Consider the following 72,089-nt stretch of genomic DNA (forward strand, 5'->3'; position numbering starts at 1 on the left):
TTTAGATTCAAAAAATGGGAGAATTACTCGTTTGGACTAACATAAAAACAAACTTTCTTTTCCACAAGATTATAGAAAATTTTGCCATAACCTCCTTTGTATGGCTGACCATTTCTCATTTTTGTCATTCTTTATTTAACTTAAATTAACCCAAATTAAATTTATAAAACTCTAATCTACACAATTTTCTAAATTCAAGAGAGTAAACAATAAAAAGTCTAGTTAAATTAATCCCTTAGTTAATCTTTCTAGGATTAAGAAAGGCTGGAATGTAAAGAAGAGAAGGGGGTGGCCTTTTTATTAAAGGCATAGCATTTGAATTTAATTCAACATCTATAAAACATAAAAATTAAGAAAACCATAGATTCTTCATTAAACAAGTAAGAAAATTAGCTTGCATGGAGGTTGTAAGCTCTCCTTTTGCTTGAGGGATTGAGGGTTCTACTCTTGTTTAAAGCAAGAGTGGCCACCACCAGTTCACTTTGGAGAGGATTAGGCCAAAAACAATTGAATTAATAAAAAATTCAATATAGATGGCTCTGGGACAGGAGCCGAGTAATAGTGCATAAACACCATTAAGATTTTACAAAGGGGGAGGCTTCTATTTATAGTAAAAAGTGAGCCTCTAGCCAAGCAAACTGGTTTTAGAATTTTCCAGATTAGTTTTAGTCAATTTTTGACCATTTTTTGGTCAGTTTAGCTTACTTTTTGAATCTAGTTTTGAATTAGGAGAGAGGAGAGATAAAATATCTCATTTTATTGATTGGGAGTAATGATGAGAAAAAGGTGCCTAATTCATGAGGGGATATCTCCACACTAAGGTGTCAAAATTTAGTTTTTTTATTGTTTTCTTTGGTCCTTAGTCCACTCTTCATCTTATGTGAGCATTTGCTCATTTTTGGAGGGGTTTTCTTTTATTCTTCAATTTATCTCCTCCCTACATTTGGATTAATCTTATTGGTCCATAGGAACCTTAATTAGACCATAATCTAATTTTTTTTTTAAATCTGGACCCTTAGGCTAAGGTTTTTTATACCTATTTTTAATTAATTTCAATTGCACATTGGAAAGTTCTTTTTGAATTTTTATTTTAGGGAAAATCATTTTAGACACTAGGAGGATTTTTATATCCAAAAATATCTGAGTTTTGAATTACCTCCCTCTAGACATTTTCTCTCTCTAGGCCAAAATAGTGTAAAACAAGATTTGTCTCTTATTTCAGAGAGGGGAATAAATATAAGATCAGAAGGGGAGGTTCTTACACTTGCACACCTCAAAAGCTGGAGGGAGGAATCTTACATCCTACCCCACTTAAAAAATGCGAGATGTCCTCATCTCGCAAAAACTGGAGGACAACTCTTTCCCTTAAGATCCAACTGATTCACGGATTCCTTATAGTCTGGTGAACCCAATAGAATCCTGGGATAAAGATCCCTTATATAGAACTCATCATCAGATAACAATTCTTTCAGATCATATCATTCATATCCTTAACACAATAATGGTCCATTAGACCGAAATTTTTATCTCTGAACATTCTTGCATGGGAATTTCAATTATACAGGTTTTTAATTTATGATCCCTTAACTTGATCCAGTGGGTCAAGTGTTAATAGTAGCAATCTATCAGCACAATCCACTAATCTCATAGTGATTTGCTGAAGTCATTATCATCATACTAGTTATTACGAACATCGTCACACAGGGACTCATCCCATTCATCCTCATTGTGGTTTTGCTCAGCTTATCGTTTTTCAATCCAAAATTTAGGAATCATCATTTTTCAATCACAATCCAAATCAATTCATGAGTCCTCAACCAGAATTTTAAATTCATATCAACCACATTCGAATTTATCTCATCAGGATAGCATTTTTGCTTATAATTTCAAGGTCTTAGATTTAATCCTATATATTGCCAGTAAAGAGCTGCAGTTATATCTTCGGTATGTACGGGTAGTCACGGTCCTTGGAATTATAGGGTAAATACCATCATGTCTAGACCTCAAGAAAGTCAGGGAGTCCATGCAATTACGGTGCTTCCATCTGAAGACCCAATTACTAATTTATGAATTTCAATCTGATTATCAATTCGTATGAATTTCATCACACAATTACAACCTTTTACTGATACTTCATAAATTTTTAATATTTTTGGCTTCTCCGTTGATCCACTTTAGCCAATTTGCTCTGATACCAGCTGAAAGATTACTGTCCCCACCGCATAACAAATTCAGAGGTGCTAGCAGTGGAAGTATCACTTCTTGCACACGGGGCAGGGGCCCTCACTCGGGGCCTTGCCCACGTATATCAAGACAAGAGAATAATCCCTCGGCTCTTCCAAAACCGAACCCGAAAAAACTTTCCTAGCCCGAAAAACACGGGCAATCCCGCGAGGATATTTTTACTCTAACGTAGTCAAAAGCCTTAACGAACTGATCTGATCTAACCAAACCTATAAGTCCCATAGTTAGATCAAGGAAAAGATTGCACTTGGGTCATAGAGACCAACGCTTTTTTCCTCATTGAGAGGCGCAGCCATTGATTCCTTTCCATAGAACAATTTTTATGCGGGATTTACTTCATCTATCGTACCATAACAAAATTGAGTCTAATTTTAGAGATCCATTAGTCTAGCCTAACCCCATCCAGTCCCATGGATTAGCTAACCGCCTAACCACTGTAGTGATGCAATCCATTTAAGAATTCGGTTAGGTTTTATCCCGGGTACTAGGGAAAAGAGTTCCCAGGCCACCCCCTAGTCGGGATATTCATGCAAACTTAAAACTAGTCACATCACTTACACACCTAGTATGAAATTGCCTTTTTCATAGATTCAGCTGACTTTAAAACAATCTTTTAATGAAACTATAGTATCACTGATCATAATCCTCCAAAATATCCGGTTGAGACCTATTTTTCAATTTTTTCTTCATCACTGTACCTATGGCATCATTGGCAACCAGAACGCTCACCACCTTTCCACTTAGGAGCCTTTTCGATAGTTCCTAGAGAGCTGATAGTACTCGGCAATATATTCACTTATAAAAAAAATCAAAATGGAATCTCCGTTGAAGATGATATCAACCACATTCGAAGTCATAACACTTCTTGCGTGGGGCAGGGTCCCTCACTCGGGGCCTCGCCCACGTATATCCGAACAAGAGACTAATCCCTCGGTTCTTCCAAAAACAAACCCAAAAAAACTTCCCTCGTGCCCGGAGGTTCTTACACCTGCACACCTCAAAAGCTGGAGGAAGGAGTCTTACAATTCTCCTTTACAATAAAGCAATAATTCCAGTGATGTCATTCTCAAGGCCTTCCATCACCTTGAAGGGGGCAATGGCACCACTTCCATTCTCCCTTACATTCAAGGAAGAATGGCAATGGTGCCACTCTCAAAGCCTCCCATCACATTGATTGAAGAGGATAACTGCACCATCTCCATTCTCAAGGCCTTTTATCAAGAAAAAAATGCAATAGTGTCATTCTACTCTTCAAGTTGATGAGGTGGGAGGCCTTGAGAATGGCACTAGTGCCATTCTCCCCTTTCAGGTGTGATGGAAGGCCCTAATAATGGGAGTGGTGCCGTTCTTCCCTTCAAACAAGGTGATTGGAGGCTTTGAGAATGGCACCACTGCCATTCTTCCTTGAATGTAAGGGAGAATTGCAGTGCTGTCATTTTCGCCTTCAAGGTGATGTGGTAGGCCTTGTGAATGGCACCACTATCATTATTCCTTTAATCTAAGGTAGATGGTAGTGGTGCCATTCTCCCCTTTAACGTGATGGGATGGGAGGCCTTGAGAATGCACCAAAGCCATTCTCCCTTTAAGTTGATGGAAGACTTTGAAAAATGCACTCGTGCAAATCCCCTTTTTAGTCAAGGTAATGGGAGAGGCCTTGAAAATGGCACCAGTGCCATTCTTCCTTGAATATAAGGGATAATGGTAGTGGTGCAGTTCTACTTTTCAAGATGATGCGATGGAAGGACTTGAGAATGGCAGTTGTGCCATTCTCCCCTCTTGGACATGTTGGAAGGCCCTGATAATGGAAGTAGTGTCGTTATCCCCTTAATACAAGGTGATGGGAGGCTTTAAGAATGGCACCACTTCAATTATTCCTTTAATGTAAGCTAGAATGGTAGTGGTGCCATTCTCCCCTTCAAGGTGATGGGATGGGAGGCCTTGAGAATGGCACGACTATCATTTTTCCTTTAATGTAAGACATAATGGCACTGGCTCCATTCTCCCCTTCAAGGTGATGGGATGGGAGGCCTTGAGAATGGCACCAATGTCATTATTCCTTTAATATAAGGTAGAATGGCACTGGTTCCATTCTCCCCTTCAAGGTGATGGGATCGGAGGCCTTGAGAATGGCACCACTCCCACTCTTCCATGAATGAAAGAGAGAATAGCAGTGATTCCATTCTCGACTTCAAGGTGATGGAAGGCCTTGAGAATGGCACCACTACCATTATTCCTTAAATAGAAAGGGATAATGGTAGTGGTGCCATCCAGAGTGATGGGATGGGAGGCCTTGATAGTGTCAGCATAGCAATTCTCCCTTGAATGCCAAGGGATAATGGTAATGGTTCCTTTCTCCCATTTGAGGTGATGGGAGGCCTTGAGAATGGTAGCCACTACCATTCTTCCTCAAATGTAAGGGAGAATGGCAGTGATTCCATTCTATCATTTAAGATGATGGGATGTGAGGCCTAGACAATGGCAGTGGTGCCATTCTCCCCTTTCAAGTGATGCAAGGACCTAAGAATGGATGTGGTGCCATTCTCCCCTTCGATCAAGGTGATGAGAGGCCTTGAGAATAGTAGCCACTACCATTCTTTAATATGAATGTAAGGGAGAATGACAGTCGTGCCATTATACCCTTAAAGATGATGGGATGGGCAGCCTTGAGAATGGCATCACTCCCTTTCTAGCCTTTAGGCTGATGGGAGGCATTGAGAATGGCACCACTGCCATTCTTCCTTGAATGAAAGGGGAGAATTGCAATGGTGCCATTCTCCCCTCCAAGGTAATGGGAGGCTTTCAGAATGGTAGCCACTAGCATTCTCAAGGCCTCCCATCCCATCACCTTGTGAAATGGATAATGGCACCACTGCAATTCTCCCTTACACTCAAGGATGAATGGCAGTGGTGCCATTCTCAATGCCTCCCCCATCACCTTGATTGAAGAGAAGATTTGCACGAGTGCTATTCTCAAGGCTTCCCATCAACCTAAAGGGAGAATGGCTTTGGTGCCATTCCCAAGGCCTCCCATCCCATCACATTGAAGGGGAGACTGGCACCATTGCCATTCTCCCTTGCATTAAGGAAATAATGGTAGTGATGCCATTAGGGCCAATTTGGATGAAAAAAGGGCTGTTTAGGGTTTCTCTATTCTTGATCTAAGGGTCAAGGAGGAGCCACGTGTCAAAAAGTATGGCATTTTTGTACACGTGTCAAGATCTCCTTCACTTACTTTTGGAACATTTTGTACTATTTTAGCCATAACTTTTACATATGAACTCCAAATTTAGCGCTCAAATGGTCCACAGGTGGCGCTTGATGAGCTCTATCCAATGAGTACCCATGTTGAATAGTTTTGGTAAGATCTTCATGGTCTTTTTTAAGTTGCCCCTTTTTAGATCCTTAGACAGCCCTTTTCTTGTCCAAATTGGCCCTAATGCATTCTCAAGGCCTGGCATCACCTTGAAGGGGACAATGGCACTGCTTCCATTATCCCTTACATTCAAGGAATAATGGCAGTGGTGCCATTCTCAAAACCTCCCATCACCTTGATTAAAGGGAAAAACGGCACCATTTCCATTCTCAGGGCCTTCCATCAAGGAAAAATTACAATAGTGTCATTATAATCTTCAAGTTGATGGGATGGGAGGATTTGAGAATGGCAATGGTGCCATTATCCCCTTTCAGGTGATGGAAGGCCCTGAGAATGGAAGTGGTGCCGTTCTTCCCTTCAGTCAAGGTGATGGGAGGCTTTGAGAATTGCACACTACCATTATTCCTTGAATGTAAGGTAGAATGGCAGTGGTGCCATTGCTGTAAGGTTCCTCCTCAGCCCCTAAAAGATGTATAAGTTCTCCTCTCAGTCCACTGTAATCATCCCCTATTTCAGAATGCAAGAAAACATTGTTTTCCCTTGTTTTTCGCCTAGAGAGAGGTAATACAATTTCGAGATATTTTTGGATACAAAGTTATCCCTTAAATTTAAGATGAATTTCCCTAAAACAGAAGTTTAAAAAGAGTTTTCTAAAGTGCATTAGAAATTAATTGAATATGTGCATTGGACACCTTGGCCTAAGGGTATCCATTTTTAAAAAATTATGGATTAAGGTCCAAAGAGTGTTCTAAAGGTCCAATGGGGTTAATCCAAGTGTTTGAATAACAAAAATGCAAGAATAAAACAAAATCCACCAAAAATGAGTAAATTCTCACATAAGATGAAGAGTTGACTAGTACTGGGATTTATTAGTAAAAAAAAAGGAATTTTGACACCTCGGGAGGGTGATTGGATCCCATGAAGGAAGAACCTAGAATCTCATCATTTCCCCCAATTTTTAATTCAAAAAAATGAGATATTTCATCTCTCCTCTCTCCTCTTTCAAACTAGATCAAAAAAGTGGGACTAACTGGTCCAAAACTTGTCCAAATTGGATCAAATTGAAGCTGGAAGCCTCTAAATCCCAGTTGGACTTGGTTGGTGGCCTCCCTCTCCTATAAATAGAACCCCATTCCTTTGTATTTTCATCTAAGTGTATTTACATACTAGTGTAATTTTCAATTTAGTGTAATTTCATTATCCCTCTACCTTGCCTCTCCATTGTGAAGCTTTGGAGCTTCACTAATCCTCTTCTCCTCTTGGAGATTACCCTTTTCTTCTTGGTGGCCAAGCTTCTTCTTTGAGGGCTACACATCTCTCTAAAGAATCAAGCCAAAAACCAAGGGTAAGTCTAAAACAATTGTGTTTTTCTCTCTTCTTGGATGGAAATCTTCTTCCCAACCTCTCTACATGTTTGGGAAGCATTCTAATTCATGGTTTCTTCTTAAAACCATGCCCTTATTGATTTATGTTGTTTTGATGAATTAATGGTAATCCCTTATGCTTAAATGTATTGTTTTCTATTTGTAATCTCTCTTTTTGAAAGAATTCTAACTTTTATAGTTAAATCCTTCTCAGAAGGATAGTTCTTAAACTCTAATCTCATTTTCTTACCAAAAACTCTAACAAGCTAGAGATGGAGATTAAACATTTTTATGATTTTAATCTTCTTAAAAATGAGGTTAATTCATTTAAGCTTATTTCTATGCTAAGAAAATTCATATTTATTCATTTTAAGATGAAAGAGAGCTTATACTAACATTCTTATAATTTTTCTCATAAGGAAGTTATATTTGGGTATTTTTTTAATAAACAAGATGCTTAGATGCAATTATGCTTAGGTTTATGCATAAAGAATTTTTATATTAAAAGAGGAAGTCCCACCATATTTTTATGTAATTATGTTTATGCATAAATTTAATAATGCAAAAAGAGGAATTTTCATGATATTCTATGCATAAACATTGTAAATGCTAAAAGAAGGATTTTTGTTACATTTTGGAAAATACAATTTATAGTATGTAAGCATAAATGTCCAAATGATAAAAAGAGGAATTTTTGTTATATTTTAAAATGTATATTCATGGTATGTATATACATGGGTATTTTTATTTATCAAAAGAGGAATTTTCATCGTATCTTTAAATAGAAAAATGCATATTTAATTTTGGTATCAAAAAGAGAAAAATTAAGCCAAGACTTGTGACCATTCCCGTTTCTTTAGTACGAATAAGGGATAACTGTCTAATTTAGAGAGTTTTCTCTAAGACCCGAAATTGTTTGGAAATAAGTTAGAAATTCGTTTGTAATTGATGGATGGATCATCGAGATACGAGATTCATGATTTTCATTGAGAAAGTTTGGATTTTGAAAAACGGGTCTTGTGAAACTAACACTAGAGATGTTTTCTCGTGAAATGGTTTTTGTGAGAGGAAAACAATCTCAATGGGAAAATCTTACCTGCATAGAAACTCTATTTTTGTAAAAGACCGTCTTACGCCAAAATGTTGGAGGAAGCATTTGGCTTATTGATTAATCTAAGGAGATATTACGTTGCAACAGCTAGCGGGGAGTCATCAAAGGACGTCTCCCATGGCTAAGCCTACCAAGGTCTTGACCAGCCTTGGTACAGTTAAAAATGGTGCGCTTTCGGTACGATGGGCGAGGGCCGACGAGACGGTCCCTGAGTGAAGTGCTAGGACATATAAGGAGGATCCTAGAGGGTTCTGACCAGGTGATGCATGGTCTTGCGGTTTCTAGGACACCCATGTATGTCAAGGGAGATCTTCATGGAATGGTGAGAAATTATTTAAGTGAACTAGAAACTATGAAATTGGATCTCGTTGGTTGACTAGCTAATCTTCAACGGAGAGTCCAGATGAAACTTGTTTGTCGAACAATGGGAATGGAATATTGAGGATTATGATGGAAACACTGTGGCTTTATTCCAATTCTATCTTGAAGATAGTTGAATATGAGAAAAGGCAATTTCCTATTGGGTGCGTAAGTGGTGTGTCTATTTTATATTTTTGCATGAGTGCCAGAAGCTAGGGGGCATGGAACTCTTTTCCCTTGTACCTGGGACAAAACATAACCAAAGTTTTATAAAGAGGGATCCCACCAATATAGTGGTTGGGCGGTTGGCTAACCCATGGGCCAGTTGGGGTTAGGCTAGATCAATGGATTCCTACAATAAAGTTAAGTTATGTTTAAGTTACGATAGTTGAAGTAGGTCAGAGGATAATTCTTGTTCTATGAGAAAGAATCCACAGTTGTGCCTCACTTCAGGAGGAAAAAGCGATCATCTCTGTGAACCAAGTGCAAGTCTCTCCTTGATTCGGCCATGTGACCCACAGATTCGATCGGATTACAAAGGATAGTTAAGGTTCTTGACCCCATTAGATAAATTCTTGTTAGAAGATTTTCATGAAGGAATCGCCCGTGCTTTCTGGGCGAGGAAAGTTTTTTTGGTCTTGGTTTCGGAAGAACTGCCAGACTAGTCCCTTTCCTGGACATTCGTTTAGTGGGCGAGGCCCCGAGTGGGAAGCTCTGCCTTGCGTGAGAGATTGCTACTTCCGCTACTAGCACTCAGGAGAGTTCGATGCGCAGAGAGGGCAGGGGTCCTAGAATTGCCCCTTCAAGGTGATGTGGCAGGCCTTGAGAATAGCACCACTATAATTATTTCTTTAATGTAAGGTATAATGATAGTGGTGCCATTCTCCCCTTCAACGTGACGGGATAGGAGGCCTTGATAATGGCACCAGAGCCATTCTCCCTTTAGGTTGATGGAAGGCTTTGAAAAAAGCATTGGTGCAAATCCCCTCTTTAGTCAAGATAATGGAAGAGGCCTTGAAAATGGCACCACTGCCATTCTTCCTTGAATGTTAGGGATAATGGTAGCGGTGCCATTCTACTTTTTAAGATGATGGGATGGGAGGCCTTGAGAATGGCAGTGGTGCCATTTTCCCCTTTGAGAGGCCCTTATAATGGAAGTGGTGCCATTCTTCCCTTAATTCAAGGTGATGGGGGGCTTTGAGAATGGCACCACTTCCATTATTCCTTTAATGTATAGGAGAATGGCAGTTGTGCCATTCTCCCCTTCAGGGTGATGGGATGGGCGGCCTTGAGAATGGCACCACTCTCATTATTCCTTTAATGTAGGAGAGAATGGCAATGGTTCTATTCTCCCCTTCAAGGTGATGGGATGGGAAGCCTTGAGAATGGCAATGTCATTATTCCTTTAATGTAAGGTAGAATGACACTGGTTCCATTCTCCTCTTCAAGGTGATGGGATGGGAGGCCCTGAGGAGAATGATAGTGGTGCCATTATCCACTTCAAGGTGATGGGAGGCTGTAAGATTCCTCCCCAGCCCTCAAGATGTCGAGTATCTTCCCCTTTAATCAATCCCCTCTTCAGAATAATAAAAGATCTTGTTTCTACCTCTTTTGGCCTAGAGAGAGAAAATATTCTAGAGAGAGATTATGGGGATTCCCCCTCATGAAGGAGGTGCCTTTTTCACATGTGTGGTGGAGTTTTAAACTCTCAAATATTGAGATATTTCATCTCTCCTCTCTCCTCTCTCCTCTCTCCTAATTCAAGTCTAGTTCCAAAAAGTAAGCTAAACTGACCCAAAAATGATCAAAAATCGACCAAACTGATCTGGAAAATTCTAGAATCGGTTTGCTTGGTTAGAGGCTCACTTTTTCCTATAAATAAAAGCCTTCCCCTCTGTAGAAGCTTAATAGTGTTTTATACACTATTATTCTACTCCTCCCTAGAGCCAAAAACATTGACTTCTTTGATAATTCACTTGTTTTTGACTATTTCCTCTTCAAAGAATTGGTGGCCACTCTTGAGCCAAGCAAGAGTGGAACCCTCAATCCCTCAAGAAAAAGGAAAGCTCACAAAATTCCATGTAAGTTAGAAATTCTACTTTTTTCTAATTCTATTCTATTGTTTTATTATTTCTTACTTCTTTTAATTTTAAATTGGATGTTATGCCTTGATGGAAAGGCTTCCCCCTTCTCTTCATTGAATTCAGCCCTTCTTTATCCAAGATGTGTAATCAAATAAATAGAGTTAAACTTTTCGTATTGTTTACTTTTTAAAAAATGAGAATTGATTAGATTAGAGTGCTAAATTCATCTTGGGATAAATTCTAAGTAGATTTAGAATGTAAAATTTAAAAAATGGTCAGCCATACAAAGAAGGTTATGGCAAAAATTTCTTAGATTTTGTAGAAATAAGTTTTATCTTTATGTTATTCAAAAAGAGTAATCCCCTCCGTTTATGTAATATAAAAGTGTTATTTTCATTCTATGCATAGAAAGATGCATATTGGAAATATTTTTATTATAAAAGTGTTATTTCGATTAGAATTAATTTCTATGCATAGAAAGTTCCATATTGGATATTTTCTTTATTATAAAAGTGTGATTTTCATTAGATTTAATTTCTATGCATAGAAAGATGCATAAAAGAATTTTTTTTAATTATAAAAGTGTTACTTTCATCAATACTGTTTTTTATGCATAAAATGATGCATAAAAGAATTTTTTTAATTATAAAAGTGTTACTTTTATCAATATTGATTTTTATGCATAAAGTGATGCATAAAAGAATTTTTTTAATTATAAAAGTGTTACTTTCATCAATATTGATTTTTATGCATAAAATGATTTTTTTATTATAAAAGTATTACTTTCACCAATATTGATTTTTATGCATAAAAACAACCATAAAATAATTTTTTATTATAAAAGTGTAACTTTCATCAATATTGATTTTTATGCATAAAGTGATGCATAAAAGAATTTTTTTAATTATAAAAGTGTTACCTTCATAATACTGATTTTTATGCATAAAAGAAATTTTTTTATTATAAAACTGTTACTTTCATCAATACTGATTTTTATGCATAAAGAGATGCATAAAAGAATTCTTTTATTATAAAAGTGTTACTTTCATCAATACTGATTTTTATGTATAAAAGAATTTTTTGTCTCATAAGAGTGTTACTTTCATCAATATTGATTTTTATGCATAAAGTGATGCATCAAAGATTTTTTTTATTATAAAAGTGTTACTTTCATCAATATTGATTTTTATGCATAAAAAAAGTTTTTTATTATAAAAATTTTACTTTTATCAATAGTGATTTTTATGCATAAAGTGATGCATAAAAGAATTTTTTTAATTATAAAAGTGTTACTTTCATCAATATTGATTTTTATTCATAAAGTGATGCATAAAAGAATTCTTTTATTATACAAGTGTTACTTTCATCAAAATTGAAAGTGATGCATAAAAGAATTTCTTTATTATAAAAGTGTTACTTTGATCAAAATTGATTTTATGCATAAATTGATGCATAAATGATTTTTATATCAAAATTAGGGCTCTCTTTAATTCTATTTTTAATTTCCATGAATATTTGTTAAATGAATAAGTAAATGCTCTGGTGAGAGAAAAAAAATCTATCGTTTCATATTCACTCGGATGGTAATAAAAAAACTCACAAAAAAATATCAAAGTCGGAATTTTAGATAAATGATTAAATTATTCTTCATAGGAATTTGTGATTAGTTTAGAAATGAGTTAAGCAAATATTCAATGAATGAAATTTTAAAAAATAGTAATTGAAATTTCACCCCTTTTGAGAAAGATAGTTCAGGAAGAACCTTGCCAGACTCAAATCCTGAATCACGCTATGACCAAGACCAAACTCCTTCGTCAGTTTCTAGGAAAGACGATGTGACCAGTACAAAGAAAAATACACTCAAATCACCCACCGAATGTGAAAATAAGTTGAGACATTTTAATTTTGATCTCAGGATCAAGGTTACAAAATTCGAGGAATTCTGTTTGGAATTCAGACCTACGATCTAGAAGTCTTGGATACAGATTTAAGAAATACTCATTATATTCAAAAGAAAATCAAAATTGAAAACTTGCATAGAAACCCTATTTTCTTGAAGGACTGTCTTATGCCTGAATGCTGGAGGGAGCATTTGGTATATGTGTTTTTCTAAGGGAAGTTCGGTTGCAACAGCTAGCGGGGAGTGTTCAAACCACGGCTCACATGAAAAAAACCTACCTAGGTCTTGATCAGCCTTGGTATGGTGAAAAATGGTGTGCTTCTGGTACGATGAGCGAGGGCCGACGAAGCGGTCCCTGAGTGAAGTGCCAAGACACCTAAGGAGGATCCTGGAGGGTTCTGACCAAGAGATGCACGGGCTTGCAGTGCTTAGGACACCCATGCGTATGTCGTGGAAGATATATATATATGTATGATGACGAAAAATTATTGTAATCTATTACTGGATCTCGTTGTGTTGACCAGCTGGTCTCGATGGAGAGTCTAGAGTGATAAGTGTTTACTAGATCTTGTTGTGTTGACCAACTGGTCTCGACGGAGAGTCCAGAGTGATAAGTGTTTATGAGAAACAAGGAACTGGATGGAAATTTTGAGTTATGATATCTCTAATCAATAACTGTTTGTTCAATGGATCATTGTATAAGTTCAAGTTTTAAAGAGGAGTGTGTGCGTATCTGTTTTCTAAAGCTAAAGTTAAGAAAGGCATTCAATTATGGGTGGGTGAGTACATGTCTGGTTCTACCAATTCGAGTGGTTGGGCGATGGCTAACCCATGGGCAGGATGGGGTTAGGCTGGAATCAGTAGAAATTTAATAATAAAATTATTTAATAGAAATATGCGTAGAATTCGATTAGTTAAATAAAATCCAAAAGACTTCTCAAATGAATAGATGAACGGCTTTGTCGCCTGATTCAATTATAGGAAAAAAGCATTTATTTCTTCAAGTAAGTCTGTAAAAGTTTTCTTTCTATCTGGTTTATTCAGATGAAGGTTAGTTTAGTCTCTTGACCCCGTTAGAAAATTCGTTAAGAAATTCAAAAAGGTGGAATTATCCCCGTTTTTTGGGCAAGGGAAGTTTTCCCGGTTTTGGTTTCACAATGACCACCAGATTAGTCTCGTGCCCGGACATTCGAGGGCAAGGCCCCGAGTGGGGAACCCTATCCTGCGCAATCGAGAGCTGCTTCCACTGCCGCCAAGCAATCGGGAATGCGGTGCGTGGAGGGGGTAGTGGGATCCCACAGCTGGTATCAGAGCGCTGTTTTAAACTTATGGAACAACAGCATAAATTGCCTAAAATTCTAAAGTAAATCTGTGAAAAAAATGTTTTCACTTGCTAAGATTATGTTTGAAATGAATTCATAAATTGAAAACTCATAAATTGAATTGGATTTTTAGATGGATACCCCAAATCTATCTGGCATTCCTGGACTCTCCTAGAGTCAGGATATGTTAACCTTTGCATTCGAGCATCTTGTTAACTCCGCTACAATCCATGTAAGCAGACTGAGGTTTTCCCGTCACTTTGAGGATCCATACTTCCCTGATCCTATAGAGCGATGTCGGTATATGTGGTTCTCTAGAGGAAGATGTATTAATATCAATAGCAGTAGAGACTCACGCAAAATATTTCCTTAGCCATGATCTTGATAAGGCTAGGGGTTTGTTCATTAATTACAACTCTTTAATCATTCACCCAAGAATTTTAGAATTTCTTGACGAGTTTTTAGGCTTCTTAGCCGCTTTATCCCTAGAAGTAGAATTACAGCACCTCTTTCAGTGATGAATCGTGTTTTTCATGGCATGTCTCCTTCGCAATTTCGCTTCTTTATGCATACGCGATTGAGGCAATGACTTTGGAGCCGTGATGCTCTTTGTATATGTGGTTCTCTGGAGGAAGATGTATTAATATCAATACCAATTAGCGTCAGAGACTCATGCAAAATATTTCCTTAGCCATGATCTTGATAAGGCTAGGGGTTTGTTCATTATGTACAACTCTTTAATCATTCACCCAAGAATTTTAAAATTTCTTGCTGAGTTTTTAGGCTTCTTAGCCGCTTTATCCCTAGAAGTAGAATTACAGCACCTCTTTCAGTGAGATGAATCATGTTTATCATGGCATGTCTCCTTCGCAATTTTGCTTCTTTATGCATCCATGATTGTGGCAGTGACTTTGGAGCCATGATGCTCTTTGTATATATCTCAAACTTTTGATAATAAACGATGTTTTGCAAAAAAAGTAATTCCAAATTGTTTTCATGATTGTGAATATGGTTAATAAAATTATCGGAGTAAATCTTGTTTCAAGAAGTATGATGAAATAATTATTTGTTTAAAAAAATAAATTACAAAAATTAAATAATCATAAATCTGTTGTCAAAGTTAAATTGATAAAAATCTCATTTTGTCAAAATCATGAGGCGCACGACCCGTGCAAGGCAATCGGATCCTCTAACCGATGAGGAAGACTTAGATCCCGATGTTCGTAAAGCCCTGCACAGATCCCAACCTGGTCCCTTCAAGGGTGAAGGGGAGCAGTTAGGTGAAGTAGTGGAAAATGGATTGAGGCAATGGAAGAATACTTTGATGTAACTAGCTATAACGAGAGAAGCAAGATGGCTCTTGCCAGATTAAAGATTGTGGAAACGGCCAGGGTCACTTGGAGGAATCATTGTTGCAAGATAAATCATCTCGACCGAAAGACCCAGACCTGGACAAATCTTAAAGCTTACCTCAGGAAGAGGTTTAGCCCTCCGAGCTTCCTTGAAACCAAAATGAATGAGTTCTTAGAACTAAAGCAAGATAGCCGGGCAATTGAAGAGTACCATCAGGCCTTTCCCCTTCTCCTCAAATATTCTCCACAATTGGATGAAGAGAAGCTGATGGCTAGATTCATTCGAGGAATGAACGAGCCATTGGACACCTTAGTGAAGAATGCCAAACCTGTCTCAATGGCCGAAGTTGTAAGAATGGCAAAGGACTTTGCCAAAGCCTATGTTGTTAAGATTCCACCAAAGCATGCACCCTCTAACTTTAAAAGATTCCAAACCCTTGTAAGTACTTCAATCTTTCCACCCCCAAAGAGGCAGCAAGGCCCAAATCAAAATCAGGATACTGGGAGATTCAGATGTGAAGGAAGACCCTTCCCACAAAACACTTTCTCAGGATCCCCACCTCTTTCAAGGATTCAGAGGGATGAGCTCAGAAGTGAGAACCGGTGTTTTGGATGTCAGGGTTTTGGTCACCAGCTGAGACTCCTGCCATGTTAAGGGGACAGGGAAGTCAAGGACCGAGAGTGCAAAGACCAACCCCTTCATATTAGTCAAATCAGGGTCCGTCTCACCAAAATCAAGGCAATCCCAGGAGAACTCCAGCTCAACCATCTACCTTTGTTCAGAGTAGTCTCAGAACTCCTTCGGTGAACTAGGGTAACCAAAGAAGAGAAAGAGTTCCGCCCCAATCTGCAGCAGCAGCCACCATAGCAGTCACAATAGCAGAAGTAGTGGAAGAGGAAAGAGGACAGATTTATGCTACAATTGAAAACCAAGGGCCAAATTGTCAATTCTCTGTCATCCATACTCCAGCTGAGTATCAGGGTAAGCCTTTTAAGCTTTTGATTGATTCAGGCAGTACACATTCATTTATTTCCCCAGGATGCTTGCATAAGCTAGTCTTAGAACAGAAATCAGGGAAACCTATGCAAGTTGAATTAGCCAGTGGGAAGATTCTTTTCACTCACCATGAGGCAGATTGTATTCAATTCAATCTAGATGGTAATATAACTAATTGTCAGTTAAGAGTTATACCTTTGGGAGTTTTCGACGAGATCTTTGGAATGGATTGGCTCCACAAAAATCAAGCTGACATTCACTGTCATAATGGAACCATTTCCTTCCGTGACCTTCACGGAAAAAAAGTTCAAGGATCTAGAATTTCAGGATCCCCAAGTCTGCAATTAGTAAAAGCCTCTAAGTTACTAAAAGGGCTTAGAAGGAAGCAACTCATTTATGTTGTCAAAATGAATCCGGTAGACACAAAGTTAAAGGCCAAAGAAACAAAATATGATGATTTATTCGGAGCAGAGCTAACTGAGATGCCTCCGATTCGGGAAGTAGATCATGTGATAAAATTGACCCTCGGAGCTCAGCCAGTACCCCAGCGCACGTACAAAATGCCAGTTCTTGAAGCCGTTGACCTCAAGGAACAGCTTCGACAGCTGTTAAAACAAGGGTTTGTAAGACCCAGTGTTTCACCTTGGGGAGTGCCAGTTCTCTTTCAGAAAAAGAAGGATGGAACGTTAAGACTCTGTGTGGATTACAAAGGTCTCAACCAGCTCACAATTAAGAATAAATATCCTATCCCTAGAATTGATGAGCTTCTGGACAGGCTAAATGGAGCCCAGATTGTCACAAAGATAGATCTCAAATAAGGGTATTACTAGATTAGGATTAAGGATCAAGATATCTCGAAGACAGCCACTCTTAATCCAAGCAAGAGTATAACCCTCAATCCCTCAAGCCAAAGGAAAGCTCACAAAATTCCATGTAAGTTAGAAATTCTACTTTTTTCTAATTCTAGTCTATGGTTTTATGATTTCTTGCTTCTTTTAATTTGAAATTGGATGTAATGCCTTGATGGAAAGGCTTCACCCTTCTCTTCATTGAATTCAGCCCTTCTTTATCCAAGATGTGTAATCAAATAAATAGAGTTAAACTTTTCATATTGTTTACTCTTAAAAAGATGAGAATTGATTAGATTAGAGTGCTAAATTCATCTTGGGATAAATTCTAAGTAGATTTAGAATGTAAAAATTGAAAAATGGTCAAGCATACAAAGAAGGTTATGGCAAAATTTTCTTAAATTTTTTAGAAATAAGTTTTATCTTTATGTTATTCAAAAAGAGTAATCCCCTCCGTTTGTGTATTCTAAAAGTGTTATTTTCATTCTATGCATAGAAAGGTGCATATTGGAAATATTTTTATTATAAAAGCGTTATTTTCATTAGAATTAATTTCTATGCATACAAAGATGCATATTGGATATTTTTTAATTATAAAAGTGTGATTTCAATTAGATTTATTTTCTATGCATGGAAAGATGCATAAAAGAACTTTTTTTATTATAAAAGTGTTACTTTCATCAATACTGATTTTTATGCATAAAATAAAATTTTTAAATTATAAAAGTGTTACTTTCATCAATACTGATTTTTATGGATAAAATGATGCAGAAAAGAATTTTTTTATTATAAAAGTGTTACTTTCATCAAAATGGTTTTTTATGCATAAAAGAATTTTTTATTATTATAGAAGTGTTACTTTCATCAATACTGATTTTTATGCATAAAAGAATTTTTTTTATTATAAAAGTGTTACTTTCATCAATATTGATTTTCATGCATAAAGTGATGTATAAAAGAAATTTTTTATTATAAAAGTGTTCTTTTCATTAATATTAATTTTTATGCATAAAGTGATGCATAAAAGAATTTTTTTTAATTGTAAAAGTGTTACTTTCATCAATACTTTTTTTTATGCATAAAGTGATGCATAAAAGAATTTTTTTAATTATAAAAGTGATACTTTTATCAATACTGATTTTTATGCATAAAAGATTTTTTTTATTTTATTATTATAAAAGTGTTACTTTCATTCAATACTAATTTTTATGCATAAAAGAGTTTTTTTATTATAAAAGTGTTACTTTCATCAATACTAATAGTGATGCATAAAAGAAATTTTTTAATTATAAAAGTATTACTTCCATCAATATTAGTTTTTATGCATAAAGTGATGCATAAAAGAATTTTTTTAATTATAAAAGTGTTACTTTCATCAATACTGATTTTTATGCATAAAGTGATGCAAAAAAGATTTCTTTTTATTATAAAAGTGTTACTTTCATCAATATTGATTTTTATGCATAAAGTGATGCATAAAAGAAATTTTTATTATAAAAGTGTTACTTTTATCAAAATTGATTTTATTACTAAAGTGATGCATAAAAGTTTTTTTTATTATAAAAGTGTTACTTTCATCAAAATTGATTTTATGCATAAATGATTTTTATATCAAAATTAGGGTTCTCTTTAATTCTATGTTTAATTTCCATGAATAATTGTTAAATGAATAAGTAAATACTCTGTGAGAAAAAAACTCTATCGTTTCATATTCACTCGGATGGTAAAGAAAAAAACTCAGAAAAAACTATCAAAGTCAGAATTTTAGATAAATGATTAAATTATTCTTCATAGGAATTTGTGATTAGTTTAGAAATCAGTTAAGCAAATATTCAATGAATGAAATTCAAAAAAATAGTAATTGAAATATCACCCCTTTTGAGAAAGATAGATTAGGAAGAACCTTATCAGACTCAAATCTTGAATCAGGCTATGACCAAGACCAAACTCCTTCGTCAGTTTCAAGGAAAGACGATATGACTAGTACAAGAAAAATACACTCAAATCACCCACCGAATCTGAAACTAAGTTGAGACCCTTTGATTTTGATCTCAGGATCAAGGTTACCGAATTCGAGGAATTCTGTTTGGAATTTAGACCTGCGATCTAGAAGTCTTGGATACGGATTTAAGATATACTCATTATATTCAAAAGAAAATCAAAATTGAAAACTTGCATAGAAACCCTATTTTCTTGAAAGACCATCTTACGCCAGAATGCTGGAGGGAGCATTTGGTATATGTGTTTTTCTAAGGGAAGTTCGGTTGCAACAATTGGCGGGGATTGTTCAAAGGACGGCTCACGCGGCAAAAACCTGCCCAGGTCTTGACCAGCCTCGGTATGGTGAAAAATGGTGTGCTTCCGGTACGAGGGGTGAGGGCCGATGAAGCAATTCCTGAGTGAAGTGCCACGACACCTAAGGAGGATCGTGGAGGGTTCTGACCAGGCGATGCATGGGCTCGCGGTGCTTAGGACACCCATGCGTATGTCGTGGAAGATATATTTATGTATGATGACAAGAAATTATTGTAATCTGTTACTGGATCTCGTTGTTGACCAGCTGGTCTCGACGGAGAGTCGAGAGTGACTGTTTTTGAGAAACAAGGAACTGGATGGAAATTTTGAGTTATGGTATCTGTAAATCAATAACTGTTTGTTCAATGGATCATTTTACAAGTTCAATATTTAAAGAGGAGTGTGTGCGTATCTGTTTTCTAAAGCTAAAGTTAAGAAAGGCATTCAATTATGGGTGGGTGAGTACTTGTCTTGTTCTACCAATTCTAGTGGTTGGGCGGTGGCTAACCCATGGGCCAGATGGGGTTAGGATGGAAGCAATAGATTTTCAATAATAAAATTGTTTAATAGGAATACGTGTAGAACTGGAGTAGTTAAATAAAAACCAGAAGACTTCTCAAATGAATAGATCAACGGCTGTGCCCGATTCAATTAAATAAAAACCGTTGATTTCTTCAAGTTAAGTCTGTAATAGTTTTCCTTCTATCTGGTTTATTCAGATGAAGGTTAGTTTAGTCTCTTGACCAGGTTAGAAAATTCATTAAGAAATTCAAAAAGGTGGAATCGTCCCCGTTTTCTGGGCAAGGGAAATTTCCCCAGTTTCGGTTTGGGAATGACCACCAGATTAGTCTCGTGCCCAGACATTCAAGGGCGAGGCCCGCAGTGGGAAACCCTACCCCGTGCAAGAGGGAGCTGCTTTCGCTGCTGCTAGCAGCAATTGGGAATCTGGTGCGCAGAGGGGCAGTGGGATCCCATAGAGTCCTTGATAATGGCCACACTACCATTATCGCTTTAATAGAAACGGAGAATGGTAGTGGTGCCATTCACGCTGATGGGATGGGAGGCCTTGATATTGGCAACATAGCAATTCTCCCTTGAATGCCAAGGGAGAATGGTAATGGTGTCTTTATCCCATTTGAGGTGATGGGAGGCCTTGAGAATGGTAGCCACTACCATTCTTCCTCGAATGTAAGGGAGAATGGCAGTGATGCCATTCTATCATTCAAGATGATGGGATGTGAGGCCTAGACAATGGCAGTGGTACCATTCTCCCCTTTCAGGTGATGCAAGGCCCTCAGAATGGATGTGGTGCCATTCTCCCCTTTGATCAAGGTGATGGGAGGCCTTGAGAATGGTAGCCACTACCATTATTTAATGTGAATGTAAGGGAGAATGACAGTTGTGCCATTATCCCCTTCAAGATGATGGGATGGGAGATCTTGAGAATAGCATCACTCGCTTTCTAGCCTTTAGGCTGATGGGAGGCCTTGAGAATGGCACCATTGCCATTCTTCCTTGAATGAAAGGGGAGAATGGTAGTGGTGATATTCTCCCCTTCAAGGTACCGGGAGGCTTTGAGAATGGCAGCCACTAGCATTATCAAGGCCTCCCATCCCATCACCTTGAAATGGATAATGGCACCACTGCCATTCTCCCTTACATTCAAGGATGAATGGGAGTGGTGCCATTCACAATGCCTCCCCCATCACCTTGATTGAAGAGGATATTCACATGAGTGCCATTCTCAGGGCCTCCCATCAACCATTCTGATTACTTGTTCGGCCACCTCCTTGACCGCATCCATGGCCTCCTCTATCTCGTCCTCTTCCTAAACTTGTGTAGAAGGCCTATTGCTCTGAACTATTTTTGTTTTGTGAAAACTGTTGGTCTTCACCCAAGCTCTTCTCTTCTATAATCAACATAGACACCAAATCTATGAAATTGGGTTCAATGTTTTCCTAAGTCTGAATAGATGTCTTGAACGCCTTGTATTGTGGCATGAGACCACGTAGATAGACTTCCATCTTATCATCATCATCTACTGAAATGCCAATAGATGCAAGGGATTCCACAATACCCTTTATCTTCAATGCATAGTCATTCACAGACATACTCTTTTTCTCCACAGCATGAAGTTCATTCTTCAACTATATCGTCTATGCCTTGGTATTCATTTCATAGAGTTTTACCAAGGTGTCCTATGCCTCCTTCGGGGACTTGGCATCCTGTATGTGCCCAATCATGGTGTCCTCTATACTGATAGAGAGCCAATACATAACTTTTTTGGCTCCTTGGTTCTAATCCTTGAACTCTTTCACATCTGTAGCAATCGGATTGATAACGCGTTTTTGGCCCGAAAAAGTTAGTCCAATAGGACAATATAGTTGTCCTATAGCTTTACTCCCACGAAGAAAGCTCATCAATCAGAGATCGTTTGCCGCTGCCTCCGTAGAGCTCCTGACAAGGGTGTAGTCGCCAACACAAATAGGGAGGAAGATTAGATGAAGCTCTTACCCTCGTATTGCTTCCTGTGCTTCTCTTGCTTGCACCTTAGCCCTTAGCATGACCGGGTCTCTAATACCATGAAAAGATGCAGGGGAGAAGAGAGCTTGAGCTCTTGCAAAGCACACACACACTCACAAAACCCTAAAAGAGAACACACAAGGTGAGAGGCTGAAAATCTTCTTCTTCACACAACACTCAACACACCATATACAAAGATAAGATTACACACAATATGAAAAGATACTCAACCAAATACATACTAGGGTTCTCTATAGTGTGAACCCAACTAAATGAGCTAGCGCTATAACTATGCTAGTCTCTAGAATGGCTGTCACACAGCCTGTCATCCCACTGGCCGCATATCACCCATGATCTCACCAACAATGCCAGGGGTGTAAGTGTGGGGCCTATCCCCCCCAGGCAGGTCATCAGTGTCAACCGCCTCACCAGATAAGCTCAATATCTCAACAATGGGAGGCCTTTCCTTTAAGTTGATGGAAGGCTTTGAAAAAAGCACTGGTGAAAATCTCCTCTTTAGTCAAGGTAATGGGAGAGGCCTTGAAAATGGCACCAGTGCCATTATTCCTTAAATGTAAGGGATAATGGTAGCAGTGCCATCCTACTTTTCAAGATGATGGGATGAAAGGCCTTGAGAATGGCAGTGTGAGAACGGCACCACTTCCATTATTCCTTTAATGTGAGGGAGAATGGGAGTGGTTCCATTCTCCCCTTCAAGGTGATGGGATGGGAGGCCTTGAGAATGGCACCACTCTCATTACTTCTTTAATGTAGGAGAGAATGGAAATGGTGCCATTCTCCCCTTCAAGGTGATGGGATGGGAGGCCTTGAGAATGGCACCAATGTCATTATTCCTTTAATGTAAGATAGAATGGCACTGGTTTCATTCTCTCCTTCAAGGTGATGGGATCTGAGGCCTTGAGAATGGCACCACTTTGATTCTTTCGTGAATGTAATGGAGAATGATAGTGGTGCCATTCTCCACTTCAAGGTGATGGGAGGCCTTGAGAATGACACCACTACCATTATTCCTTTAATAGAAAGGGAGAATGGTAGTGGTGCCATTCATGGTGATGGGATGGAAGGCCTTGATAATGGCACCATAGCAATTCTCCCTTGAATTGCAAGAGAGAATGGTAATGGTACCTTTATCCCATTTGAGGTGATGGGAGGCCTTGAGAATGGTAGCCACTACCATTCTTCCTCGAATGTAAGGGATAATGGTAGTGATGCCATTCTATCATTAAAAGATGATGGGATGTGAGGCCTAGAAAATGGTAGTGGTGCCATTCTCCCCTTTCAAGTGATGCAAGGCCCTGAGAATGGATGTTGTGCCACTCTCCCCTTTGATCAAGGTGATGGGAGGCCTTCAAAATGGTAGCCACTGCCATTCTGCCACTGCCATTCTTCAATGTGAATGTAAGGGAGAAAACACTATTCTACCACTGCCATTCTTCAATGTGAATGTAAGGGAGAAAACACTATTGCGAGCAAAATAGGTAACTGACGAGAGTTACCTAAAAAGATTTCCTCCCAAAATGTGTAAAATTTCAAAAATGGCTTAAAACCATAGTTTTTTGAAAACACATCTAGAAATCCATGTAAAAATTTAAAAAATACATGAATTTTGCTATTTTTTCAAGATTGAAAATATGTGTGACCTTCGTAAATTTATAAACTGCTGTTGTTTGTGACATAAAAATAAACTTGACTTACAAAATCACATAGGAATCTACATAACTTAAAGAAATATCAATCTTTTTCGAATAAAAAATTATTTTATAAATTTCATGAATATAAGACACTTTTTTTAATGGACTTTTTGGGACAAATTCTACCACCATGCATAAATATGTACATTATTTGATAAGCACTCAAAAAAATATTAGAATAGATAACAAAATAAGCTCCATAATTTATGAAAAAATCTACAAACATCCTTAAGTCTATTTCTAGACCCAAATAGTAAAGCCTTTACTATATACTTACCTTGACAGTTGCATGATATCATTATTTTCTCTATTATTTATAAGCAGATAGTGAGCATGATATACAACCAATTCTAAGAGTTTAAAGAGGTCAACTTATAGGTGTGCAAAAGTAGACTTGTATTCATATATATATATATATATATGTAGAAGATGGTAACTATGGAGGCTCTGAGTAAACCTAAGCATGTTAAAAGAGATATTTTGTCAGCAGGACAATCTTAGAGGCAGACATCATATAGCCTATGTGTGTAAATTTAGACCCACATAGGCATTTGTTTTCATGAAGGGAATTTTGGTTATGCAATATGGATAAGGGTGGCGGGAAGAAATTGTAGCCTATATCATGTACATATGTGGTGGTGGCAAAAATTCATAGTATGCATATGTTGATGTTTGATCCAGATAGCCATTATCATGAACATAGGAGATGGTATATCCAAGAGTATTGTAGGAATGAGCTCTAGTGCAAATGAAGGATGTTGAAAGATGGTATGTCTAAGGGTAGTGTAGAACAAACTCTGGTTATAATTATTTAGAGGACATGCAAAGGATGATGAGAGATGATGCAATCTTTGCTCGCGACATTGTCTTTGTGTATATAAAGAGAAAAGAGAGGATCTTATGGCTTATGGAATGGTGGTAGAGAAGAGCTTAGAGCTTTCACGATGACATTAGATTCAAGGTCCCCTATGCTGGAGTGCATACTACTGCACATAGGCATGGCAAAGTCTAGGCTCACATGCACCCCCCTCCTTGAAACAAAATATGATGATTTATACCGAGTAGAGCTAACTGAGATGCCTCTGATTCAGGAAGTAGATCATGTGAAAAAATTGACCCCCGGAGCTCAGCCAGTAGCCCAGTGCACGTACAAAATGCCAGTTCTTGAAGCCGTTGACCTCAAGGAACAGCTTCGACAGCTGTTAAAACAAGGTTTTGTTGTAAGACCCAATGTTTCACCTTGGGGAGTGCCAGTTCTCTTTCAAAAAAAGAAGGATGGAACGTTTAGACTCTGTGTGGATTACAAAGGTCTCAACCAGCTCACAATTAAGAATAAATATCCTATCCCTAGAATTGATGAGCTTTTGGATAGGCTAAATGGAGCCCAGATCGTCATCACAAAGATAGATCTCAAATCAGGGTATTACCAGATCAGGATTAAGGATCAAGATATCTCGAAGATAGCCACTCTTGATCCAAGCAAGAGTATAACCCTCAATCCCTCAAGCCAAAGGAAAGCTCACACAATTCCATGTAAGTTAGAAGTTCTACTTTTTTCTAATTCTAGTCTATGGTTTTATGATTTCTTGCTTCTTTTAATTTGAAATTGGATGTAATGCCTTGATGGAAAGGCTTCACCTTTCTCTTCATTAAATTCAGTCCTTCTTTATCCAAGATGTGTAATCAAATAAATAGAGTTAAACTTTTCGTATTGTTTACTCTTAAAAAAATGAGAATTGATTAGATTAGAGTGCTAAATTCATCTTGGGATAAATTCCAAGTAGATTTAGAATGTAAAAATTGAAAAATGGTCAGCCATACAAATTATGGTAAAATTTTCTTAAATTTTGTAGAAATAAGTTTTATCTTTATGTTATTCAAAAAGAGTAATCCCCTCCGTTTGTGTATTCTAAAAGTGTTATTTTCATTCTATGCATAGAAAGGTGCATATTGGAAATATTTTTATTATAAAAGCGTTATTTTCATTAGAATTAATTTCTATACATACAAAGATGCATATTGGATATTTTTTAATTATAAAAGTGTGATTTCAATTAGATTTATTTTCTATCCATGGAAAGATGCATAAAAGAACTTCTTTTATTATAAAAGTGTTACTTTCATCAATACTGATTTTTATGCATAAAATAAAATTTTTAAATTATAAAAGTGTTACTTTCATCAATACTGATTTTTATGCATAAAATGATGCATAAAAGAATTTTTTTAATTATAAAAGTGTTACTTTCATCAAAATGGTTTTTTATGCATAAAAGAATTTTTTATTATTATAAAAGTGTTACTTTCATCAATACTGATTTTTATGCATAAAAGAATGTTTTTTATTATAAAAGTGTTACTTTCATCAATATTGATTTTCATGCATAAAGTGATGCATAAAAGAAATTTTATATTATAAAAGTGTTCTTTTCATTAATATTGATTTTTATTCATAAAGTGATGCATAAAAGAATTTTTTTTAATTGTAAAAGTGTTACTTTCATCAATACTTATTTTTATGCATAAAGTGATGCATAAAAGAATTTTTTAATTATAAAAGTGATACTTTTATCAATATTGATTTTTATGCATAAAGTGATGCATAAAAGATTTTTTTTATTTTATTATTATAAAAGTGTTACTTTCATCAATACTAATTTTTATGCATAAAAGAGTTTTTTTATTATAAAATTGTTACATTCATCAATACTGATAGTGATGCATAAAAGAAATTTTTTAATTATAAAAGTATTACTTCCATCAATATTGATTTTTATGCATAAAGTGATGCATAAAAGAATTTTTTTTATTATAAAAGTGTTACTTTCATCAATACTGATTTTTATGCATAAAGTGACGCATAAAAGAATTTTTTTATTATAAAATTGTTACTTTCATCAATATTGATTTTTATGCATAAAGTGATGCATAAAAGAATTTTTTATTATAAAAGTGTTACTTTTATCAAAATTGATTTTATTACTAAAGTGATGCATAAAAGTTTTTTTTATTATAAAAGTGTTACTTTCATCAAAATTGATTTTATGCATAAATTGATGCATAAATTGATTTTTATATCAAAATTAGGGTTCTCTTTAATTCTATGTTTAATTTCCATGAATAATTGTTAAATGAATAAGTAAATACTCTGTGAGAAAAAAACTCTATCGTTTCATATTCACTCCGATGGTAATGAAAAAAACTTAGAAAAAACTATCAAAGTCAGAATTTTAGATAAATGATTAAATTATTCTTCATAGGAATTTGTGATTAGTTTAGAAATCAGTTAAGCAAATATTCAATGAATGAAATTCAAAAAAATAGTAATTGAAATATCACCCCTTTTGAGAAAGATAGATTAGGAAGAACCTTACCAGACTCAAATCTTGAATCAGGCTATGACCAAGACCAAACTCCTTCGTCAGTTTCAAGGAAAGACGATATGACTAGTACAAGAAAAATACACTCAAATCACCCACCGAATCTGAAACTAAGTTGAGACCCTTTGATTTTGATCTGAGGATCAATGTTATAGAATTCGAGGAATTCTGTTTGGAATTCAGACCTGCGATCTAGAAGTCTTGGATACGGATTTAAGATATACTCATTATATTCAAAAGAAAATCAAAATTGAAAACTTGCATAGAAACCCTATTTTCTTGAAAGACCATCTTATGCCAGAATGCTGGAGGGAGCATTTGGTATATGTGTTTTTCTAAGGGAAGTTCGGTTGCAACAATTGGCGGGGATTGTTCAAAGGACGGCTCACGTGGCAAAAACCTGCCCAGGTCTTGACCAACCTCGGTATGGTGAAAAATGGTGTGCTTCCAGTACGAGGGGTGAGGGCCGACGAAGTAATTCCTGAGTGAAGTGCCACGACACCTAAGGAGGATCGTGGAGGGTTCTGACCAGGCGATGCATGGGCTCGCGGTGCTTAGGACACCCATGCGTATGTCATGGAAGATATATATATGTATGATGACAAAACATTATTGTAATCTATTTACTGGATCTCGTCGTTGACCAGCTGGTCTCGACGGAGAGTCGAGAGTGACTGTTTTTGAGAAACAAGGAACTGGATGGAAATTTTGAGTTATGATATTTGTAAATCAATAACAAGTTGTTCAATGGATCATTTTACAAGTTCAATATTTAAAGAGGAGTGTGTGTGTATCTATTTTCTAAAGCTAAAGTTAAGAAAGGCATTCAATTATGGGTGGGTGAGTACTTGTCTAGTTCTACCAATTCTAGTGGTTGGGCGGTGGCTAACCCATGGGCCAGATGGGGTTAGGCTGGAATCAATAGATTTTCAATAATAAAATTGTTTAATAGGAATACGTGTAGAACTAGAGTAGTTAAATAAAAGCCAGAAGACTTTTCAAATGAATAGATCAACAGTTGTGCCTGATTCAATTAAATAAAAACCGTTGATTTCTTCAAGTTAAGTCTGTAATAGTTTTCCTTCTATTTGGTTTATTCAAATGAAGGTTAGTTTAGTCTCTTGGCCCTATTAGAAAATTCAGTAAGAAATTCAAAAAGGTGGAATCATCCCCATTTTTCGGGCAAGGGAAATTTCCCCAGTTTCGGTTTGGGAATGACCACTAGATTAGTCTCATGCCCATACATTCAAGGGCGAGGCCCCGAGTGGGAAACCCTACCCCACGCAAGAGGGAGCTGCTTCCGCTGCTAGCAGCAATTGGGAATTTGGTGCGCGGAGGGGCAGTGGGATCCCACAGAGGCCTTGATAATGGCCACACTACCATTATTGCTTTAATAGAAAGGGAGAATGGTAGTGGTGCCATTCACGCTGATGGGATGGGAGGCCTTGATATTGGCAGCATAGCAATTCTCCCTTAAATGCCAAGGGAGAATGGTAATGGTGTCTTTATCCCATTTGAGGTGATGGGAGGCCTTGAGAATGGTAGCCACTACCATTCTTCCTCGAATGTAAGGGAGAATGGCAGTGATGCCATTCTATCATTCAAGATGATGGGATGTGAGGCCTAGACAATGGCAGTGGTACCATTCTCCCCTTTCAGGTGATGCAAGGCCCTCAGAATGGATGTGGTGCCATTCTCCCCTTTGATCAAGGTGATGGGAGGCCGTGAGAATGGTAGCCACTACCATTATTTAATGTGAATGTAAGGGAGAATGACAGTTGTGCCATTATACCCTTCAAGATGATGGGATGGGAGATCTTGAGAATAGCATCACTCGCTTTCTAGCCTTTAGGCTGATGGGAGGCCTTGAGAATGGCACCATTGCCATTCTTCCTTGAATGAAAGGGGAGAATGGTAGTGGTGATATTCTCCCCTTCAAGGTACCGGGAGGCTTTGAGAATGGCAGCCACTAGCATTATCAAGGCCTCCCATCCCATCACCTTGAAATGGATAATGGCACCACTGCCATTCTCCCTTACATTCAAGGATGAATGGGAGTGGTGCCATTCACAATGCCTTCCCCATCACCTTGATCGAAGAGGATATTCGCATGAGTGCCATTCTCAAGGCCTCCCAACCATTCTGATTACTTATTCGGCCACCTCCTTGACTGCATCCATGTCCTCCTCTATCTTGTCCTCTTCCTAAACTTGTGTAGAAGGCCTATTGCTCTGAACTGTTTTTGTTTTGTGAAAACTGTTGGTCTTCACCCAAGCTCTTCTCTTCTATAATCAACATAGACACTAAATCTATGAAATTGGGTTCAATGTTTTCCTGAGTCTGAATAGACGTCTTGAACACCTTGTATTGTGGCCTGAGACCACGTAGACAGATTTCCATCTTATCATCATCATCATCATCTACTGAAATGCCAATAGATGCAAGGGATTCCACAATACCCTTTATCTTCAATGCATAGTCATTCACAGACATACTCTTTTTCTCCACAGCATGAAGTTCATTCTTCAACTATATCTTTTGTGCCTTGGTATTCATTTCATAGAGTTTTACCAAGGTGTCCCATGCCTCCTTCGGGGACTTGGCATCCTGTATGTGCCCAAGCATGGTGTCCTCTATACTGATAGAGAGCCAACACATAACTTTTTTGGCTCCTTGGTTCTAATCCTTGAACTCTTTCACATCTACAGCAATCGGATTGATCTCCGATATCTTCGATGCCTCTTCATGCTCACCTTCTATATAGTCCCAGTAGCCCTTCACGAAATTTGTCAACTTGAACCTCCAAGCATGGAACTTGTTCTTGTCAAGCTTCTCAGCAACAATCTGGTTTATGCCATCATTTGACATCGTGCCAGACACACAAATTTTCCAGAAACAACACTCTGGTTTGTCCTGCACAAATTGCTATTTTTTTGCAGCGGTACTGTACTACATTCAAATGTCACAGCCAGTGACCTCAATGTGCATACATACACCCGATGGCAACTGTTGATCTCCTTGCAGCACACACAATGTCTGCACAACCAATCTGTCTTCCTGCAGTTCTTAAAACAGAGTTCTACATAGAATCAATGAATTACCCGCAGTGCTCAAAATCGTTTGCTTTCTGAAAAACGGAGGTCCTAACGCGCCAGAAACGCGTTTTTGGCCCGAAAAAGTTAGTCCAATAGGACAATATAGTTTCCCTATAGCTTTACTCCCACGAAGAAAGCTCCTCAATCAGAGATCGTTGCCGGTGCCTCCGTAGAGCTCCTGACAAGGGTGTAGTCGCCAACACAAATAGGGAGGAAGAGTAGATGAAGCTCTTACCCTCATATTGCTTCCTGTGCTTCTCTTGCTTGCACCTCAGCCCTTAGCATGACCTGGTCTCTAATACCATGAAAAGATGTAGGGGAGAAGAGAGCTTGAGCTCTTGCAAAGCACACACACACTCACAAAACCCTAAAAGAGAACACACAAGGTGAGGCTCTTGAAAATCTTCTTCTTCTTCACTCAACACTCAACACACCATATACAAAGATAAGAGTACACACAATATGAAAAGGTACTCAACCAAAGAGAATGGTAATGGTACCTTTATCCCATTTGAGGTGATGGGAGGCCTTGAGAATGGTAGCCACTACCATTCTTCCTCGAATGTAAGGGATAATGGTAGTGATGCCATTCTATCATTAAAAGATGATGGGATGTGAGGCCTAGAAAATGGCAGTGGTGCCATTCTCCCCTTTCAAGTGATGCAAGGCCTTGAGAATGGATGTTGTGCCACTCTCCCCTTTGATCAAGGTGATGGGAGGCCTTCAGAATGGTAGCCACTACCATTCTGCCACACTACCATTCTTCAATGTGAATGTAAAGGAGAAAACACTATTCTACCACTGCCATTCTTCAATGTGAATGTAAGGGAGAAAACACTATTGCGAGCAAAATAGGTAACTGACGAGAGCTACCTAAAAAGATTCCCTCCCAAAATGTGTAAAATTTCAAAAATGGCTTAAAACCATAGTTTTTTGAAAACACATCTAGAATTCCATGTAAAAATTTAAAAAATACATGAATTTTGCTATTTTTTCAAGATTGAAAATATGTGTGACCTTCGTAAATTTATAAACTGCTGTTGTTTGTGACATAAAAATAAACTTGACTTGCAAAATTACATAGGAATCTACATAACTTAAAGAAATATCAATCTTTTTCGAATAAAAAATTATTTTATAAATTTCATGAATATAAGACACTTTTTTAAATGGACTTTTTGGGACAAATTCTACCACCATGCATAAATATGTACATTATTTGATAAGCACTCAAAAAAATATTAGAATAGATAACAATTTAGGCTCCATAATTTATGAAAAAATCTACAAACATCCTTAAGTCTATTTCTAGACCCAAATAGTAAAGCCTTCACTATATACTTACCTTGACAGTTTGCATGATATAAGCTAAGAGTTTAAAGAGGTCAACTTATAGGTGTGCAAAAGTAGACTTGTATTCATATATATATATATATATATATATATATATATATATATATATATATATATATATATATATATATATATATATATGTAGAAGATGGTAACTATGGAGGCTCTGAGTAAACCTAAGCATGTTAAAAGAGATATTTTGTCAGCAGGACAATCTTAGAGGCAGACATCATATAGCCTATGTGTGTAAATTTTGACCCACATAGGCATTTGTTTTCATGAAGGAAATTTTGGTTATGCAATATAGATAAGGGTGGTGGGAAGAAATTGTAGCCTATATCATGTACATATGTGGTGGTGGCAAAAATTCATAGTATGCATATATTGATGTTTGATCCAGATAGCCATTATCATGAACATAGGAGATGGTATATCTAAGAGTATTGTAGGAATGAGCTCTAGTGCAAATGAAGGATGTTGAAAGATGGTATGTCTAAGGGTAGTGTAGAACGAACTCTGGTTATAATTATTTAGAGGACATGCAAAGGATGATGAGAGATGATGCAATCTTTGCTCGCGACATTGTCTTTGTGTATACAAAGAGAAAAGAGAGGAGCTTATGGCTTATGGAATGGTGGTAGAGAAGAGCTTAGAGCTTTCACGATGACATTAGATTCAAGGTCCCCTATGCTGGAGTGCATACTACTGCACATAGGCATGGCAGAGTCTAGGCTCACATGCACCCCCCTCCTTGACATAGATGGTCGTACCACATGTATTTGCTTATAGTGCTTCAGCTTTAAAATTGAATTGTAGAATAAAAATCAAGATTGGCGAATCAATCGACTTGTGGCATTCCAAATCAATGGAGCCTTGCACATTTGGATTAAAACCAATGGAGCCTTGCACATTTGGATTAAAACTAATGGATTACAGGTCATCATGGATTATCTCATCTAGCTCTTCTGTTATCATGATTTTTTGGCATCTACTATGTAGCGATATTATTTATGATACAAAGGTTATATGGTTACATAGACAAATATTTTTTTTAATGACCTCCTCTCAAATTTGTAGTCAAAGGTTGCGACCAGATGTGTTTTTCACTTCCTTAGCCGTAAACCTATGTTCTATCTATATCACCTTATCCTAGGTATATTTTTTCTTTAATTCCATGTAAAACATCAAGTTTTATGGAAAAGTTGATGTTTTGCATAAAATCGATATAAAACATCAACTTTTTCATAAAACTTGATGTTTTGCATCAACTCGATGCAAAACATCGAGTTGTGTGGAAACGTTGATGTTTTGCATCGAGTCGATGCAAAACATCAACGTTTCCACACAACTCAATGTTTTGCATCAAAGTTGATGCAAAACATCAAATTTTCCACACAACTCAATGTTTTGCATCAAAGTTGATGCAAAACATCAACTCTACCACAAAACTTGATGTTTTGCATTAAGTTTCAAATAAAGAGTTGGAGGATTGGAGGTTGATTTTCACAAATGGACTTTTTTAGCGATTCCATTTGTGTGAGCATGCTCAGACAACCTATTCCACAAATTTTGAGTATGAACACAACTATGTTTTGATGTGATTTGCAGACATCACAAAGCAACTTACTAATGCAGCAAGTTGCTTTGTGACGTCTACAAATCGCATCGAAGCATAGTTGTGTTGGTATTCAAAATTAGTGGAATAGGTCATCTAAGCATGGCAATGTAGACGGAATCGCTAAAATATCCCGTTTGTGAAAATCGATTGTAAGATTCCTCCCAGTCTCTCAAAATGTCCAGCATCTTTCCCTGTAATCAATCCCTCTTCAGAAATATAAAAGACTTGTTTCTAACTGTTTTAACCTAGAGAGAGAAAATATTCTAGAGAGAGAATATTTAGATTTTTAATATTTTTGGATAGAAAATTATCTCATCTTATTAAAATAAGCTCCCCTGAAACAGAAACTCAAAAAGAACTTTCCAATGTACAATTGGAATTAATTGGAAATGGGTATAAAGGACCTTAGCCTAAGGGTCTAGATTTTCAGAAATTTTTGGATTATGGTCTGTTGCATGACAAATGAAGATCAATACAAGGATGCAACAAAAAAGACACTTAGGGCTCTTGAAAAGAGTTCAAAGTTGTAGATGAATGTGGGAGGGGGCTTGACAATAATCCCACATGGGAACTTTTGGGAGTTCTAGAATTTTTGTATAAAAGGTGGCCCATTTGAGAGAGGGAGCACACTCTTTGGTCATTTGGTTGAGAGGCTCATAGAGAGAGCTTGCTCCATAGCTCCTTCTCAAGTGCTCTCCCAAGGCTCTCCATCTCCATTCTTGTTTCAATCATGTACTTTCTATTCTTTACATTTTCAATGATATGAGGTTTTGGTCTACACTCTTGCTAATCTAGATTTCTTAATGATGTTTTGATTTGTGAGTTGTAGAGTGCTTGTGATGAAGCTTGTGCTTGAAATAATGTGTAGTTGAGGCTTGTGTGATAGCTCTTTGCATGTTAGGTTCTTTGCATAAGTTGTATCTTTGTGCTTAAGTGTAGCCTAATCTTGATGCTTTGATAATGCTAGATTGATGTGTTGATTGTGTTAGATTGATTGCTTGAGTGTTGAGAAGGATTGAGTAGGACTAGAAGTCATTAGTATGTGGTTAACTCATCTTCTCCCATTCGGGATAGCCTCTATGCGCTAACCGGGTTGCATTCACGGATTGACAAGTGTGTGGGTTGGAGTGTAGCCTCCGCTATGCTATGATGGCCCAAACAATGGCGCCGCTGCCGGGGAACGCACACCTAAGTTAGTGAAGGGTGTTAACCATTACTTCTTACTAAGTGCTCCATTGATTGCAAAATCGTGGATTAGAGTAGATTAGAGTAGGGTTTGCAAGGGCATTGAGTGTGTGATCTCAAGGGCGCCTTGTGTGCTTTAGTTTTTTTGATTAGAAGCAAAAAAAAAAAACAAAATTAATTAAAACCTCTTTGCGGTAGAGAAATCCCGCCATTAATCGGATTTAAGCACTCTCTGTTGTTGCATTGGTGACGGGGTTGGTGAGTGGGAGGTAGAACATTGGAAGCGTTTTTTTTTCTTTCTTTCTTTTATTGTTTTGATTTGTTGCTTGGTGGAGAGGCGTCCGCAGTAAAGAAATATATATATATATATATATATATATATATATATATATATTGATATATATACGCTGTGTAAAGAAGGAAGCGTGAAGGCTGTGTAAAGAAGGCGGCGAAGGATTGAAAAAAAGCCGCGTGGAGTATTGTGGGGCTGTCGGCTGCTGGCAGCTGGAGGCAAGGCACAAAAGACGAGTGGGCGGTGGCGAGGAGGAGGCTGACCGTGCGGAAGCATAGAGGCAGCTGGCCGGCGAGAAGCAGCTGAAGCCGGCGAATAAGAAAAAGGGTCGGCAGCTGCAGTTGTGGAGGCGCCAAAGAGCAGCAGCAGGGCGAAGGGAGGCAGCCGTGTAGAAGGTAGACGGCGGCCGGTTGCAGCAGACCAGGAGAAAGGTAAAGGAAGCGTGAACCTGTTGGTCGGCTGCAGCTAAGGTGCGCAGCTGGCGAAGGTTAAATTGGAGGTAAAGCGAGCGCAGAAGGGAGAAAAAGAAGGAAGAGCTGCCGGCGAGAGGAAGCTGCAAGAAAAGCGGGCAAAGAGGAGGTGACCGTGTAGCTGCGTGGAGAGGCACTATGGGGGGCGTCTTCATCGGGCGCAGAAGCAGTGTGCAGGTGAAGGGCTGTGGGAGTGTGTAGGCAGCAAAACGGCAGCAAAAGGCCGTTGGAGGCAGCTGTAGGCGAAGGTCGGAGTGAAGGCGGCTGCAGTTGCAAAGCCAGCACAGGTTGCAGAGCAGATGCGGAGAGGTTGAAGGCGAAGAAGAGCCAGGTGGCAACAGCAGCACCAAGAGGAAAAGAAGGTTGGTGAAAGAGAAGGGGCCTGTATCTGCGCCGGCAGCAGTGAAGAGGGCGGCTGGCTGCAGAAGAAGACGAAGAGCTCGGAGCGGTGGGAGCTAGCCATTAAAGAAGGTCGGCGAGGAGGCACGTGAAGAGCCTGGCGAATCTGCAGAGAAAGCGCCAGAAAAAAAAGGTTAGTATTTTTTTTATAAGTTTTAATTTTTAATTTTTAATTATTATTATTATTTTTTATGTTTTTTGTCTTTTTTTTAAAAAAAAATAAAAAAAAAGAATTTAAAAAGAAAGAAAAAAAAGAATAGTAAAAAAGAATTAAGAAAAAAAAGAATAGTAAAAAAGTTTTTTTTTTTAAAAAGAAAGAAGAAAAACAATTAAATTAAAAAAAAACAATTTTTATTTTTTGAATCCATTGTTCATTATTTAAATTTTTGCATAATTAAAGTAGCTTGCATTTTTTATTTTTAGAATTTTTGTAAATGATGCATAATTAGTAGATTTATATCTTTTGTAATTAGGCACAACATTCATTAGTTTTAAAAAAAAAACAAACAAACAAACAAACAAACAAACAATTAAAAAAAAACCAACAAAAGGAAAAAAAAAAACAAAAGTAAAAAGAAAAAAATTATATAAATTAAGTGTTTTTTTAGGAGTTTATTTTTTGCATATTTTGTAATTCTTCATTTAAATTTTTTGCATAATTAGTATTTTCTTGCATTCTTTTAATTTTTGTAACTTTGTGCATAATTAGTATTTTTTAGTGTGATTCATAATTTTTGTGTAAATGTTTAAAAAAAAACATAAAAAAAAACATAAAATCATTTAAAAAAATCATAATTAAATAAAAATAAGAAAATAGGATAGATAGTTACGCCCACATACTCCTTTTAGTTGCATTTAGTGATTAGGTAGGTTAAATAATATATATATATATATATATATATATTTTATTCAAAAACAAAACAAAAACAAAGACAAAAACACAAAAAAAAAAAACCAAAACAAAAAAATTTGACCTTATGCACTTGCGGTCGGGACGTCTTGTAGATTCTGCCATAGGACCTAGGGCACCTTCTAGAGTGCCTACGCAAGAAAGTGGGACCCAATCGGTAGACAATTTGGCAGATATTGCTGAAACCCTATCTGAATCCCAATCCGATACCCTTTCCTCCAGAACAACTAGTTCATTGTCCATGGACAATCTAGGGCCGACAAATAGTCATCCCGTAGCCCCAAATAGGACACCCTCAAAATCCTTTAATCCATTTGAAGCCGACACCATGGGGTTAACACTCAATGTGAGACTCCAATATGTCTACACAAATGCTCAAGGAGCTGAGATCTTTAAGGATCCACAACAACGGTATCTTGTTAAGATCGCCGACATTTTCTCAGAACTTGATAGAGCACCTCTAGTCAATGACCAGGGTAACATGTATATGGGTGGAGATGGTGTTCGCTACGAAGTCACCTACCATCCAGAAAAGGTAGACAAATTAGGGGAGCTCTCTAAAACCGAGTTCTTAGACTTATCAGAACTTTCCAGAGCAAGGGAGTCTAGAGATGACTGGCTCATTGAGCCGGACATGCCTGGACCATCCAATGCCCAGTCCTAAAAGCCATCCATAGATGATTTACTTCTTGTAGATCTAAATTTGGAAAGGGATAGGAAAGGCAAGTGTAAACTGGATCAGGGGGCTGAAAGCCAATGGGAGTTTGTACGACAAATTCCTGTGACAAAGGTCTTACAGGATGACCCACTTCAAGAGGTCTATAAGGACTCGTTAGAGGGATATTATGCCACAACTAGATTGCCACAGCTGGATCTTCCTCTAGCTCATGTGGTGGTAGTTGAGAAGCTTGCAGGACACATGAACAGAATAATTGATAAATGGGCCAATGAATACCGAACCTTAGATTGGAAAGAGATTCGGGAACTCACGTGGAAAGGACAACCATTATTTATGGAAGTGTTCTCATCAAATACAGCCAAACCAGGAGAGACAGCCTTTCTTGGAGAAACTGTTGCTCCTCCCCTACAAGAGTTCACTAGAGAGGGACCCTCAACATCCAAGTGGACCACTGCTAGTAGCCCAACTCTAGCACCAAGATATTGTCCTACACCAAATGTGCGACCACAAGTCACATCACACCAACATCTTTCTCATTATAACAATCGGAGGATAGGGGAGCCAACTTGGCCTCCTATAAATGCACCTCCTGAAATGAGGGTGACAAGATCTTTGGAAGGGTTTGGTGAGGCTGGTAATAGGGTACCCACACCAATTTTGGAAACATGTGGACCATCTTTCCAATGAGAGGAATAATTCCCACTGAGAATGAGAGGCCGTAGGCCCTACGATGAGTATTCACGACAAGTAAGGCCATCAACTCTTCAGAAACTGGTAAAGAAGTATGAAGGGTCGGGAGATCCATACGATCATGTAGCAGCATTTAGGCAAGCAGTTCGAGCTGAGCAAGTGGCTGATAAGCATACTCAAATTGAAGGCTTTGGACTCACTCTTGAGGGAAAAGCCCTGGCTTGGTTTCAGGCATTAGAAGCTTCAGACAAAACTTCTTTACGAGTTTTGGAAGAGAGATTCATTGCTGCTTTTTCCTTGATGGGAATTCAACATGACACGGTAGCACACATCTACTCTTTCAAGCAAGGCGAGAATGAGAGTGTTCGAGACTGTGTAAATAGAATGAAGCAGTACATTAATCGTTGCCCAGAAGATGAGAAGCCCGCCCAAAGTCGATTAATTTCTCTCTTCTTAAAAGGACTCAAAAATTCAACACTGCATACACATCTCTATGCGAAGAAACATACAAATTTCAATGAGTGTTGCCATGATGCTATGGATTTCACCGATAACTTCAAGTTCCAGGATGGTTCTGGCCCAGAGGTGAAACCTAGAAATCAGTGGGGTGATGACCAAAGATCAGGGTCCAGCGCGCTAGTAAATCCAGACCAGATAGCTAACCTAGTACTAAGGAGATTGGGACAGACCTATCGTTCACCCATGCAGCCACAACAACAGCAGCAGAGAATGAGGAGTGTACTTCCTACAGGTCCTCATCTTTGTGGAGCATGTGGCGGTGAACATAAAACAGAGGACTGTAATACCTTTTCTCCTCTAGTCACAAACCAACCCACAAAGAAGTGGTGCCAAGCCTGTGCTTGGAACTTTACTCATACCACACAGGAATGTACTCGCATTGTGAGAATGAGACAGGAACGTGAGCAGCCGAGGGGTGGAGTGGCTCCACAAATGTATCAACAGTATACTAATTTTGAACGTAAGCCACCGATGGCACAAGAGCAAGCACGACCTGTTCTTGGTGCTCAACCTCCTGCTCCAGGGACTGCTCCTGTGAGGGTTGTTGACTATGACAATTCAAATATGTGTAGAGACTTGGTAAACCCAGGCTATGTGGAAGAAGAATACTCATCATATTCATCCAAAGATAATCTCTTTGAAAGTCCCGCATACCCAAGCCCAGCACTAGACGTTCACCCAGGGGAACAAAACTCTTTAATGTTGCTAGGCGGCTACCAACCTAGGACTCCAGGCCCCTCAGGTCAATGGCAGCCAAGGAAAGTAGAGGCCAAACCAATGGGCCCCTGTTATGAGTGCGGAGAACCCCATTGGGCTCGTGATTGTCCACATCGCTCAAGGCAAGCATCTCGGTCCAATACAACAGTACAACAGTTTCCACCAATTGAAAGATATTGTCTAGGGTGTTGTGTAGAACACTTCCCAAAAGACTGTCTGCTGAAACCACATGAGGAAGGCACCTCTCAACCAAAGGTCTCACTCAACCTTGTAGGTACAGTTCCATCGCCACCTTCATCTGAGAATGAGGATGTTGTGCCACTTAGAGTCATGACTAGATCACAGACACGAAACGCCGAAATACAAACTGATGAGACACCTCGAACTAGGGATGCAAAAACAAATCTAGTGGATAAGACCCTACAGTCCAGTAGAAAAAAAACCACTCGGAGGAAGAAGAACCGAAACAAACAAACTAAAAGTACATCCACTAGTTCTCAAGAAGCCTCTAAACAAAACATAAGGGATAAAACTTTTACATCCCAAGAAGTGCGTGAGAAACATCAACCTCAACCTGAGCCTAGTGTTAAACAAGATGAGGCTAGTACGACTGAGGATAGCTCTGGGGGCTCTGTTTTTGTGGATAAAGTGAATGAGACTCTAGAGGCCATCATTGATGCTCATAGAAGTCGCATTACAGCCTTATCTGAACTACCCAAAAAGCTTCAAGAATACCCAAACCCTCGTGAGGAGAAGATCAATCTTGTAAGATTCCTCCCCCAACCCCTTTTTGATGTCTAGTATCTTCCCCTGTAATCAACCCTCTTCAGAAATATAAAGACCCTGTTGCTAACTATTTTAGCCTAGAGAGAGGAAAATTATTCTAGAGAGAGAATATTCAGATTTTGAATATTTTTGGATAGAAAAATATCACTTATAATTCAGATGAGTTCCCCTGAAACAGAAATTCAAAAAGAATTTTCCAATGTGCAATTGGAATTAATTGGAAATAGGTATAAAGAACCTTAGTCTAAGGGTCTAGATTTTCAGAAATCTTTAGACTATGGTCCAATTAAGGTTCCTATGGGCCAATAGCATCAATCCATGTGTAGGGAAGAGATAAATCCAAATTTGTAAAAAGAAGATACCCAAAAATGAGTAAATGCTCACATAAGGTGAAGAGTTGAAAATATACAAGGTTTATTAGTAAAAAACTATGAGCAATATTAAAAATATGAGATATTTTGGGTATCCAAAAATGAGTAAATGCTCACATAAGATGAAGAGTTGAAAATGTACAAGGTTTATTAGTAAAAAACTATGAGCAATATTAAAATGATTCCATTATGACACATATGTAAGGAAGGGGAATTCTTTAAAGGAGGTGCATATTTCACATAAGATGAAGAGTTGAAAATGTACAAGGTTTATTAGTAAAAAACTATGAGCAATATTAAAATGATTCCATTATGACACATATGTAAGGAAGGGGAATTCTTTAAAGGAGGTGCATATTTCACATAAGATGAAGAGTTGAAAATGTACAAGGTTTATTAGTAAAAAACTATGAGCAATATTAAAATGATTCCATTATGACACATATGTAAGGAAGGGGAATTCTTTAAAGGAGGTGCATATTTCACATAAGATGAAGAGTTGAAAATGTACAAGGTTTATTAGTAAAAAACTATGAGCAATATTAAAATGATTCCATTATGACACATATGTAAGGAAGGGGAATTCTTTAAAGGAGGTACATATTTCACATAAGATGAAGAGTTGAAAATGTACAAGGTTTATTAGTAAAAAAAAAACTATGAGCAATATTAAAATGATTCCATTATGACACATATGTAAGGAAGGGGAGTTCTTTAAAGGAGGTGCATATTTCACATGCTTGAATGAGTTTTAAACTCATAAAAATTGAGATATTTCATCTCTCCTCTCTCCTCATTCAAGTCTAGTTCCAAAAAGTTAGCTTAACTGACCTAAAAATGGTCAAATATTGACCAAACTGATTTAGAAAATTCTAGAATCAGTTTGTTTGGTTAGGAGCTCAATTTTTCCTATAAATAGAAGCCTCCCCCTTGTTGAAAAATAGATAGTGTTTATGCATCGTTACTCTACTCCACCTAAGCCAAGAACTGTGAATTCATTTAATAATTCACTAGTTTTTGGAGCTTCCCTCTTTCTTCAATCCCCATTAGTGGCTCCATCAACATACTTAACCAATTGATTGGTTGGGGGCCTCTACCGTGAACAAAGAATCAAGCAAGTTGTAAGGTAATTAGTGAATATTGATCTTTCTATAATTTCTCAATGTTTCTCTCTTCTCAACCCCTCTCAAGCTTGAGAAGTTTAATTGGTATGGTTTTTTAAATGCTATTGAAGTTTGAATAGTAGTGAAGAGTTACATAATTTAATAAATGCTATTGAAGTTAATTTTCATTTATGTTTAAATTCTAATGATTTTTATGTAAATTCTCCCTCTCACTCAAGAAATGGTCATACTCATGACCCGTTCTCAATCCAAATCAAGCTTTTCATAAAGCTTTTCCTTAACCCAAGATTAAGCTATGCTTGAGGTCAAATTAATGGCTTTTTTCTATGCTTTTAGTTTATGTATATTGATGATTCAATCCATTATGGATTAATAATCCAATTAGAGATCATTCTAATTATTTTCTTAATGATAAGCATTATCCCTTAGAAAAATTGAGATTTATCAGTCATAGCAGCGGAGCTATGGCAAAATTTTTATAAAAATTATGCATAAAATAATTTCATTCAAAGCATAAAAAGAGGACTTCCTACCATATTCTAGGAATTATCATCCTAGATTAATTGAAAGAATTTCATTACAATCATGGAGAAATTGAATTTTAATATCATGCATAAAGGATAAGTTTTTATCAAAAGTGTTATTTTTACCATTTTTATTTCATGCATAGAAGTATGCATAATGGATAAATTTTTATATCAAAAGTCTTATTTTTACCATTTTTATTTCATGCATAGAAGTATGCATAATGGATAAATTTTTATATCAAAAGTGTTATTTTTACCATTTTTATTTCATGTATAGAAGTATGCATAGTGGATAAATTTTTATATCAAAAGTGTTATTTTTATCATTTTTAATTTTCATGCATAGAAGTATGCATAAAGGAAAATTTTTTATATCAAAAGTGTTACTTTTATCATTTTTAATTTTCATGCATAGAAGTATGTATAAAAGAAAATTTTTTATATCAAAAGTGTTACTTTTATCATTTTTAATTTTCATGCATAGAAGTATGCGTAAAAGAAAATTTTTTTATATCAAAAGTGTTACTTTTATCATTTTTAATTTTCATGCATAAAAGTATGCATAAAAGAAAATTTTTATATCAAAAGTGTTACTTTTATCATTTTTAATTTTCATGCATAGAAGTATGCATAAAGGAAAAATTTTTATATCAAAAGTGTTACTTTTATCATTTTTAATTTTCATGCATAGAAGTATGCATAAAGGAAAAATTTTTATATCAAAAGTGTTACTTTTATCATATTGGATTTCATGCATATAGGTATGCATAAAAGATATTCTTTTTATACTAAAAGTGTGATTTTCCTCATAAATGGATTTTATGCTTAACTTAGATGCATAAGAGAAATTCTTTTATTCTAAAAGTGTAATTCCCTACCAAATTGAAATTATGCATAAGAAGATGCATAAAAGATTGATTTTAATTTCGAAAGTGTTAGTCTCCTTAAATGGAATTTATGTATAAATAAATGTGTAGAGAAATCTTATATCAAATATAAGAATTCTCTTTTTAAAAAAAAGATATGAAATGTGATAAGATGTGATAAGAGGTGTATGAGATGTGATAAGAATTGATAAGATGCGTATGGAAAGTGATAGGATGTGATAAGAGGTGTATGAGATGTAAAAAGATGTGATAGGATGTGAATGAGATGTGATAAGATTTGATAAGATGCGTATGGAAAGTGATAGGATGTGATAAGAGGTGTATGAGATGTAAAAAGATGTGATAAGATGTGTATGAGATGTGATAGAATGTGTTAAGATGAGTTAGGATGTGTTAAGATGTATATGGGATGTGTTAGGACGAGAATGGATGTAATATGGTTGTATGAATGTGATGTGGATGTATACATGTAGATGTATATGTATGAATGTGAATGTTGATATGGATGTGGATGTATGGATGTAGATACGGATGTGTATGTATGTATGTGGATGTGTATGTATGAATGAGGATGTAAAAATGGACGTATGTATATAGATGTGGATGTATGGATGTATGTATGTAGATGTGGATGTATGGATGTGATTGTGAATGAAGAGGTGGATGTGAATGTATGGATGTAGATACAGATGTGGATGTATGTATGTAGATGTGGATGTATGGATGTGATTGTGAATGAAGAGGTGGATGTGAATATATGGATGTAGATACGGATGTGGATGTATGTATGTGAATGTGGATGTATGAATGAGGATGTGAAAATGGATGTATGCATGTGAATGTGGATGTATGAATATGAATGTGGATGTGTGGATGTGGAAATGGAGGTATGGATGTATGAATGTAGATGTGGATGTATGCATGTAGATGCGTATGTATGAATGTGAAATTGGATGTATGATGTGGACGTACGAACATGGATATGTATGTAGAATAATGAATATGAAGATGTATGTGAGATAATGTAGTCTATATGAGTGAATGGATGAGAACGAGTACAATGGAATGTGGAATAAGTAATGTGGTCCGAGAGTGGATAATATGCAAAGACAAGAGTTCATTATAGAAACTGTATTTGTGACTGTTTGTAAATGACTGTTTTATGTCAAGAATGTTGGAGAAGCATTTTAACCGTCTTGAGGATTAAGGTCATGAAGACTGAACTGATAAAGTTGCAACTGCTGACGGAGAGTCAATGGAGGACGTCTCGCGTAGCAAGGTCGATCGAGGTCTTGACCAGCCTCGGCTCGATTTAAATGGTGAGCTTCCGGTACGGTGGATGAGGGACCAAGGAAGCGGCCTATGAGTGAAGCGCTAGGTCACCTGCGAAGGATCCTAGAGGGTGCTGACCATACGGTGCTCGGGCTCTGGGTCGCCGAAGATACCCACACGTGCGTCGTGGAAGATATTGGAATAAGGAGTAAGAGTTGTTTTCTGAAATCGGGCATGGATCTGGTTGATTGACCTTGCTGGTCCTCAACAGATGAGTCCATGGCTCTTTTATATGGATCTGTGGGTTGATCTTGCTGATCTTCCACGGAGACTCCATTCTATTATATGAATATATTGCCGGTTACTATGAGCTAGGAACCATGGAAGAGGCCCCTGAGAGAACAGGTGGTGAGCGTTTTGGTTGCCAATGATGCCATAAGTATACCGATGAAAGAATGACTGGAAATAAGGATTCAACCAGAGACTTTGAGGATTGTCATCAGTGACATAATGGTTTTATTAAAGGATTGTTTTAAAGCTAGTTGATGCTAAGAAAAAGGCAATTTCATATTGGGTGTGTAAGTGGTATGACTAGTTTTATGTTTGCATGAACTTCCGGCTAGGGGGCCTTGGAACTCTTTTCCTTGGTACCCAGGACAAAACCTAACCAAATTCCAAATTGGATCCCATCACTACAGTGGTTGGGCGGTTGGCTAACCCATGGGATCGGATGGGGTTAGGCTGGACTGATGGATCCGTAGATCGAGATTTAATTTCTATTATTACGATAGATGAAGTAAATCCCGGATAGAAATTGTTCTATGGATAGGAATCAACGGCTGTGCCTCTTGATGGGGAAAAAAGCGTTGATCCCAATGATCCAAGTGCAAGTTTCTTCCTTGATTTGACCAAGTACCGTTAAAGGTGCAGTCAGATCAGTTGATCCGTAATGATCTTGACTACGTTAGAGTAAAGAGTTATCCTGGTGGAATCGCCCATGCTTTCCGGGTAAAGGAAGTTTTTCCGGTTTCGGTTTTGGACAAACCGACGGACTAGTCTCTTGTCCGGATATCCGTGGGCGAGGCCCCGAATGTGGGACCCTTGTCCCACGCGAGAAGTTCTACTTCCGCTGCCAGTATCCTGAATCCGTTGCTCGGTGGGAACAGGGATCTCACAGTTGGTATCAGAGCCAAATTGAAAGCTAATAAGGATAATTAAATTCTTATCTGAAATTGGTAATAAGAATTCAGAAACAGCATTTTCATAATGTATTTTCATTCCGTAAGCTTCTTTAATGAAGAAATTTTAATCAAAGAAATTGTTTTTATAGATGGAAGTTCACCATTTATCTGGTATTCCCGACCTTACCCAGTCTCAAGATATGATTGCATTTGCCTTCGAGCATCTCATCTCTTCCGCTTCAACACGAACAAGCCGAGAAAGACTCGCACGCCATTTCGAGGAATTGTATTTTCCTAACCTAGTGGAGAGACAACAGCATAAGTGGTTTGCAGGGCTATATATCCACGCCTCTTACAACCGGCGTGCAATGCTGAGGCAAAACCTCTCATTAGCCATGATTTTGATAAAGCTGAAAATGACGCGTGGTGTCATTCTATATCTTTCAACGCCTCAAAATTTCAGACTTGCTTGCCGATTTTATAGACTCTTCAGTCGATTTATCCCTAAGGAGAAAATAATAGCTCCCTTCGCAATTAGAGAAATTATGTAACAGGGCATGACTATGGCCCAGTACCGTCGTCTTATGCATCTCTCGAGGAGATTTTGAATTTTGAAGCCGAGCCACTCTATGTACTTATTGCAACTTGTGTATAAATATACAAATGTTTTTTTTTATTTAAGTGATTGTTTACGGACGATCGGATAAAGAAAAATCTGTTTATCAGACTTATGTCATAGATCTCCAATAAGATCAATTGAGGAGCCAATTATGTCAAAAGTTATCAAGACGCACAAAAAGGTTGTAATTGTGTGATATAATTCATACAATTTGTTATTCAAACTGAAATTCGTAAATTAGGACTTCAATTGGAAGTACCGCAATTGTATAGAACCCTGACTTGCTTGAGGCCTAGACATGATGGTATCTATCTTATAGTTCCAAGTATCATGACTACCCGTATATACCGAGAGTATAACTGCAGCTCTTTACTGACAGTATATACGAGTAAATCTAAGACTTGAAATTATAAGCGTTAATGCTATCCAGATGATGATTTCGAATGTGGTTGATATGATTTTTAATTCTGTTTGAGAATTGATGAATTGAATTGGATTCTGATTGAAAAATGACGATTTTCGAAACTTAGTTGAAATGTAATAAGCTGAGCAAAACCACAATGAGGATGAATGGGACGAGTCCCAGTGATGATATTCATAACTGGAATGATGATAATGATTTCACCAAATCACTATGAGATTAGTGGATTGTGATGTCAGATTGCTATTGTTAACACTTGAGACGGTAGATTAAGTTAAGGGATGACAAATTGAGAACTTGCTTAACTAAAATTCCTGTGGAGGAATGTTCAGAAGGAAAATTTTCAGTCTAATGGACCATTATCGTGTTAAAGATATGAATGATATGATCTGAATGAATTGTTATTTAATGATGAGTTCTATATAAGGGATAATTATCCCCGTATTCTGTTGGGTTGACCAGAATATAAGGAACCCCAGAATAAATTGGATCTTAAGAAAAAGAGTTGTCCTCTACCTTGCGAGATGAGGACATCTCGCACTTTTCAAGTGGGGTAGAATGTAAGATTCTCCCCCAGCCTTCGAGGTATACAGGAGTAAGAATCTCCCTTTCTGATCTTATAATTATTCTCTCTCTAAAATAAAAGAAAGATTCTGTTTAAAAAAGGAAGAACCTTTTCCCTGAATACTTCTCAAGAGTCCCACCTGTTTTAAGATTCAGAACAATGAGTTCAGAAGTGAGAATCGATGTTTTGGATATCAAGGTTTTGGTCTTCATTCGAGTACGGCCCAAAAGAAGTTCTTTATCTCTTGGGAAGTATAAGAAGTTATCTCCCAGATATTGTGGACCAAAGAAAGTAGGTGATTTAGCTTACGAACTTCTTTTATCTCCTCATCTCAAAGTTCTAAATGCCTTCTATAGAAAAATATGCCAAACCCAAATCATGGAAAGACGGTAAAACTTCAGTGGCAAGTTACCGTTGGCTTCTAAGTTACGCTAGCTCCTTCCTTTATATAAGTCGTAACTTTTACTTGTCGTTCACAGTAATCTTACTCCCATCGATCTCCTTTCTTTCTTAATCTCCTTCATGGCTTGGCAACAAGAATTAGTTTTATCCATAATGATTCCTCACCTTCAAGACGCAAGTGAGTCTGTGAAGAAGGATTTTATAGAACAGTATGAGCGCTCACTTTTTCCTCACCTAGGAACTTCTGTAGCGCAGACCAAATGGCGGACCTATCAAGACATAACTAGGGTAACACCCTGGGGTCAGCAGCACTTTCGTAACAATGTCCGCTTGGCCATGGTTATCGAAGCCTTGGGTTTGGGTCCCCGATACTACTGTGTCATGAGATCAAGGCATCTTGGGTTTTCTGAGCGGGTCTTCTTACTGGCATGTTTTCTTCCTCATGAGAAGATATGCCTTTATCCCGTTTTTGGCTTGTCTCTCAGAGGTCCTTTTGTTAGAACACCTCATACCACTGAGATAGGCGCAGCAATAACCAACAGAATCATTCCCATAGATGAGTTACCTTATACTTGTGCAGCTTGTGAGGACTGCTTTTGTGACCATATGATGGACGGGCTTATGGAAGTGTAAAAAGTTCCTCTATCTTTACTGTGTAAGTTCCGAGAATGAATAAAGTTTAAATATTGTTCGTATTTTGAATCTTGCTCTCTTTAAGACTTATCTTGGTGGTTAATCTTGATTAAAATTTTTCTCTAAGTCTCATATTCGTGAATCTTGCGAAATTATCACAAGTTGCGAGATGAGGACATCTCGCGTTTTTTAAGTGGGGTAGAATGTAAGATTCCTCCCCCAACCCCTTTTTGATGTCTAGTATCTTCCCCTGTAATCAACCCTCTTCAGAAATATAAAGACCCTGTTGCTAACTATTTTAGCCTAGAGAGAGGAAAATTATTCTAGAGAGAGAATATTCAGATTTTGAATATTTTTGGATAGAAAAATATCACTTATAATTCAGATGAGTTCCCCTGAAACAGAAATTCAAAAAGAATTTTCCAATGTGCAATTGGAATTAATTGGAAATAGGTATAAAGAACCTTAGTCTAAGGGTCTAGATTTTCAGAAATCTTTAGACTATGGTCCAATTAAGGTTCCTATGGGCCAATAGCATCAATCCATGTGTAGGGAAGAGATAAATCCAAATTTGTAAAAAGAAGATACCCAAAAATGAGTAAATGCTCACATAAGGTGAAGAGTTGAAAATATACAAGGTTTATTAGTAAAAAACTATGAGCAATATTAAAAATATGAGATATTTTGGGTATCCAAAAATGAGTAAATGCTCACATAAGATGAAGAGTTGAAAATGTACAAGGTTTATTAGTAAAAAACTATGAGCAATATTAAAATGATTCCATTATGACACATATGTAAGGAAGGGGAATTCTTTAAAGGAGGTGCATATTTCACATAAGATGAAGAGTTGAAAATGTACAAGGTTTATTAGTAAAAAACTATGAGCAATATTAAAATGATTCCATTATGACACATATGTAAGGAAGGGGAATTCTTTAAAGGAGGTGCATATTTCACATAAGATGAAGAGTTGAAAATGTACAAGGTTTATTAGTAAAAAACTATGAGCAATATTAAAATGATTCCATTATGACACATATGTAAGGAAGGGGAATTCTTTAAAGGAGGTGCATATTTCACATAAGATGAAGAGTTGAAAATGTACAAGGTTTATTAGTAAAAAACTATGAGCAATATTAAAATGATTCCATTATGACACATATGTAAGGAAGGGGAATTCTTTAAAGGAGGTACATATTTCACATAAGATGAAGAGTTGAAAATGTACAAGGTTTATTAGTAAAAAAAAAACTATGAGCAATATTAAAATGATTCCATTATGACACATATGTAAGGAAGGGGAGTTCTTTAAAGGAGGTGCATATTTCACATGCTTGAATGAGTTTTAAACTCATAAAAATTGAGATATTTCATCTCTCCTCTCTCCTCATTCAAGTCTAGTTCTAAAAAGTTAGCTTAACTGACCTAAAAATGGTCAAATATTGACCAAACTGATTTAGAAAATTCTAGAATCAGTTTGTTTGGTTAGGAGCTCAATTTTTCCTATAAATAGAAGCCTCCCCCTTGTTGAAAAATATATAGTGTTTATGCATCGTTACTCTACTCCACCTAAGCCAAGAACTGTGAATTCATTTAATAATTCACTAGTTTTTGGAGCTTCCCTCTTTCTTCAATCCCCATTAGTGGCTCCATCAACATACTTAACCAATTGATTGGTTGGGGGCCTCTACCGTGAACAAAGAATCAAGCAAGTTGTAAGGTAATTAGTGAATATTGATCTTTCTATAATTTCTCAATGTTTCTCTCTTCTCAACCCCTCTCAAGCTTGAGAAGTTTAATTGGTATGGTTTTTTAAATGCTATTGAAGTTTGAATAGTAGTGAAGAGTTACATAATTTAATAAATGCTATTGAAGTTAATTTTCATTTATGTTTAAATTCTAATGATTTTTATGTAAATTCTCTCTCTCACTCAAGAAATGGTCATACTCATGACCCGTTCTCAATCCAAATCAAGCTTTTCATAAAGCTTTTCCTTAACCCAAGATTAAGCTATGCTTGAGGTCAAATTAATGGCTTTTTTCTATGCTTTTAGTTTATGTATATTGATGATTCAATCCATTATGGATTAATAATCCAATTAGAGATCATTCTAATTATTTTCTTAATGATAAGCATTATCCCTTAGAAAAATTGAGATTTATCAGTCATAGCAGCGGAGCTATGGCAAAATTTTAATAAAAATTATGCATAAAATAATTTCATTCAAAGCATAAAAAGAGGACTTCCTACCATATTCTAGGAATTATCATCCTAGATTAATTGAAAGAATTTCATTACAATCATGGAGAAATTGAATTTTAATATCATGCATAAAGGATAAGTTTTTATCAAAAGTGTTATTTTTACCATTTTTATTTCATGCATAGAAGTATGCATAATGGATAAATTTTTATATCAAAAGTCTTATTTTTACCATTTTTATTTCATGCATAGAAGTATGCATAATGGATAAATTTTTATATCAAAAGTGTTATTTTTACCATTTTTATTTCATGTATAGAAGTATGCATAGTGGATAAATTTTTATATCAAAAGTGTTATTTTTATCATTTTTAATTTTCATGCATAGAAGTATGCATAAAGGAAAATTTTTTATATCAAAAGTGTTACTTTTATCATTTTTAATTTTCATGCATAGAAGTATGTATAAAAGAAAATTTTTTATATCAAAAGTGTTACTTTTATCATTTTTAATTTTCATGCATAGAAGTATGCGTAAAAGAAAATTTTTTTATATCAAAAGTGTTACTTTTATCATTTTTAATTTTCATGCATAAAAGTATGCATAAAAGAAAATTTTTATATCAAAAGTGTTACTTTTATCATTTTTAATTTTCATGCATAGAAGTATGCATAAAGGAAAAATTTTTATATCAAAAGTGTTACTTTTATCATTTTTAATTTTCATGCATAGAAGTATGCATAAAGGAAAAATTTTTATATCAAAAGTGTTATGTAAGATCCCTGTTCCCACCGAGCAACGGATTCGGGGTACTGGCAGCGGAAGTAGCGCTTCTCGCGCGGGACAGGGGTCCCACACTCGGGGCCTCGCCCACGGATATCCGGATAAGAGACTAATCCATCGGTTGTTCCAAAACCGAACCCGGAAAAACTTCCTTTACCGGAAAGCACGGGCGATTCCACCAGGATAACTTTTTACTCTAACGTAGTCAAGATCATTTCTGATCGAGATGATCCGATTACATCTATAAGATACTTAGTCAGTTCAAGGAAGAAACTTGCACTTGGATCATTGGGATCAACGCTTTTTTCCCCATTCAAGAGGCACAGCCGTTGATTCCTATCCATAGAACAGTTTCTGTCCGGGATTTATTTTATTTTTTTTCTATCGTAAAAATAAAAGTTTGAGTCTCGATTTACGGATCCATCAGTCCAGCCTAACCCCATCCAATCCCATGGGTTAGCCAACCGCCCAACCACTGTAGTGATGGGATCCAATTAAAAATTTGGTTAGGTTTTGTCCCGGGTACCAAGGAAAAGAGTTCCAAGGCCCCCTAGCCGGATGTTCATGCAAAATAAAACTAGTCACACCACTCACACACCCAATATGAAATTGCCTTTTTCAACCAGATTCAACCAGTTTAAAACAATCCTTTAATAAAACCATAGTATCATTGATCACCATCTTCCAATTTATCCAATTGATTCTTAATTTCCCATCATTCCTTCATCAGAGTATCTATGGCATCATTGGCAACTAGAACGCTCAGGAGCCGTTTCGATAGTTCCTAGCCCATAATACTTGGCAATATAATCACTTAACAAGATGGACTCTCGTTGAAGATCAGCAAGATCAACCAACAGATCCATATAAGGAGCCATGGACTCATCCATTGAAGACCAGCAAGGTCAATCAACCAGATCCATGCTCGATTTCAGAAAACAACTCCAACTCTGTTCCAATATCTTCCTCGACGCACGCGTGGGTATCCTAGGCGACCCAGAGCCCGAGCACCGTATGGTCAGCACCCTCTAGGATCCTTCGCAGGTAACCTAGCGCTTCACGCATAGGCCGCTTCCTTGGCCCCTCATCCACCGTACCGGAAGCTCACCATTTTAATCGCACCGAGGCTGGTCAAGACCTCGGCCGACCTTGCTACGCGAGACGTCCTTCATTGACTCCCCGTCAGCAGTTGCAACTTTCTCATCATGACCTTAATCACAAGACGGTCAAAATGCTCCCCCCAGCATTCTTGACATAAAACAATCATTTACATACAGCATTTACAAACAGCATTTATAAACAGCATTTACAAACAGTTTACAATACAATTTCTATTTTAACTTTCATTTTTCCACATTATCCCTCCTCAATCTACATTACTTATTCCATATTCCATTTATATGTATACTCATCCCATCACATCATTTCCATCTCATCACTTCAGATTCCCTCACATCACAATCGTATATTCACATCCATACATCCACAACTATATGCGTACATTCACATCTACATGCATACATCTACATCCCTATGCATACATCCACATCCACATTCACATTCACCTCCATACATCTACATCTACATGCATACATCCACTCCACATTCACATCCACATCTATACATCTACATCTACATGCATACATCCACCTCTACATCCACATCTACGTCTATACACCTACATCTACATGCATACATCCCCATCCACATCCACATCTACATCTATACATCTACATCTACATGTATACATATACATTTCCATTCACAACTACATCTACATGCATACATCCATATCTCCATTCCCATCTACATCTATACATCTACATCTACATGCATCCATCCACCTCCACATCCACATCTACATCTATACATCTACATCTACATGTATACATCCACATCTCCATTCACATCTACATCTATACCTCTACATCTACATGCATCCATCCACATCTTCATTTACATCCTCATCTACACATCTATTTCTACATGCATACATCCACATCCCATGCATAATAAAATTCTTTTAATTAATCTAGGGTGATAGTTCCTAGAATATGGTAGGAATTTCTCTTTTTATACTTTGAATGAATTTATTTTATGCGTAATTTCTATAAAAATTTTGCCATAGCTCCGCTACTATGACTGATAAATCTCAATTTTTTTCTAAGGGATAAAGCTCATTATTAAAGAAATAATTAGAATGGTCTCTAATTGGATCATCAATCCATAATGGTCTCTAATTGGATCATCAATCCATAATGGTCTCTAATTGGATCATTAAGAAAACAATTAGAATGGTCTCTAATTGGGTCATCAATCCATAATGGTCTCTAATTGGATCATCAATCCATAATGGTCTCTAATTGGATCATTAAGAAAACAATTAGAATGGTCTCTAATTGGGTCATCAATCCATAATGGATTGAATCATCAATGTGCATAAACTAAAAGCATAGCAAAAAACCATTAATTTGGCCTCAAGCATAGCTTAATCTTGGATTAAGGAAAGGCTTTATGAAAAGCTTCATTGGGATTGAGAATGGTTCATGAGTATGACCATTTCTTGAGTGAGAGAGAGAAATTACATAAAAACCATTAGAATTTTAAACATAAATGGAAATTAACTTCTATAGCATTTATTAAATTATGTAACTCTTCACTACTATTCACCAATCAACTTCAATAGCATTTAAAAAACCATACCAATTAAACTTCTCAAGCTTGAGAGGGGTTGAGAAGAGAGAATCATTGAGAAATTATAGAAAGATCAAAATTCAAAATACTTACCTTATGATTTGCTTGATTCTTTATTCACGGTAGAGGCCCCCAACCAATCAATTGGTTTAGTATGTTGATGGAGCCACCAATGGGGATTGAAGAAAGAGAGAAGTATCAAAAACTAGTGAATTATTAAAGAATTCACAACTCTTGGCTTAGGTAGAGTAGAGTAACAATGCATAAGACACTCTATATTTTGGCTTAGGTGGAGTAGAGTAACAAGCATAAGACTCTATCTAATTTGGCTTAGGTGGAGTAGAGTAACAAGGCATAAGACAAAGCATAAGACACTATATATTTTGGCTTAGGTGGAGTAGAGTAACAAGGCATAAGACACTATGTTTTTTGGCTTAGGTGGAGTAGAGTAACAAGGCATAAGACTCTATCTAATTTGGCTTAGGTGGAGTAGAGTAACAAGGCATAAGACTCTATCTAATTTGGCTTAGGTGGAGTAGAGTAACAAGGCATAAGATTCTATATTTTGGCTTAGGTGGAGTAGAGTAACAAAGCATAAGACTCTATATTTTTGGCTTAGGTGGAGTAGAGTAACAATGCATAAGACATTATATTTTTTTCAACAAGGGGAGGCTTCTATTTATAGGAAAATTTGAGCTCCTAACCAAACAAACTGATTCTAGAATTTTCCAAGTCAGTTTGGTTGAATTTGGACTAGATTTGGACCTAGTTTGGTTACTTTTTGATTCGGTTTGGTTCCATTTTGATTTGGTTTGGTTCAAGAGAGATGAGAGATAAAAATATCACATTATTTTTGAGTTTAAAACTCATTCAAGCATGTGAAATATGCACCTCCTTTAAAGAATTCCCCTTCCTTACATATGTGTCAAAATTTTATTGCTCATAGTTTTTTTACTAATAAACCTTGTACATTTTCAACTCTTCATCTTATGTGAAATATGCACCTCCTTTAAATAACTCCTCTTCCTTACATATGTGTCATAGTTTTTTTTACTAATAAACCTTGTACATTTTCAACTCTTCATCTTATGTGAAATATGCACCTCCTTTAAAGAACTCCCCTTCCTTACATATGTGTTTATTTACTAATAAACCTTGTACATTTTCAACTCTTCATCTTATGTGAGCATTTACTCATTTTTGGGTATTTTCTTTTTACAATTTGGATTCATCTCCTCCCTACACATGGATTGATGCTATTGGCCCATAGAAACCTTAATTGGACCATAGTCTAAAGATTTTTGAAAATCTAGACCCTTAGGCTAAGGTTCTTTATACCTATTTCCAATTAATTCTAATTGCACAATGGAAATTTTTTTTTTAAATTTCTGTTTCAGGGAAACTCATTTGAATTATAAGAGATATTTTTCTATCCAAAAATATTCAAAATCTGAATATTCTCTCTCTAGAATATTTTCTCTCTCTAGGTTAAAACAGCCACAAACAAGATCTCTTATATTTTAGAAAAGGAATTGATTACAGGGGAAGATACTAGACATCAAAAAGGGGGTTGGGGGAGGAATCTTACATTCTACCCCACTTAAAAAACGCGAGATGACCTCATCTCGCAACTTGGAATAATTTCGCAAGATGCACGAATATGAGACTTAGAGAAAAATTTTAATCACGATTAACCACCAAGAAAAGTCTTAAAGAGAGCAAGATTCAAAATAAGAACAAGATTTAAACTTTATTCATTCTCGGAACTTATACAGTAAAGATAGAGAAACTCTTTACACTTCCATAAGCCCGTCCATCATATGGTCACAAAAGCAGTCCTCACAAGCTGCACAAGTATAGGGTAACTCATCTATGGGAATGATTCTGCTGGTTATTGCCGCACCTATCTCAGTGGTATGAGGTGATCTAATAAAAGGACCTCTGAGAGGCAAGCCAAAAACGGGATAAAGGCATATCTTCTCATGAGGAAGAAAACACGCCAATAAGAAGACCCGCTCAGAAAACCCAAGATGCCTTGATCTCATGACGCAGTAGTATCGGGGACCCAACCCAAAGCTTCAATAACCATGGCCAAGCGGACATTGTTACGAAAGTGCTGCTGACCCCAGGGTGTTACCCTAGTTATGTTTTGATAGGTCCGCCATTTGGTCTGCGCTACAGAAGTTCCTAGGTGAGGAAAAAGTGAGCGCTCATATTGTTCTATAAAGTCTTTCTTCACAGACTCTCTTGCGTCTTGAAGGTGAGAAATCATCATGGATAAAACTAGTTCTTGTTGCCAAGCCATGAAGGAGATTAAGAAAGAAAGGAGATTGATGGGAGTAAGATTACTGTGAGCGACAAGTAAAAGTTACGACTTATATAAAGGAAGGAGCTAGTGTAACCTAGAAGCCAACGGTAACTTGCCACTGAAGTTTTACCGTCTTTCCATGATTTGTGTTTGACACATTTTTCTATAGAAGGCATTAAGAATTTTGAGATGAGGAGATAAAAGAAACTTGTAGGCTAAGTCACCTACTTTCATTGAATTCAGATATAATGATCACAATATCTGGGGGATAACTTCTTATACTCTCCAAGAGATAAAGAACTTCCTTTTGGGCCATACTCGAATGAAAACCAAAACCTTGGTATCCAAAACACCGATTCTCACTTCTAAACTCATTGTTCTAAATCCTTAAAATAGGCGTGACTCCTGAGAGTATTTTAGGAAAAGGGTATTCCTTTTTTAAACAGAAACTTTCTTTTATTTTAGAGAGGGAATAATTATAAGATCAGAAAGGGAGATTCTTACTCCTGTATACCTCGAAGGCTGGGGAAGAATCTTACATTCTACCCCACTTAAAAAGTGCGAGATGTCCTCATCTCGCAAGGTAGAGGACAGCTCTTTTTCTTAAGATCCAATTTTATTCTGGGGTTCCTTATATTCTGGTCAACCCAACAGAACACTGGGATAAATATCCCTTATATAGAACTCATCATTAAATAACAATTCATTCAGATCATATCATTCATATCTTTAACATGATAATGGTCCATTAGACCGAAAAGTTTCCTTCGGAACATTCCTCCACGGAAGTTTCAGTCAAGCAAGTTCTCAATTTGACATCCCTTAGCTTGATCTACCGGTCAAGTATTAACAGTAGCAATCTCACAGCACAACCCACTAATCTCATAGTGATTTGCTGAATTCGTTATCATCATTCTAGTTATGAATATCATCACAGGGACTCGTCCCATTCCCCCTCATTGTGGTTTCATTATATTTCAACTAATTTTTAAAAATCAATATTTTTCAATCAGCATTTTCAATCAGAATCCAAATCAATTCATTCATTCTCAAACAGAATTAAAAATCATATCAATCACATTCGAAATCATCATCTAGATAGCATTAACGCTTATAATTTCAAGTCTTAGATTTACTCGTATATACTGTTAGTAAAGAGCTGCAGTATACTCTCGGTATATACGGGTAGTCACGGCCCTTGGAATTATAAGGTAAATACTATCATGTCTAGGCCTCAAGCAAGTCAGGGATTCTATATAATTGCGGCACTTCCATCTGAAGACCCAATTACCAAATTACGAGTTTCAACTTGGATATCAAATTGTATGAATTATCTCACACAATTATAACCTTTTTGTGTTTCTTGATAAATTTTTGATATATTTATCTTCTCAGTCGATTTTTATTAACCAAATGCTCTGATACCAACTGTAAGATCCCTGTTCCCACCGAGCAACGGATTCGGGGTACTGGCAGCGGAAGTAGCGCTTCTCGCGCGGGACAGGGGTCCCACACTCGGGGCCTCGCCCACGGATATCCGGATAAGAGACTAATCCATCGGTTGTTCCAAAACCGAACCCGGAAAAACTTCCTTTACCGGAAAGCACGGGCGATTCCACCAGGATAACTTTTTACTCTAACGTAGTCAAGATCATTTCTGATCGAGATGATCCGATTACATCTATAAGATACTTAGTCAGTTCAAGGAAGAAACTTGCACTTGGATCATTGGGATCAACGCTTTTTTCCCCATTCAAGAGGCACAGCCGTTGATTCCTATCCATAGAACAGTTTCTGTCCGGGATTTATTTTATTTTTTTTCTATCGTAAAAATAAAAGTTTGAGTCTCGATTTACGGATCCATCAGTCCAGCCTAACCCCATCCAATCCCATGGGTTAGCCAACCGCCCAACCACTGTAGTGATGGGATCCAATTAAAAATTTGGTTAGGTTTTGTCCCGGGTACCAAGGAAAAGAGTTCCAAGGCCCCCTAGCCGGATGTTCATGCAAAATAAAACTAGTCACACCACTCACACACCCAATATGAAATTGCCTTTTTCAACCAGATTCAACCAGTTTAAAACAATCCTTTAATAAAACCATAGTATCATTGATCACCATCTTCCAATTTATCCAATTGATTCTTAATTTCCCATCATTCCTTCATCAGAGTATCTATGGCATCATTGGCAACTAGAACGCTCAGGAGCCGTTTCGATAGTTCCTAGCCCATAATACTTGGCAATATAATCACTTAACAAGATGGACTCTCGTTGAAGATCAGCAAGATCAACCAACAGATCCATATAAGGAGCCATGGACTCATCCATTGAAGACCAGCAAGGTCAATCAACCAGATCCATGCTCGATTTCAGAAAACAACTCCAACTCTGTTCCAATATCTTCCTCGACGCACGCGTGGGTATCCTAGGCGACCCAGAGCCCGAGCACCGTATGGTCAGCACCCTCTAGGATCCTTCGCAGGTAACCTAGCGCTTCACGCATAGGCCGCTTCCTTGGCCCCTCATCCACCGTACCGGAAGCTCACCATTTTAATCGCACCGAGGCTGGTCAAGACCTCGGCCGACCTTGCTACGCGAGACGTCCTTCATTGACTCCCCGTCAGCAGTTGCAACTTTCTCATCATGACCTTAATCACAAGACGGTCAAAATGCTCCCCCCAGCATTCTTGACATAAAACAATCATTTACATACAGCATTTACAAACAGCATTTATAAACAGCATTTACAAACAGTTTACAATACAATTTCTATTTTAACTTTCATTTTTCCACATTATCCCTCCTCAATCTACATTACTTATTCCATATTCCATTTATATGTATACTCATCCCATCACATCATTTCCATCTCATCACTTCAGATTCCCTCACATCACAATCGTATATTCACATCCATACATCCACAACTATATGCGTACATTCACATCTACATGCATACATCTACATCCCTATGCATACATCCACATCCACATTCACATTCACCTCCATACATCTACATCTACATGCATACATCCACTCCACATTCACATCCACATCTATACATCTACATCTACATGCATACATCCACCTCTACATCCACATCTACGTCTATACACCTACATCTACATGCATACATCCCCATCCACATCCACATCTACATCTATACATCTACATCTACATGTATACATATACATTTCCATTCACAACTACATCTACATGCATACATCCATATCTCCATTCCCATCTACATCTATACATCTACATCTACATGCATCCATCCACCTCCACATCCACATCTACATCTATACATCTACATCTACATGTATACATCCACATCTCCATTCACATCTACATCTATACCTCTACATCTACATGCATCCATCCACATCTTCATTTACATCCTCATCTACACATCTATTTCTACATGCATACATCCACATCCCATGCATAATAAAATTCTTTTAATTAATCTAGGGTGATAGTTCCTAGAATATGGTAGGAATTTCTCTTTTTATACTTTGAATGAATTTATTTTATGCGTAATTTCTATAAAAATTTTGCCATAGCTCCGCTACTATGACTGATAAATCTCAATTTTTTTCTAAGGGATAAAGCTCATTATTAAAGAAATAATTAGAATGGTCTCTAATTGGATCATCAATCCATAATGGTCTCTAATTGGATCATCAATCCATAATGGTCTCTAATTGGATCATTAAGAAAACAATTAGAATGGTCTCTAATTGGGTCATCAATCCATAATGGTCTCTAATTGGATCATCAATCCATAATGGTCTCTAATTGGATCATTAAGAAAACAATTAGAATGGTCTCTAATTGGGTCATCAATCCATAATGGATTGAATCATCAATGTGCATAAACTAAAAGCATAGCAAAAAACCATTAATTTGGCCTCAAGCATAGCTTAATCTTGGATTAAGGAAAGGCTTTATGAAAAGCTTCATTGGGATTGAGAATGGTTCATGAGTATGACCATTTCTTGAGTGAGAGAGAGAAATTACATAAAAACCATTAGAATTTTAAACATAAATGGAAATTAACTTCTATAGCATTTATTAAATTATGTAACTCTTCACTACTATTCACCAATCAACTTCAATAGCATTTAAAAAACCATACCAATTAAACTTCTCAAGCTTGAGAGGGGTTGAGAAGAGAGAATCATTGAGAAATTATAGAAAGATCAAAATTCAAAATACTTACCTTATGATTTGCTTGATTCTTTATTCACGGTAGAGGCCCCCAACCAATCAATTGGTTTAGTATGTTGATGGAGCCACCAATGGGGATTGAAGAAAGAGAGAAGTATCAAAAACTAGTGAATTATTAAAGAATTCACAACTCTTGGCTTAGGTAGAGTAGAGTAACAATGCATAAGACACTCTATATTTTGGCTTAGGTGGAGTAGAGTAACAAGCATAAGACTCTATCTAATTTGGCTTAGGTGGAGTAGAGTAACAAGGCATAAGACAAAGCATAAGACACTATATATTTTGGCTTAGGTGGAGTAGAGTAACAAGGCATAAGACACTATGTTTTTTGGCTTAGGTGGAGTAGAGTAACAAGGCATAAGACTCTATCTAATTTGGCTTAGGTGGAGTAGAGTAACAAGGCATAAGACTCTATCTAATTTGGCTTAGGTGGAGTAGAGTAACAAGGCATAAGATTCTATATTTTGGCTTAGGTGGAGTAGAGTAACAAAGCATAAGACTCTATATTTTTGGCTTAGGTGGAGTAGAGTAACAATGCATAAGACATTATATTTTTTTCAACAAGGGGAGGCTTCTATTTATAGGAAAATTTGAGCTCCTAACCAAACAAACTGATTCTAGAATTTTCCAAGTCAGTTTGGTTGAATTTGGACTAGATTTGGACCTAGTTTGGTTACTTTTTGATTCGGTTTGGTTCCATTTTGATTTGGTTTGGTTCAAGAGAGATGAGAGATAAAAATATCACATTATTTTTGAGTTTAAAACTCATTCAAGCATGTGAAATATGCACCTCCTTTAAAGAATTCCCCTTCCTTACATATGTGTCAAAATTTTATTGCTCATAGTTTTTTTACTAATAAACCTTGTACATTTTCAACTCTTCATCTTATGTGAAATATGCACCTCCTTTAAATAACTCCTCTTCCTTACATATGTGTCATAGTTTTTTTTACTAATAAACCTTGTACATTTTCAACTCTTCATCTTATGTGAAATATGCACCTCCTTTAAAGAACTCCCCTTCCTTACATATGTGTTTATTTACTAATAAACCTTGTACATTTTCAACTCTTCATCTTATGTGAGCATTTACTCATTTTTGGGTATTTTCTTTTTACAATTTGGATTCATCTCCTCCCTACACATGGATTGATGCTATTGGCCCATAGAAACCTTAATTGGACCATAGTCTAAAGATTTTTGAAAATCTAGACCCTTAGGCTAAGGTTCTTTATACCTATTTCCAATTAATTCTAATTGCACAATGGAAATTTTTTTTTTAAATTTCTGTTTCAGGGAAACTCATTTGAATTATAAGAGATATTTTTCTATCCAAAAATATTCAAAATCTGAATATTCTCTCTCTAGAATATTTTCTCTCTCTAGGTTAAAACAGCCACAAACAAGATCTCTTATATTTTAGAAAAGGAATTGATTACAGGGGAAGATACTAGACATCAAAAAGGGGGTTGGGGGAGGAATCTTACATTCTACCCCACTTAAAAAACGCGAGATGACCTCATCTCGCAACTTGGAATAATTTCGCAAGATGCACGAATATGAGACTTAGAGAAAAATTTTAATCACGATTAACCACCAAGAAAAGTCTTAAAGAGAGCAAGATTCAAAATAAGAACAAGATTTAAACTTTATTCATTCTCGGAACTTATACAGTAAAGATAGAGAAACTCTTTACACTTCCATAAGCCCGTCCATCATATGGTCACAAAAGCAGTCCTCACAAGCTGCACAAGTATAGGGTAACTCATCTATGGGAATGATTCTGCTGGTTATTGCCGCACCTATCTCAGTGGTATGAGGTGATCTAATAAAAGGACCTCTGAGAGGCAAGCCAAAAACGGGATAAAGGCATATCTTCTCATGAGGAAGAAAACACGCCAATAAGAAGACCCGCTCAGAAAACCCAAGATGCCTTGATCTCATGACGCAGTAGTATCGGGGACCCAACCCAAAGCTTCAATAACCATGGCCAAGCGGACATTGTTACGAAAGTGCTGCTGACCCCAGGGTGTTACCCTAGTTATGTTTTGATAGGTCCGCCATTTGGTCTGCGCTACAGAAGTTCCTAGGTGAGGAAAAAGTGAGCGCTCATATTGTTCTATAAAGTCTTTCTTCACAGACTCTCTTGCGTCTTGAAGGTGAGAAATCATCATGGATAAAACTAGTTCTTGTTGCCAAGCCATGAAGGAGATTAAGAAAGAAAGGAGATTGATGGGAGTAAGATTACTGTGAGCGACAAGTAAAAGTTACGACTTATATAAAGGAAGGAGCTAGTGTAACCTAGAAGCCAACGGTAACTTGCCACTGAAGTTTTACCGTCTTTCCATGATTTGTGTTTGACACATTTTTCTATAGAAGGCATTAAGAATTTTGAGATGAGGAGATAAAAGAAACTTGTAGGCTAAGTCACCTACTTTCATTGAATTCAGATATAATGATCACAATATCTGGGGGATAACTTCTTATACTCTCCAAGAGATAAAGAACTTCCTTTTGGGCCATACTCGAATGAAAACCAAAACCTTGGTATCCAAAACACCGATTCTCACTTCTAAACTCATTGTTCTAAATCCTTAAAATAGGCGTGACTCCTGAGAGTATTTTAGGAAAAGGGTATTCCTTTTTTAAACAGAAACTTTCTTTTATTTTAGAGAGGGAATAATTATAAGATCAGAAAGGGAGATTCTTACTCCTGTATACCTCGAAGGCTGGGGAAGAATCTTACATTCTACCCCACTTAAAAAGTGCGAGATGTCCTCATCTCGCAAGGTAGAGGACAGCTCTTTTTCTTAAGATCCAATTTTATTCTGGGGTTCCTTATATTCTGGTCAACCCAACAGAACACTGGGATAAATATCCCTTATATAGAACTCATCATTAAATAACAATTCATTCAGATCATATCATTCATATCTTTAACATGATAATGGTCCATTAGACCGAAAAGTTTTCTTCGGAACATTCCTCCACGGAAGTTTCAGTCAAGCAAGTTCTCAATTTGACATCCCTTAGCTTGATCTACCGGTCAAGTATTAACAGTAGCAATCTCACAGCACAACCCACTAATCTCATAGTGATTTGCTGAATTCGTTATCATCATTCTAGTTATGAATATCATCACAGGGACTCGTCCCATTCCCCCTCATTGTGGTTTCATTATATTTCAACTAATTTTTAAAAATCAATATTTTTCAATCAGCATTTTCAATCAGAATCCAAATCAATTCATTCATTCTCAAACAGAATTAAAAATCATATCAATCACATTCGAAATCATCATCTAGATAGCATTAACGCTTATAATTTCAAGTCTTAGATTTACTCGTATATACTGTTAGTAAAGAGCTGCAGTATACTCTCGGTATATACGGGTAGTCACGGCCCTTGGAATTATAAGGTAAATACTATCATGTCTAGGCCTCAAGCAAGTCAGGGATTCTATATAATTGCGGCACTTCCATCTGAAGACCCAATTACCAAATTACGAGTTTCAACTTGGATATCAAATTGTATGAATTATCTCACACAATTATAACCTTTTTGTGTTTCTTGATAAATTTTTGATATATTTATCTTCTCAGTCGATTTTTATTAACCAAATGCTCTGATACCAACTATAAGATCCCTGTTCCCACCGAGCAACGGATTCGGGGTACTGGCAGCGGAAGTAGCGCTTCTCGCGCGGGACAGGGGTCCCACACTCGGGGCCTCGCCCACGGATATCCGGATAAGAGACTAATCCATCGGTTGTTCCAAAACCGAACCCGGAAAAACTTCCTTTACCGGAAAGCACGGGCGATTCCACCAGGATAACTTTTTACTCTAACGTAGTCAAGATCATTTCTGATCGAGATGATCCGATTACATCTATAAGATACTTAGTCAGTTCAAGGAAGAAACTTGCACTTGGATCATTGGGATCAACGCTTTTTTCCCCATTCAAGAGGCACAGCCGTTGATTCCTATCCATAGAACAGTTTCTGTCCGGGATTTATTTTATTTTTTTTCTATCGTAAAAATAAAAGTTTGAGTCTCGATTTACGGATCCATCAGTCCAGCCTAACCCCATCCAATCCCATGGGTTAGCCAACCGCCCAACCACTGTAGTGATGGGATCCAATTAAAAATTTGGTTAGGTTTTGTCCCGGGTACCAAGGAAAAGAGTTCCAAGGCCCCCTAGCCGGATGTTCATGCAAAATAAAACTAGTCACACCACTCACACACCCAATATGAAATTGCCTTTTTCAACCAGATTCAACCAGTTTAAAACAATCCTTTAATAAAACCATAGTATCATTGATCACCATCTTCCAATTTATCCAATTGATTCTTAATTTCCCATCATTCCTTCATCAGAGTATCTATGGCATCATTGGCAACTAGAACGCTCAGGAGCCGTTTCGATAGTTCCTAGCCCATAATACTTGGCAATATAATCACTTAACAAGATGGACTCTCGTTGAAGATCAGCAAGATCAACCAACAGATCCATATAAGGAGCCATGGACTCATCCATTGAAGACCAGCAAGGTCAATCAACCAGATCCATGCTCGATTTCAGAAAACAACTCCAACTCTGTTCCAATATCTTCCTCGACGCACGCGTGGGTATCCTAGGCGACCCAGAGCCCGAGCACCGTATGGTCAGCACCCTCTAGGATCCTTCGCAGGTAACCTAGCGCTTCACGCATAGGCCGCTTCCTTGGCCCCTCATCCACCGTACCGGAAGCTCACCATTTTAATCGCACCGAGGCTGGTCAAGACCTCGGCCGACCTTGCTACGCGAGACGTCCTTCATTGACTCCCCGTCAGCAGTTGCAACTTTCTCATCATGACCTTAATCACAAGACGGTCAAAATGCTCCCCCCAGCATTCTTGACATAAAACAATCATTTACATACAGCATTTACAAACAGCATTTATAAACAGCATTTACAAACAGTTTACAATACAATTTCTATTTTAACTTTCATTTTTCCACATTATCCCTCCTCAATCTACATTACTTATTCCATATTCCATTTATATGTATACTCATCCCATCACATCATTTCCATCTCATCACTTCAGATTCCCTCACATCACAATCGTATATTCACATCCATACATCCACAACTATATGCGTACATTCACATCTACATGCATACATCTACATCCCTATGCATACATCCACATCCACATTCACATTCACCTCCATACATCTACATCTACATGCATACATCCACTCCACATTCACATCCACATCTATACATCTACATCTACATGCATACATCCACCTCTACATCCACATCTACGTCTATACACCTACATCTACATGCATACATCCCCATCCACATCCACATCTACATCTATACATCTACATCTACATGTATACATATACATTTCCATTCACAACTACATCTACATGCATACATCCATATCTCCATTCCCATCTACATCTATACATCTACATCTACATGCATCCATCCACCTCCACATCCACATCTACATCTATACATCTACATCTACATGTATACATCCACATCTCCATTCACATCTACATCTATACCTCTACATCTACATGCATCCATCCACATCTTCATTTACATCCTCATCTACACATCTATTTCTACATGCATACATCCACATCCCATGCATAATAAAATTCTTTTAATTAATCTAGGGTGATAGTTCCTAGAATATGGTAGGAATTTCTCTTTTTATACTTTGAATGAATTTATTTTATGCGTAATTTCTATAAAAATTTTGCCATAGCTCCGCTACTATGACTGATAAATCTCAATTTTTTTCTAAGGGATAAAGCTCATTATTAAAGAAATAATTAGAATGGTCTCTAATTGGATCATCAATCCATAATGGTCTCTAATTGGATCATCAATCCATAATGGTCTCTAATTGGATCATTAAGAAAACAATTAGAATGGTCTCTAATTGGGTCATCAATCCATAATGGTCTCTAATTGGATCATCAATCCATAATGGTCTCTAATTGGATCATTAAGAAAACAATTAGAATGGTCTCTAATTGGGTCATCAATCCATAATGGATTGAATCATCAATGTGCATAAACTAAAAGCATAGCAAAAAACCATTAATTTGGCCTCAAGCATAGCTTAATCTTGGATTAAGGAAAGGCTTTATGAAAAGCTTCATTGGGATTGAGAATGGTTCATGAGTATGACCATTTCTTGAGTGAGAGAGAGAAATTACATAAAAACCATTAGAATTTTAAACATAAATGGAAATTAACTTCTATAGCATTTATTAAATTATGTAACTCTTCACTACTATTCACCAATCAACTTCAATAGCATTTAAAAAACCATACCAATTAAACTTCTCAAGCTTGAGAGGGGTTGAGAAGAGAGAATCATTGAGAAATTATAGAAAGATCAAAATTCAAAATACTTACCTTATGATTTGCTTGATTCTTTATTCACGGTAGAGGCCCCCAACCAATCAATTGGTTTAGTATGTTGATGGAGCCACCAATGGGGATTGAAGAAAGAGAGAAGTATCAAAAACTAGTGAATTATTAAAGAATTCACAACTCTTGGCTTAGGTAGAGTAGAGTAACAATGCATAAGACACTCTATATTTTGGCTTAGGTGGAGTAGAGTAACAAGCATAAGACTCTATCTAATTTGGCTTAGGTGGAGTAGAGTAACAAGGCATAAGACAAAGCATAAGACACTATATATTTTGGCTTAGGTGGAGTAGAGTAACAAGGCATAAGACACTATGTTTTTTGGCTTAGGTGGAGTAGAGTAACAAGGCATAAGACTCTATCTAATTTGGCTTAGGTGGAGTAGAGTAACAAGGCATAAGACTCTATCTAATTTGGCTTAGGTGGAGTAGAGTAACAAGGCATAAGATTCTATATTTTGGCTTAGGTGGAGTAGAGTAACAAAGCATAAGACTCTATATTTTTGGCTTAGGTGGAGTAGAGTAACAATGCATAAGACATTATATTTTTTTCAACAAGGGGAGGCTTCTATTTATAGGAAAATTTGAGCTCCTAACCAAACAAACTGATTCTAGAATTTTCCAAGTCAGTTTGGTTGAATTTGGACTAGATTTGGACCTAGTTTGGTTACTTTTTGATTCGGTTTGGTTCCATTTTGATTTGGTTTGGTTCAAGAGAGATGAGAGATAAAAATATCACATTATTTTTGAGTTTAAAACTCATTCAAGCATGTGAAATATGCACCTCCTTTAAAGAATTCCCCTTCCTTACATATGTGTCAAAATTTTATTGCTCATAGTTTTTTTACTAATAAACCTTGTACATTTTCAACTCTTCATCTTATGTGAAATATGCACCTCCTTTAAATAACTCCTCTTCCTTACATATGTGTCATAGTTTTTTTTACTAATAAACCTTGTACATTTTCAACTCTTCATCTTATGTGAAATATGCACCTCCTTTAAAGAACTCCCCTTCCTTACATATGTGTTTATTTACTAATAAACCTTGTACATTTTCAACTCTTCATCTTATGTGAGCATTTACTCATTTTTGGGTATTTTCTTTTTACAATTTGGATTCATCTCCTCCCTACACATGGATTGATGCTATTGGCCCATAGAAACCTTAATTGGACCATAGTCTAAAGATTTTTGAAAATCTAGACCCTTAGGCTAAGGTTCTTTATACCTATTTCCAATTAATTCTAATTGCACAATGGAAATTTTTTTTTTAAATTTCTGTTTCAGGGAAACTCATTTGAATTATAAGAGATATTTTTCTATCCAAAAATATTCAAAATCTGAATATTCTCTCTCTAGAATATTTTCTCTCTCTAGGTTAAAACAGCCACAAACAAGATCTCTTATATTTTAGAAAAGGAATTGATTACAGGGGAAGATACTAGACATCAAAAAGGGGGTTGGGGGAGGAATCTTACATGTTACTTTTATCATATTGGATTTCATGCATATAGGTATGCATAAAAGATATTCTTTTTATACTAAAAGTGTGATTTTCCTCATAAATGGATTTTATGCTTAACTTAGATGCATAAGAGAAATTCTTTTATTCTAAAAGTGTAATTCCCTACCAAATTGAAATTATGCATAAGAAGATGCATAAAAGATTGATTTTAATTTCGAAAGTGTTAGTCTCCTTAAATGGAATTTATGTATAAATAAATGTGTAGAGAAATCTTATATCAAATATAAGAATTCTCTTTTTAAAAAAAAGATATGAAATGTGATAAGATGTGATAAGAGGTGTATGAGATGTGATAAGAATTGATAAGATGCGTATGGAAAGTGATAGGATGTGATAAGAGGTGTATGAGATGTAAAAAGATGTGATAGGATGTGAATGAGATGTGATAAGATTTGATAAGATGCGTATGGAAAGTGATAGGATGTGATAAGAGGTGTATGAGATGTAAAAAGATGTGATAAGATGTGTATGAGATGTGATAGAATGTGTTAAGATGAGTTAGGATGTGTTAAGATGTATATGGGATGTGTTAGGACGAGAATGGATGTAATATGGTTGTATGAATGTGATGTGGATGTATACATGTAGATGTATATGTATGAATGTGAATGTTGATATGGATGTGGATGTATGGATGTAGATACGGATGTGTATGTATGTATGTGGATGTGTATGTATGAATGAGGATGTAAAAATGGACGTATGTATATAGATGTGGATGTATGGATGTATGTATGTAGATGTGGATGTATGGATGTGATTGTGAATGAAGAGGTGGATGTGAATGTATGGATGTAGATACAGATGTGGATGTATGTATGTAGATGTGGATGTATGGATGTGATTGTGAATGAAGAGGTGGATGTGAATATATGGATGTAGATACGGATGTGGATGTATGTATGTGAATGTGGATGTATGAATGAGGATGTGAAAATGGATGTATGCATGTGAATGTGGATGTATGAATATGAATGTGGATGTGTGGATGTGGAAATGGAGGTATGGATGTATGAATGTAGATGTGGATGTATGCATGTAGATGCGTATGTATGAATGTGAAATTGGATGTATGATGTGGACGTACGAACATGGATATGTATGTAGAATAATGAATATGAAGATGTATGTGAGATAATGTAGTCTATATGAGTGAATGGATGAGAACGAGTACAATGGAATGTGGAATAAGTAATGTGGTCCGAGAGTGGATAATATGCAAAGACAAGAGTTCATTATAGAAACTGTATTTGTGACTGTTTGTAAATGACTGTTTTATGTCAAGAATGTTGGAGAAGCATTTTGACCGTCTTGAGGATTAAGGTCATGAAGACTGAACTGATAAAGTTGCAACTGCTGACGGAGAGTCAATGGAGGACGTCTCGCGTAGCAAGGTCGATCGAGGTCTTGACCAGCCTCGGCTCGATTTAAATGGTGAGCTTCCGGTACGGTGGATGAGGGACCAAGGAAGCGGCCTATGAGTGAAGCGCTAGGTCACCTGCGAAGGATCCTAGAGGGTGCTGACCATACGGTGCTCGGGCTCTGGGTCGCCGAAGATACCCACACGTGCGTCGTGGAAGATATTGGAATAAGGAGTAAGAGTTGTTTTTTGAAATCGGGCATGGATCTGGTTGATTGACCTTGCTGGTCCTCAACAGATGAGTCCATGGCTCTTTTATATGGATCTGTGGGTTGATCTTGCTGATCTTCCACGGAGACTCCATTCTATTATATGAATATATTGTCGGTTACTATGAGCTAGGAACCATGGAAAAGGCCCCTGAGAGAACAGGTGGTGAGCGTTTTGGTTGCCAATGATGCCATAAGTATACCGATGAAAGAATGACTGGAAATAAGGATTCAACCAGAGACTTTGAGGATTGTCATCAGTGACATAATGGTTTTATTAAAGGATTGTTTTAAAGCTAGTTGATGCTAAGAAAAAGGCAATTTCATATTGGGTGTGTAAGTGGTATGACTAGTTTTATGTTTGCATGAACTTCCGGCTAGGGGGCCTTGGAACTCTTTTCCTTGGTACCCAGGACAAAACCTAACCAAATGCCAAATTGGATCCCATCACTACAGTGGTTGGGCGGTTGGCTAACCCATGGGATCGGATGGGGTTAGGCTGGACTGATGGATCCGTAAATCGAGATTTAATTTCTATTATTACGATAGATGAAGTAAATCCCGGATAGAAATTGTTCTATGGATAGGAATCAACGGCTGTGCCTCTTGATGGGGAAAAAAGCGTTGATCCCAATGATCCAAGTGCAAGTTTCTTCCTTGATTTGACCAAGTACCGTTAAAGGTGCAGTCAGATCAGTTGATCCGTAATGATCTTGACTACGTTAGAGTAAAGAGTTATCCTGGTGGAATCGCCCATGCTTTCCGGGTAAAGGAAGTTTTTCCGGTTTCGGTTTTGGACAAACCGACGGACTAGTCTCTTGTCCGGATATCCGTGGGCGAGGCCCCGAATGTGGGACCCTTGTCCCACGCGAGAAGTTCTACTTCCGCTGCCAGTATCCTGAATCCGTTGCTCGGTGGGAACAGGGATCTCACAAATCTAGCTGTACATCAGCAACTCATTAGGGAAGCTCAATCAATACTTGAGGGACCACCACCACCTATTCCTTGGGGCCCAACCTCTCTTAAACCAACATTAGAAACCATACCAGAAGTGTCATCAAGTCGGGAAATGAAAAGTGAGCTCATTTCACAAGCTCAGAGCGAAAGGTCTGCACCAATTGACACTCCATTGAAAGATGACATTCTGCCATCACCTAGCCTTGTCTTCCCATGCAATGATGAAGTTATTGATGCTAATGAGGACATGGCAAATGACATGTGGGCCGCAGTAAATGAGAAAATTAATGAGAACATGTCTTCTGTTAGTTCGCCTCCATTCTCTGAGGTGGATTTTACCAGAGACTCGGAAAACAACTTTGGACGCCCAAGCACCCAAGAGGAAGGTCAAACAATTGTTTCTCCTAGAAGTAAGCATACAATGAAAACCTTACCATCATATCTGGGAGAATATGAGAACTGTTCTCAAACCTTGAGGATACCCTCCATGCATAAAAGGTTGACAAAGGAGAAAGATATGAGTATGGTGCAAGCTATTTTGTCAGCACCAGTGGCTTGTACCTTACCTTTGCTTGGTTTGATAAAAATTCGACCTGAGTTGTGGAATGATATTGCCACATGTTTGTCAGAGCAGGTATTGCTACAAAAGGGTCACCACCCCCATGAGTGTACTATACACCCTGAGACAAAGCATGTAATGCCAGTTCCTATCAACAAAGTAGGAAAATTTTGTGAAGACGATCAGGGAAATGCTACCCTCCCATTAGAAGTGCGAAAAGTATCTTCAACTGCAATACTTGATAGTGGCGCAGGAGTGGGCATTGTGACAAGGTCCATTTGGGAAAAGTGGGGCAAACCAGCTATTAGGAGTACCAGGATGCGCTTGCAGCTAGCAGATGGAAGCTTAGAACATCCCCTTGGGTTGCTTGAGAACATATTGGTCACCACATGTGGGATTGAATATGAGCATACCTTTGCAGTAGTGGATTTTGGAAAACATCCAAACTATGAAGTGATATTGGGTAGACCATTCATGCGACAATTTCAAATGATTCAAGATTGGGGATACAATTACTTGTACCTCCGACATGATTCTGTCATCACAAGGGTCAACCTAAGGAATCACTCATATCGTGATGTAACAAGGTCTCCAATAGATGAGTTTGATTCTGCTTCATCTGAGGGCTCAAGAGTTACATTATCAGAGGGGCGAGAAGATCTATGGATGTGCGGAGCCTCATGTAGGGATTTCAACACTGAGAGACTTAAGGGTAATCGAAGTGTATCAGATGAGGCATACATTCCACAACCCTTCCCTGAGCATTTAATTGATCCATTAGAATGGAGTCATGTCCTTGCAACATTATCGACATGTGCTTTACCGAAGCCAATTCAATTTTGTGACTCAGATGGATATGATATTATTCCTATACGAATGGTACAAACACGTGCCCTTTTAGATGATTTGTACTATAGAGATACATCCACAACAGTTATGCATGTCGAGGAAGTCTCAGTAGAGGATTTGACACTCGAATCTGCTAATGATGCTGATAAGGAGGATGGCTGGGACTCTCATTTTAATAATGAGGTGACAATCCCTGAGGAAGAGTTAGGAAAGGCACGCCTACTCTTGAGAGGAAGGGAGGTTCAGGTAGAGATCAGCCGACCTAAACGAAAATGCTGTAAGAGCCATAAAAAAATCCGTAGACAAGATGAG

The sequence above is a fragment of the Cibotium barometz genome, chromosome 37 (assembly GCF_041138505.1).
Source record: "Cibotium barometz isolate CiBa-2024 chromosome 37, ASM4113850v1, whole genome shotgun sequence".
Lineage (NCBI taxonomy): Eukaryota > Viridiplantae > Streptophyta > Polypodiopsida > Cyatheales > Cibotiaceae > Cibotium > Cibotium barometz.